Raw genomic sequence first — 72089 nt, 5'->3', positions numbered from 1 at the left:
ACAGACAGACAGACAGAGAGAAACACAGGAGAGGTATGAATCCAGTCATATGGTTGTGAAATGGGCCGTTCTGCATAATGAACTTTTATGTTTTGTGAAATCATGTATTTCCTGTCCAGGTATGATGGGTATTGAAAGAAAAACAAGTATGACATACTTGGTGATAACGAGGGAATATATTGGTTAAAATATGGCTGAATATTTAACACCTAAATGCAGTGTATGGGGGAAAAAATGTTTTGTGTAAGTTGATTATGGCCATTATGATTCATGTTCTGTTGACATGGTTCACTCATAGGGGGCGCTGTGGGAAAAAAGCAGCACATGTAGCAAAAGTTCCAGGAAGTGATCACTGTGGAAAAGTCCAGGAAGTGAGGTAGCCTACCAGGAACAACTACAGTATAAAAGCACAGGAAGTGAGGCGGCCGAAGGGTTCCATTTTAGGTAAAATAGTGGTTGGTGGTGTTTGAGAAAGAGACTCTTTTAAGACGATACTAAACCAGAATCAGATCTTTTTTAAACCACTGAGTGAGTAGTGTGGCCGAAGAACTTTGGGATCTGGAAGGAGAGAAGTTTGGTCGAAAGAACATTTCTGAGGGTTTATATTTGAATCAATTCAGAAACAACAGGACCAAAGGAACCTCCTGTGGCCTCCTGACTTAAAGGTTGGGTGAGGAATATATTGTTTCCATTTCTTTTAATGCAATGCATTGCCTTTTTATTTGCTGACTTTGTGGATTACTTGATTTTCGGAAAATAGAAGATCTACAATATTTGTTGGATAACGTTTGGATAACTTTTGGATAACTTTTGGGAAACTATACTCATTGTAACAGGCAGTACCAAAGTAAATACTCAAATTACTCCAGAAAGTACCAACAAAAAACTGCAGATCTACAAGCTCATAGCGCGTCACATTGAAGATCGGCTTTTTTTTATAGCCAAAGTATGACATAGGACTTGAGTGGCTTAATCTGCAAAGTAACAATAACTAAAGCTGTCAAATGCTGTAATTGTAATGGAGTAAAAAGTACAATATTTGCATCTGATATGTAGTGGAGTTGAAGTAACAAAAATGGAAAGTAAAGTAAAAGTAATGAGGTACACCTATGTGTCTGTAAACCCACTGTCACCAATGTGTCTGTAAACCCACTGTCACCAATGTGTCTGTAAACCCACTGTCACCAAGGCAAACAGTGATGATCCTCTTCAACACGAGAGCGACACACGGCATGTGCTGGAATGTGAGCTGTCTCATTGCGGCGATCATGGTTCGGGCTCTGTCCGATTGTTGTGACTTTTTGTGTGACCTCCCAGGCCTCTGCCACACCTCTGCTGCTACCTGCCTACAAACAGAGGCTAAAAAGGGAGCCGGTCATTGAGAAGGAAATCCGAATCTGGTCTGAGGACACAGACGCTATGCTACAATCCTGCTTCTACCAGACTGACTGGGGGATGTTTAAGAACGCCGCTGGGAATAACATCAACGAACTCTCAGACTCAGTCACTGGCTTTATCAGTAAGTGCATAGTTGACATAGTCCCAAAAAAGACAGTTCGGATCTATCCCAATCAGAAACCATGGATGGACAGCGGAGTACGTGCACATCTGCATGAACGGGATGCTGGTTTCAAATCTGGCGACGTGGAAACGCGCAACACGACGCGCGCGGCCCTAAACAGCGCCATCAGGAAGGCGAAAAAGGCCTACACAAAAAAGATGCAAGACAAACTCAGCAATGGCGACATCAGGAGCACATGGCAGGCGGTACACACCTTGACAGACTGCAAAACAAGAACCAGAAGCGAGGTGAACCCGCCTGCCTCCCTCCCCAACGAACTGAACACTTTCTACGGCCGGTTTGAGATCAGCCCCAACCGCGGCAGCCAAGCGGGGCCATCAGCAGCACCAGCAGAGGAGAACCCTCTAACCATCTCGGAGAGAGAAGTGCGTACAGCCTTCGCACGGGTCAACATCCACAAGGCAGCCGGACCTGATGGGATTCCAGGCCGGGTCCTTAAGGCATGTGCAGACCAGCTGGCGGGTGTCTTCGCTGACATCTTTAACCTCTCCCTCTCCCAGGCTGTGGTCCCTGCAGGGTTCAAAATGTCAACCATTGTGCCCATTCCCAAAAAGGCCAAAGTGACATGCCTGAACGACTGGAGACCTGTCGCTCTCACCCCGATCGTCAGCAAGTGCTTCGAGAAACTGGTGAGGGAATACATCAGCTCCACGCTACCTGCCTCGCTGGATCCGTGGCAGTATGCATACCGCAAAAACAGATCCACCGACGGCGCTATTGCCATGGCTCTCCACACCGTCCTCTCGCACATGGACAACAAGCTGCTGAAGGACAAATATGTACGTATGCTGTTCGTGGACTACAGCTCAGCATTCAACACCATTGTCCCAGCAATACTTGACAAAAAGCTCAGAGACCTAGGGCTACACCCAAGCATGTGCGACTGGATACAGGACTTCTTGTCCAACCGACATCAGGTGGTGAGAATGGGCAGCATCACATCCGACCCCCTGACCCTCAACACCGGAGCACCCCAGGGATGCGTGCTGAGCCCTCTCCTCTACTCCCTGTACACGTATGACTGCACAGCCACACATGTCTCCAACACCATCATAAAGTACGCGGACGACACGACAGTGATAGGCCGAATCGTCAACAACGACGAGTCTGACTATAGAGAGGAGATCAACTCACTGGCACGCTGGTGCAGGGAGAACAACCTCTCTCTTAACGTCGACAAGACCAAAGAACTGATCGTGGACTTCAGGAGACCGCGGAGAGACCATGCGCCCATCCTCATCGACGGTGCTGCAGTGGAAAGGGTCAGCGAGTTCAAGTTCCTCGGAGTACACATCGAGGAGGACCTCAAATGGGAGACGCACACCACACACGTGAGGAAAAAGGCTCAGCAGCGACTGTACTGGCTCCGCCGCCTGAAGAAGCTCGGAGTAGGACGTCGCATCCTCAGGCTGTATTACAACAGTTCGGTTGAAGGCATCCTAACAGGCTGTGTCACGGCCTGGTACGGGAACTGCACTGCCCGAGAAAAGATCAGCCTACAGCGAGTAGTGCGATCGGCAGAGCGGATAATGGGAATCGAGCTCCCAGCGCTCCAGGAACTGTACAAAAAGCGGTGCGTGGTCAAAGCCAAGCGCATCATCAAGGACAAGCACCACCCAAGTCACAGACTGTTCAAACCCCTACAACGACCGCGACCGGGCAAGGGGCTCTACCGCAGTATCAAGAGTTCCACCACCAGGTACTGGTGTAGTTTTAATCCGGCTGCTGTCAGGATGCTGAATGAGGCATAAGCCTTGCTCAGCAGCCTGACAGCAGGCGGTGCAAAACCTTTCTGGCTCTTCCTGAACACACCTGTGGATTATACCAGGGACAATGACTTGGACTTAGCTCCCCCTCGGACACACCTGTGGACTACACCAGGTACAAATGACTTTTTTGCTGCACTCCCTCATGGAGCTACTTGCGGATTATACTAGGGTCAGTCCACCCTAGGTGGACACGCACTGACCTTTTGCACCTTAATCCCATGTATAACGCACTGACTTTTTTGTCTTTTTTATTGTACTTTTTTTCTCTAAGCACCTTAACGTCCATATGTATATCATGCACAGTATAAGTATAACATGCACAGTATACATACATTGCTGCTATGCTCAGGCACCTTAGTTTTTTATTATCTCAGGTACTTTGTAAATATGTAGATAACTTGTCTGGCCTTCTGTTGCTCTCTTGTTTTGATCTCCTTCCCACTTGCCCCCCACCCCTCTTCTTCTCCCCTCCCCCCCTCTTCTTTCTATGGAAATTAACGTTGCGATGGGAACGATGTACAAAAACGAATTTCACCCACTAATTTACCTTGTAAACCTGTGATGTGACAATAAAACTGATTCTGATTCTGATTCTGATTCTGTTAATTATTACGCAATATTTTTTCTGTAATTATTGAATTGAAATTAACGCGATGAAGTCCCAATCTTAGTTATAATTGAAATATATCACTTGCACTAACTTGAACCACTTATCCACTATAATATATATTTTTATTTTTTTGCTGCTTTTTTTTTTTCATTTTAATATATTCTAAGTTTTGAAATCTGCGTGATCAGTCATTTACACGTCACATCACTGTTTGCGTCAATGAACCTTGTTGGAGTGGATGGTAGTAGTTTATAAACTAGTGGATGGTCTGACAGTAGTTTATAAACTAGTGGATGGTCTGATTGTAGTTTATAAACCAGTGGATGGTCTGATTGTAGTTTATAAACCAGTGCTCTGTGATCAGTCCTCTTTTTTTGCATCAATGCATGTGTGGAGTTGGCTTGTAGGAAATATAAAAGGCATTTATTTTTAAAATATTTTACAGGTGATGTCATGTTTTTCTTCTTTTTGAAGATGGAGGGAACATGATCCCACCGTCCTCCCCGAGCTCAGTGTCCATGTTGACAGGAGAGATGATCAGAGGAGCAGAGTTTCTACCACCATCGTTGAGACATGGACTGAAGAATGGAAATAGTTTCTCAGTGAAGGTGCAGCCAGTATAAGAGTAGAGATGAACTCTGGTCTCCACATCATAAAAGGAGAGCAGACCCTCCTCATAATCCACAAACACTCCCACTTTCTGGACCTCCTCTCTTACAGGGAGGAGGACAGGAGGGCCAGCATCACACCCACAATACTCATTTCCGTTCCTCAACACTATAGTCCAGTAACCATTGTTGAGACTCAGTAGGTCTACACCTTTCCTGTTGATGGACTCTCTGGCCACTCCTAAAATCCACTCAGTCTTCCCTGTAACCTGAACCTCATAGTAAAACCTTCCTGAGGAGAAGCTTTGTTTTCCTAAGACATTACCGTATAGAGAGAATCTCTCTTTGTTGTCAGGGAGATTCTTCTTCACGTTTCCTTCACTCACTTGTTTTCCATCCTCAGACATAATGAGGTAGTGATGTGCTGTATCAGGGTCCAGAGTTACATCCACCTCATATTGCTGGATCCTCCTCAGCTCAGCATCACACAGCTTCCTCTTCATCTCTTGACTGAGTGTCTTCTCCAGCTGAGCCACAGCTGTCCTCACTGTCCCCACATGTGAAGACTGATGGACATTGACATTTGTCCAGTCCTTGGTGGGTCTCCACCCAGAGTTTATGGATGGAAAGTTGTGGAGGAGGTCATGGTGGTCTTCAGTGTGTGAGAGCTGTTTCAGCTCAGAGCTTCTCTTCTCTAATTGAGTGAATTCCTGATGCAGCTCTTTAATGAAGCCTTCAGCCTGTTGCTCTGTTGTTTTCTGCTTCTCTTCAATCACATCAATGAGCTCAGCCTGGCTTCTCTCAATACAGCTGATCAGAGCAGTGAAGACCTGAACACTGTCTTCTATGACTGCATTTGCATCTTTCATGGATCAGTGAACACATCCATACAGATAGAACACAGGAAGTGATCTTCAGAGACGGGAATGTTGGCAGACGCCATTTCTACACGCTGGATAAAAGTAAAAGTGTGAAATACTGGAAATATAATGTATAAACTTGCTTAAAACTTGGTTAACTGTAGTTTTCTGGGGTGTTTCCTCAACCAGTGATGTCTGACTTTACAACAGCAGAATAATAAGCTCTAAGGGTCTTTCTATGATACAATATTCTGTCAGTCTCTTTGACTGAAGCCCCTCCCACTCTGTGTAATCAGCTTTTAAGTCCAGCTGAGTCAAATATCATGTCATCAAACATGACGTCATCATATATGATGTCAGTTATGTCCATATATGTCCTAGTAAATATCTTCAAGTAAATATCGGGTAAACCACTGGTTCTCAACGTTGGGTCTGGGGACTACAGGGGTCCAAATGGACCCTTATGGGTCTGTAACTCTGAGAGTGTACAAATGGAACCAAATTACAGGTCAATTTGGTTCCATTTCTACAGTTACATTAACACTGATTTCACTGGTAGATTTGGGTCCCAGAGCAAAACAAACTATCAGATGGGTGTTTGTACTGTCCTTGAAATGAAAAAAGGTTGAGAATCACAGCTCGTTAGCAAATGGTAACTTTTTGAAAAGAAACAAAAAAATAAATTAACCCAGAAATATCTCTTACACTACCTTAACTATTCAACCGCGTTCAACCTGGTGACCCAATTATCGGTATGTTCTCAATGTTAGATTACATTTTTTGTTTTATTTAATTAGTAACCTTTTTAAGTTTAGAGTAGCCAATTAGTTTGTTTACCACCCGAATATATTCTACCCATTTTTAGAGCCTTCGTCCTACTCCTCCTCCCGCCCAACACTCCCCGCTGACAGGCTCCGCCCCCAGCCCGTAGGAGTACTTGCCCGTAGGAGTACAAGCTCAAAACGACGCGTTTTGAGCTTGTAGATCTGCTATTTTTGCTATTTTTTAATTGGAATCCTAAAAAATTAAAAATGTAATTAATTTAAAATGCATTTAGTCATACTTAGGTTAACTTTATGAACTTAAATACAAATACATTGGACATAAAAAAGACAATAGAATTGTAATACTAGTCATTAAGCTACTGATATAGACTGAAGTAATTAAAGCGGGTCATGTTTGGAATTGTAAACAGCTGAAACCAATAGTATATCAGTATTCTGATATTAACTTGCGGGCCGCATTAAGTGAAGGTGGGGGCCGCATGTGGCCCCTGGGCCGCCTGTTGCCATGTATGAAGTATGGCATTCATTTATGTCAAAATAAAGTAGATATGGATACACAAGGTCTCTGCCCGACAGTAACAAAATTAAAAAACAAAAGCATTTATTTTAATACAGCAGTTCATTCACAAGGGAAATGTATAATTAGTATTTTGGAATATTTAGAGTACTTTTTTAAAAGCATGTACTATGGAATATTTAAGTATTTATTTCCTCCACCAGTACTTTAACTCAAGTACAAACTTGACAGAGCAACTTTCACTTACACTGGAGTAATATTTGACCAGGAGTATCTATACTTTTACTCAAGTTACTTGGGTTGAGTACTCTGTCCACCAGGGGGCAGTATCCCTGTTCCCATCCAGCCATTCAAACCTACATCATTCATGTCACGGGCAGCCCGTTCCCTATACATAGACACACTAAGTGGGAAGGGACAGTTTGTAGCATGATGTGATTTGTACCTGTAGCCTATTCATTCAAATGCAGTGGCGCGGGAAGGTGGGGGGGGGGCTATGGGGGCTGCAGCCCCCCTGGTGGTGGGAAGATTTTATTTTATTTATATATATATATATTTTTTGTAAATTAAAAAAATCATTTTTAAAGTCTATACACACACATATATATTAAAACAATGACGTATTTAACTTTGGGGAATAAAATATTTGCTTTTTTTTTTTTTTTCTAATCAAATCCCCCCGCCCAGCCCAGCCCAGCCCAGCCCAGCCCCCCTCCCCTTGGAATAAATGACTTCCAGCACGCCTGTTCAAATGTAGAAATAACACAGACTTCAGTGGTTCAAACTGTATGTTTATTTAAACACTGTTTATTAGAACTGATCTGAAATGTTTGTTTGTCACCTGGTCTTTCCTCTGCAGTACTGGCACCCTCTGAATCTGACTTGTAACTGCCGAAACAGAGCAGGCCTAGTCCATTTGGTTTAAGAAGGGGTGGAACGTGCCAAGTACTGTACAGGAGGAGGGGTGTTTGTTAATGTTATGTAGCAGTTTGCTTGTATGTGTTTGGTGCCTGAAATAGGTATTGAAGGGTATTCATTGACAATATGTTTAAGAAGCATTGATGTAATTATAGATTAACTCATGGGCCTGGTTTTGCCTGGTTTGACATAATGGATACAAATTACTTTCATGGTGCTTGGTTTATCCCACCTGCTTAAAAAGTGAAAAAGCAGGCATGCTACATGTAAAGGGCGTTCAGTTAGACTTGGAGCAACAAGTTGTAAGCACCTAGGGGAGAGCTGCCAGGGCCCTTGTTTAAGGGTGTCGCCTGTTTAAGTTTCTGAAGTTCCTAGGTAGTTTTCTTTAGTTTAGTTTGCTGTCAAGTATGTTCGTTTTCTATATTTTTGTAAAGTCTTATTTTTGATTTTTGTTATTTAGGGCCTTCCCTTATTTACTGCGCTTTAACTGTTGGTGGACGATTTGGTTGGGTACAAATAAAAAACCTAAAATGGCATCAGGAGGAGAACCGGCAACACACACAGACACACACACAGACACACACACAGACACGCACGCACACACATGCACAGCCACACACACACATACGCATGCACTTACGCACGCACGCACACGCACACGCACACGCACACACGCACATACACACACGCTCACGGGCGCACATACACACAGAACTTCACTTATCCTTTTCCAAGAAGTGAATGTGATATTGTTTACTGATGTTTTTGGTGTCTTATAATCCCGTAAGGGATGAGTCTTATGACAAGACACGCCAAAAATAAATAACATAATAATAAAAAAGATCATTCATTCATACACACACACACACACACACACACACACACACACACACACACACACACACACACACACACACACACACACACACACACACACACACACATACACACACACTTCTATATGTGTATGTGTTTCTGTCTGTCTGCATGCCTGTCTGTATGTCTGTGTTTCTGTCTGTCTGTGTTTCTGTCTGTCTGCCTGCCTTTCTGTCTGCCTGCCTGCCTGCCTGCCTGCCTGCCTGCCTGTCTGTTCGGTCTGTGATGGAACAACATGAACTTATAAATAAACACAGTCAGCCACGTGCCTCCTGGTCCCGCCTGGATGAGAAGAAATGTGAGGGAGAGCGCCGTTGAAAGAGCCTTCCACCCAGACCTCCACCCAGACCTCCACCCAGACCAATGGGATTTTAATGAGATGTCTGGTGGAATCTGTCTGTCTGTACCAACCAACAAACCTGTCTGTCTGCCGTCCCAACCAACCAACGGCCCTTTAAAACTCTGCTTACACCATCCATCCATCCTGGGCTTTACTGGAAAGCAACCGTCCTGGTCAGGTATGTTAAGTATAGTATACAGTACAGGGTGTTCAACGTTTTTTTCATAATGGAGGATGCAGCAGGAGGTTGCTTTATTGAAAACGAGCGCTTCCAAACTCTGACAAACTCTGACACAGAAAAAATAATCACCTGCACAGTATGTATTGACAGAAAGTATCTTATAACATGTTTCGGTGGATTTTTATGAAACAAAAACTTTGCAGCTAGAAAGAGGATAATTCAAGCTTTCAGTACAGCTGCCATGTTGGCTTAATAATCAGATCAGACTTTTCTGTTTGGATGTATGGGCTGTCAAGGCCAGGAAGTATTTTTTTGCCACCCAGTAGGCGTTCCCTCATAACGTCCGGGTACGATGATGTCACGCGCATAGCCTCTATTGAGTAACCAGGTTCCCAAGACAAACATGTGTGAAGGAAGCTTCTTCCATCTGGCAGAGTCCGGTTACCTCACATCTCCTCCATTGACTAAACCATTTCGGAGGCGAGCAGTCTCAAGCGAACTGGACTGGAGCCACGTGAGGGACCGCCGAGTGAGCTAAAGCCAACGAGTTGCCGTCCCCAACGTTGCGACGTTCCCTCTTGAGCCTATTCAGCGCCGTTTGAGTTATATAATACTGATAGGCACAGAATGGTAAATCTTGTTGTGGGGACTGCCTAGAAATGCGCAAAATTACATCCGTGCAATGCAGGGTTGCATTGCTCACGGGACGGCCTTGCACGCCGTGCAGGAACCTATTTGACCAGGAGCACGCCCAGGCGCACGCATAGATTTAAAACCACTTTAAATTCACACCTCAACAAAGTTTACAAAGGCTCCCGACTCACGGCAGGTAAATTAACATAGGAATGAGAATTGTCCATGAGAATTGTCCATGCATATCAATTGTCCATTGTGTGACCTGTTGTAGGTGTTAAGACACGTGCGCGTCACGTCATTAAAATACAGTGCAACCCCATACCAAATCAGCATTGCAACACTGGTGCAATGTGTACTAAGTTGTGTGAGATCAGGCTGGTTTACCTATAGAAACACATTGTCCTCTCGCTGTGTTTTGGTGTTTTCACATCCCGTCTACCAGAACAAAAGTGAAAACACCAAAATACAGCGAGAGGACCGTGTGTTTCTGCAGGTAAACACCACCACACTAATGCAGTGTGTTTCTGCAGGTAAACACCACCACACTACTGTAGTGTGTTTCTGCAGGTAAACACCACCACACTACTGTAGTGTGTTTCTGCAGGTAAACACCACCACACTACTGTAGTGTGTTTCTGCAGGTAAACACCACCACACTACTGTAGTGTGTTTCTATAGGTAAACACCACCACACTACTGTAGTGTGTTTCTGCAGGTAAACACCACCACACTATTGTAGTGTGTTTCTGCAGGTAAACACCACCACACTACTGTAGTGTGTTTCTATAGGTAAACACCACCACACTACTGTAGTGTGTTTCTGCAGGTAAACACCACCACACTACTGTAGTGTGTTTCTGCAGGTAAACACCACCACACTACTGTAGTGTGTTTCTATAGGTAAACACCACCACACTACTGTAGTGTGTTTCTGCAGGTAAACACCACCACACTATTGTAGTGTGTTTCTGCAGGTAAACACCACCACACTACTGTAGTGTGTTTCTATAGGTAAACACCACCACACTACTGTAGTGTGTTTCTGCAGGTAAACACCACCACACTACTGTAGTGTGTTTCTATAGGTAAACACCACCACACTACTGTAGTGTGTTTCTGCAGGTAAACACCACCACACTACTGTAGTGTGTTTCTATAGGTAAACACCACCACACTACTGTAGTGTGTTTCTGCAGGTAAACACCACCACACTACTGTAGTGTGTTTCTGCAGGTAAACACCACCACACTACTGTAGTGTGTTTCTATAGGTAAACACCACCACACTACTGTAGTGTGTTTCTGCAGGTAAACACCACCACACTACTGTAGTGTGTTTCTGCAGGTAAACACCACCACACTACTGTAGTGTGTTTCTATAGGTAAACACCACCACACTACTGTAGTGTGTTTCTGCAGGTAAACACCACCACACTATTGTAGTGTGTTTCTGCAGGTAAACACCACCACACTACTGTAGTGTGTTTCTATAGGTAAACACCACCACACTACTGTAGTGTGTTTCTGCAGGTAAACACCACCACACTACTGTAGTGTGTTTCTATAGGTAAACACCACCACACTACTTTAGTGTGTTTCTGCAGGTAAACACCACCACACTACTGTAGTGTGTTTCTGCAGGTAAACACCACCACACTACTGTAGTGTGTTTCTATAGGTAAACACCACCACACTACTGTAGTGTGTTTCTGCAGGTAAACACCACCACACTATTGTAGTGTGTTTTTGCAGGTAAACACCACCACACTACTGTAGTGTGTTTCTATAGGTAAACACCACCACACTACTGTAGTGTGTTTCTGCAGGTAAACACCACCACACTACTGTAGTGTGTTTCTGCAGGTAAACACCACCACACTACTGTAGTGTGTTTCTATAGGTAAACACCACCACACTACTGCAGTGTGTTTCTGCAGGTAAACACCACCACACTACTGTAGTGTGTTTCTGCAGGTAAACACCACCACACTACTGTAGTGTGTTTCTATAGGTAAACACCACCACACTACTGTAGTGTGTTTCTATAGGTAAACACCACCACACTACTGCAGTGTGTTTCTGCAGGTAAACACCACCACACTACTGCAGTGTGTTTCTGCAGGTAAACACCACCACACTACTGTAGTGTGTTTCTATAGGTAAACACCACCACACTACTGTAGTGTGTTTCTGCAGGTAAACACCACCACACTATTGTAGTGTGTTTCTGCAGGTAAACACCACCACACTACTGTAGTGTGTTTCTATAGGTAAACACCACCACACTACTGTAGTGTGTTTCTGCAGGTAAACACCACCACACTACTGTAGTGTGTTTCTATAGGTAAACACCACCACACTACTGCAGTGTGTTTCTGCAGGTAAACACCACCACACTACTGTAGTGTGTTTCTGCAGGTAAACACCACCACACTACTGTAGTGTGTTTCTATAGGTAAACACCACCACACTACTGTAGTGTGTTTCTATAGGTAAACACCACCACACTACTGCAGTGTGTTTCTGCAGGTAAACACCACCACACTACTGCAGTGTGTTTCTGCAGGTAAACACCACCACACTACTGTAGTGTGTTTCTATAGGTAAACACCACCACACTACTGTAGTGTGTTTCTGCAGGTAAACACCACCACACTATTGTAGTGTGTTTCTGCAGGTAAACACCACCACACTACTGTAGTGTGTTTCTATAGGTAAACACCACCACACTACTGTAGTGTGTTTCTGCAGGTAAACACCACCACACTACTGTAGTGTGTTTCTGCAGGTAAACACCACCACACTACTGTAGTGTGTTTCTATAGGTAAACACCACCACACTACTGCAGTGTGTTTCTGCAGGTAAACACCACCACACTACTGTAGTGTGTTTCTGCAGGTAAACACCACCACACTACTGTAGTGTGTTTCTATAGGTAAACACCACCACACTACTGTAGTGTGTTTCTGCAGGTAAACACCACCACACTATTGTAGTGTGTTTCTATAGGTAAACACCACCACACTACTGTAGTGTGTTTCTATAGGTAAACACCACCACACTACTGTAGTGTGTTTCTGCAGGTAAACACCACCACACTACTGTAGTGTGTTTCTATAGGTAAACACCACCACACTACTGTAGTGTGTTTATATAGGTAAACACCACCACACTACTGCAGTGTGTTTCTATAGGTAAACACCACCACACTACTGTAGTGTGTTTCTGCAGGTAAACACCACCACACTACTGCAGTGTGTTTCTATAGGTAAACACCACCACACTACTGTAGTGTGTTTCTATAGGTAGACACCACCACACTACTGTAGTGTGTTTCTATAGGTAAACACCACCACACTACTGTAGTGTGTTTCTATAGGTAAACACCACCACACTACTGTAGTGTGTTTCTATAGGTAAACACCACCACACTACTGTAGTGTGTTTCTATAGGTAAACACCACCACACTCCTGTAGTGTGTTTCTATAGGTAAACACCACCACACTACTGTAGTGTGTTTCTATAGGTAAACACCACCACACTACTGTAGTGTGTTTCTATAGGTAAACACCACCACACTACTGTAGTGTGTTTCTATAGGTAAACACCACCACACTACTGTAGTGTGTTTCTATAGGTAAACACCACCACACTACTGTAGTGTGTTTCTATAGGTAAACACCACCACACTACTGTAGTGTGTTTCTATAGGTAGACACCACCACACTACTGTAGTGTGTTTCTATAGGTAGACACCACCACACTACTGTAGTGTGTTTCTATAGGTAAACACCACCACACTAATGCAGTGTGTTTCTGCAGGTAAACACCACCACACTACTGTAGTGTGTTTCTGCAGGTAAACACCACCACAATACTGTAGTGTGTTTCTGCAGGTAAACACCACCACACTACTGTAGTGTTTCTATAGGTAAATACCACCACACTACTGTAGTTTGTTTCTATAGGTAAACACCACCACACTAATGCAGTGTGTTTCTGCAGGTAAACACCACCACACTACTGTAGTGTGTTTCTATAGGTAAACACCACCACACTACTGTAGTGTGTTTCTGCAGGTAAACACCACCACACTATTGTAGTGTGTTTCTATAGGTAAACACCACCACACTACTGTAGTGTGTTTCTATAGGTAAACACCACCACACTACTGTAGTGTGTTTCTGCAGGTAAACACCACCACACTACTGTAGTGTGTTTCTATAGGTAAACACCACCACACTAATGCAGTGTGTTTCTGCAGGTAAACACCACCACACTACTGTAGTGTGTTTCTATAGGTAAACACCACCACACTACTGTAGTGTGTTTCTATAGGTAAACACCACCACACTACTGTAGTGTGTTTCTGCAGGTAAACACCACCACACTACTGTAGTGTTTCTATAGGTAAATACCACCACACTACTGTAGTGTGTTTCTATAGGTAAACACCACCACACTAATGCAGTGTGTTTCTGCAGGTAAACACCACCACACTACTGTAGTGTGTTTCTATAGGAAAACACCACCACACTACTGTAGTGTGTTTCTGCAGGTAAACACCACCACACTACTGTAGTGTGTTTCTATAGGAAAACACCACCACACTACTGTAGTTTGTTTCTATAGGTAAACACCACCACACTAATGCAGTGTGTTTCTGCAGGTAAACACCACCACACTACTGTAGTGTGTTTCTATAGGAAAACACCACCACACTACTGCAGTGTGTTTCTGCAGGTAAACACCACCACACTACTGTAGTGTGTTTCTGCAGGTAAACACCACCACACTACTGTAGTGTGTTTCTATAGGTAAACACCACCACACTACTGCAGTGTGTTTCTGCAGGTAAACACCACCACACTACTGTAGTGTGTTTCTATAGGTAAACACCACCACACTACTGCAGTGTGTTTCTATAGGTAAACACCACCACACTACTGCAGTGTGTTTCTATAGGTAAATACCACCACACTACTGCAGTGTGTTTCTGCAGGTAAACACCACCACACTACTGCAGTGTGTTTATATAGGTAAACACCACCACACTACTGCAGTGTGTTTATATAGGTAAATACCACTTTAACTTTAGTTACTAGTTACATTACAAATATAAATGATCATATTATAAAACACACATTTACCACTTTAGCCCTGTTTTATACATAGGCTATTTGAAAATAGCCGATCTACAAGCTCAGAACATGTCGCATATATATATATATATATATATATATAAATACACGCATGCACACACGCCCACACACACACACACACACACACACACACACACACACCCCCCAACCAGAGGGCCGGTCATAGATTTATGAGATGTCCAGTGATCTGCCACATCAGTGCATTCTGTTCAGACTGAGGTGCTGCTGCTGAGGGTAAACTGAGCCCATCCTTCAGTCCTCAGCCGGCAGCGAGCTGAGAAACAACTTCTCTTCATGGCTGCTAGGGGTCTATAGATAGGGTTACCCTACCCTACCGGAGCCTCTGCTTAACCCTAACCTTACCGGAGCCTCTGCCTAACCCTAACCCTACCGGAGCCTAAACTCGTCTTGTATGGGGATTTTAAAAAAAGCGTGTCTACTGGGTTATGTCTTCTATGTCTTCTATTAGGGAGGGAATTCTGTGTGAGTCCCTATAATGTGCAGGTGAGCTCTTTGTGACTACCTGAGGAAATGCTGTGTGAATCCCTGAGAGTGACTGTAATGTGTGTGTGTGTGTGTGTGTGTGTGTGTGTGTGTGTGTGTGTGTGTGTGTGTGTGTGTGTGTGTGTGTGTGTGTGTGTGTGTGTGTGTGTGTGTGTGTGTGTGTGTGTGTGTGTGTGTGTGTTAAATTGTTTGTAATTTTTCTGTAAAGCACTGTATTCTTGCTCTGTAAAGCATGTTGAGCTGCATTTCATGTCATGAAAACCCACCCCGCTTCAGGAAACACTACCCTGACCCTTCCTCTTAGCCATGCCTACCTGTTGTCAATTAGTTGTACGAGCTATTGTTTTATTGGATCTTGTTTATTCGATACAATTATTTGTTTTAGCTCTTGCTCATTTGATTTTCCTAGTTGTCTCATCTGTTTAATAAAGTACGTAGCTGATATATTGCACTTTTATCTTAGCACTAGGTATACTCTTAGTTGCTTGTTTTAGAAGAGAATGCACTTAAAGACTTCTGGTTTGTATAGCACCTTACATTTACATTACGTCATTTAGCAGACACTTGTATCCAAAGCGACTTACAATCCTTCCCTACCTATGTTGAATGCACTTAATGTAAGTCGCTTTGGATACAAGTGTCTGCTAAATGACGTAATGTAAATGTAAGGTGCTATACAAATCAAGATTATTCCGACCAAGTGGAGCTTACTATGTAACCCTGCTCGGGTTGTGTGTGTGTCTGTCTGTCTGTCTGTCTGTCTGTCTGTCTGTCTGTGTGTCTGTGTTCATGCTCTCATTGGCTCATGCCCCCATGTGACTCACATGCGTGCACTGCCTGTAAGCAGCCACCCGAGTGCGCCAGAGTGCAGGAATTTAGACAATGCTCTGATTACAATGCACAACAGCCTGCAAAACACACACACACACACACACACACACACACACACACACACACACACACACACACACACACACACACACACACACACACACACACATAAACACATACAATGTCAATGTTCTCTCCCCATCACGGTGAAATAACACGGATTACAAGTCCGTAAATACACAATATTTTTGCGCTGCGTTCGCTTCCAGCGTTCGCGCGTCTTACTTGTATTATTATTATTATTACAATCTTCTTTAAGCAGTTCTTTTTCATGTTGTTTTTATTCTAGCGGAGCTTCCCCAGCTTGTTAAGATTTTCCACATGTCCGGTCTGTACCTGATGACCAGTACCTGCATGTGAGCGACGACGCCCCCAAAACAACAACGCCCCCAAAACAACAACGCCCCCAATTGGAATCTAACCCGTCATCATCGTCATCGTCATGGATCCGGCCAGGTTCGCCGGCGGCGGCGGGGGCAACGCTCTTCTCGGCGAAGACGAGACGTCGGCGGTGTGTCGCCTGGAGGCCACGCTGCACGCCGCCGTGCACGAGGTGCACGTGGACGTGAGCGCCTTCAAGCAGCGCACGGAGCGGCGGATCGCCGAGGCGTGCGGGGCCGCGTTCGAGCCCCTGGGTGCGGCGGTGGCCGGGCTGCAGGAGGAGAACCGGCGGCTCAGGGCGCAGGTGGAGGCTCTGGCGCTCCTGGTGGAGGGTCTGGTGGCGGCGGGGGGGAGTGGGACGGCGGTGGGGACGGGGACGCAGAGCCAGAAGAAGAGGACGGAGTCCTCCTCTGAGGAGGAGAAGAAGAAGGAGGAGGAGGACGTGAAGGAGGAGGAGGAGGACGTGAAGGAGGAAGGCACTGTGGAAAACGGACACGCGGCGGTAGCGGCGTCACCCGCGGAGCGTATCACCCAATGGAGTGGCGGCCCCCTGCCGGTTCTCACGGAGGTTTCGGCGAGCAGCCAGGGGACTCAGTCCACCTTCAGTACAGCATCTGTGGGGCTGTCAGAGTCAGAGTCCAGTCTAGCATCTGGTGGTGCCACTGTCTTTACCGGTCCTCCTACTGTCCATACTGATCTTACTGTCCTCACTGTCCCCGGTGTCCTTACTGGTCCCAGTGTCCTTACTGGTCCCAGTGTCCTCACTGGTCCCAGTGTCCTTACTGGTCCCAGTGTCCTCATTGGTCCCAGTGTCCTCACTGGTCCCAGTGTCCATAGTGGTACCGCCGTCCCCACGCCGGGCACCAGAGCCCCCCCACCCTGGAGGTCAAAGCGATACGCCCAGGTCAACGTGAGTAATTTCCCCGTTTAGTTTTTTCTTTCTCCCAGTCACTTAACACATTGCCTGTCAAAGACGTTTTAAAACGCCTTAAAAAAAAAATATATATATATATTATATATTATATATTTTTTATTAGGAGATAACAATTTCCAAATATTTGCTGCTCCATTCACTTCCATGTTAAAAAATAAACGGAGTTTTACCAGAGTGAAACATGCTATTTTCAAACATCAAACAACACATGTCAACGAGGTCACAATGACCTCGTTGACGGGTTAGGGTTTTGTGAAACCACACCTGAATCACCTCAGTGATTAGCAACCATCAGGGGATCAATCATATAAATATTCTGTGACTACTTGAAAAGTAAAAAAAATCGTTAAAATGCTGGCAGAGGCTGCAAACTTTGTAGAGAAACCCTGGGATAGTTCACCCCGAAAATTACTTTTTCTCTATGGATGAGTCACCCCGTGGAGACTCGAATTCATGGAGATTCTTCTTTGTTTTTGCAGGCAGTGGTTCCCGGTAGGAGACACAAAGGAGACTCTTTGTGTCTCCTACCGGAACCGCTGCCTATCAGTCATCAAATTATTGTCTTAGGAATGAGACAAAAAACTAAAAAATATCCATGAATTCAAGTCTCCATGGGGTGACTGATACATAGAATCACTTTTAACCACTTAAACCCCATATGGGTAACTGGAGTCCCTCAGGTCTCAATACTATTGTGTTTTCTATTATTGTGGGGATAAGCTTTCGCCGGAAATAGCCTATTTGTGTTCTCAGAATCAGCTTTATTGTCACATCACAGATTTAAGTAAAACATTTTTGTTTCATATATTTTGTACCATCATATTGTTATTTCCATAGAAAAAATGAAATGGAAGAAGAAGGGGATGGGGGGGGGGGGCTTGGAGGAAAGGAGATCAATCAAATCATCAGTTTGTGACCTGGGTGGTTCTTGTCCTTGATGATGCGCTGGGCTTTGACTACACAGCGCTTTTTGTACAGTTCCTGGAGCTCGGGGAGCTCGCCTCCCGTTATGCGCTCTGACGATCGCACTACTTTTTTTTTACTTTTTTTAGGATCTTTTCTCGGGCCGTAGAAAAAGATCCTAAAAAACACCACACACACACTCATGTGTGTGTGTGTGGTGTGTGTGGTAAACTCCTCCTCCATGTGTACTCTGAGGAAGTTGAACTCGGGGCGGCAGTGGCTCAGGGGTAGAGTGGTCGGTAGAGCGGCTGGATGGGAAGGTTCCCAGTTCGATCCCGGCCTCCCCCAGAGTTAGTGTCCTCGAGCAAGACACGGAACCCCTAATTGCTCCCGATGAGCAGGTTGGTGCCTTGCATAGTTTCCTCCGCCGTGTGTGTGTGTGTGTGTGTGTGTGTGTGTGTGTGTGTGTGTGTGTGTGTGTGTGTGTGTGTGTGTGTGTGTGTGTGTGTGTGTGTGAGAGAATGGGTGAATGTAATGCACAATCTATGTAATACCATTTATGAGTCATGTGAGATTGAGCGGCAAACGGGGCTTTGATACTCCATACTGTTCGCCTGCTATTGGCTTAAAACAAAACGTGTGGGCTAACAGGCCATGTTCAGGGCAGGAAACAAAACGTGTGGGCTATAAGGCCATGTTCAGGGGAAAATATGTGGGCTATAAGGCCGTGTTCAGAGGAAAACGTGTGGGCTATAAGGCTATGTTCAGGGGAAAACGTGTGGGCTATAAGGCCATGTTCAGAGGAGGAAACAAAACATGTGGGCTATAAGGCCGTGTTCAGAGGAGGAAACAAAACATGTGGGCTATAAGGCCATGTTCAGGGGAAAACGTGTGGGCTATAAGGCCGTGTTCAGAGGAAAACGTGTGGGCTATAAGGCCATGTTCAGGGGAAAACGTGTGGGCTATAAGGCCATGTTCAGGGGAAAACGTGTGGGCTATAAGGCCGTGTTCAGAGGAAAACGTGTGGGCTATAAGGCTATGTTCAGGGGAAAACGTGTGGGCTATAAGGCCATGTTCAGGGGAAAACGTGTGGGCTATAAGGCTATGTTCAGGGGAGGAAAGCCGGGCGGCGAGATGTGATATTTACACACTATATACACGCTTGTGCCACCGACCTGCCAACACCACCGTCACTCAGTCACTCAGTCACTCAGTCCAGTCCGTCCATCCATGGCTGGCTTTATTTCCACCCAGACTGTATTCATGTAGTGACTATTCTTAGCTGCAGTGATATCAGTGCCTTCAGTGACGGATGGACCGGGCGTCACTGCAGGGATGGAAAGAGTAAGCGTTTTGCATTCCTCGTGCGTCCCACGAGCGCTGCTTCAAAAACATCACAGCATGCGCTAAACACAGGAACATGCTAAGTAAACACTTAATCAGTGGTGGAGAAAGTACTCAAATGTTTGACTTAGGTAAAAGTATCAATACTGCAATGTAGCAGCATTGCATAGCATACAACACACACACGTCTTTGTGGAGGAAGTAATTAGGGGTAAAAAGCCCGTTCATCCACTCTGGGTAACAAAACATACACTAAAGAAAAGAAGAGAACCCAGAAAAAAAGACAGTTTCGTTTTTAGTGACCTGATCGCTTATTGGTGGCGTATAACACACACACACACACACACACACACACTCACACACACACACACACACACACACACACACACACACACACACACACACACACACACACACACACACACACACACACACAGCTACATCAACTTGCTACTGCATCAGAATTCCCCATCAATAGGTTGAGGTTCAGATCATTCATTCACACACAGGTATGGTACAGTAGTCTACAGTGAGTTAGATGATGTCTACACACACAGGAGCCAACAGTTGAGAGGGTGTGCAGAGGTTTATTTTAAATCCTCCCGGGTCTCTAAAACATCCATCAGAGGATCAGAGGGACTCCTCTGGTCTCAAACCTCCTAAACCGTCCGGCCAAAAATACACATGAACCCTTTTCAGGAGCGGTGGATCCCATGGATCTCATGCATGGGCTGAAAGAGAGAGAGAAAATACATGAACCCTTTTTTAGGAGCTGTTTCTATCGCATGCATGCAAGGGCTGTGGTGGAAAAAAGTACCAACATGTTTTACTTAAGTAAAAGTATCAGTACTGCAACGTAGAAGTACTCTGTTACAAGTAAAAGTCCGGAATTCTAAATCCACAAGTACAAACGTATTGGTATCAAAATGTACTTAAAGTAAAAGTACTAAAATCTTTGAAAATAGCAGATCTACAAGCTCACAACGCGTCGCGTTGTGAGCTTGTAGATCTGCTATTTTCAAATAGCCTACAGTAGGTATAAAATAGGGCTAAAGTGGTTAATGTACGTTTTATAATGTAATCATTTATATCTGCAAAGTAACTAGTAACTAAAGTTTTCAAATAATTGTAGTGGAGTAAAAGTACAATATTTGCCTCTGAAATGTAGTGGAGTAGAAGTAAAAGTATTGAATATTGGAAATACTCCACTAAAGTAAAATAAAAATACCTCAAAATTGTAGTACATTGTACTTAATTACTTTACACCACTGCATGCATGGGCTAAAAGAGAGCCGTTAGCGCATGGCGGCCGGTGGAGATCAGTGTTGCCATGTCTGCTTATTATAAACAGACTTGGCAACACTGATCTCTGCTATTTACAAAGTTGCTTCGTAAAGATATTGGTGGTTGTGTTTTTTTTCCTCATGATATTGATGGTACCATTTATTTTCTACTGGGTCTGTGTCTCATAGGAGGGCTGTGCACACGTCAGAAACCCACCTACCAGTGACGTCATCGTTAGGCAGGTTTTATTTTTCAAACAAGAGTAGGTAGGTGAGTTTCTGTCCACGGCCCTCCTCTGAGACACAGACCAAGTAGATATATATATTTGTTTACCATATTATAATGAGCATTAGTGAGGAACAATTATATGAAGATCGGTTGAAAATAAGTGAAGTCGTCCTTTAAGTGTTTAAGTTGCTTATTTGGGCGTGGTTCCTGATGTTAAAATGTATCTCAGGAAGTTGCTCTTCCTGGTTTTTGCTCTCAGTCTCGGGAAGCTGGTAACTACTTTCTCATCGAAGTTGTTCTTGAAGTGAATTATTATTAAGAATTTAAGAGAGGGCCCGGTGGTGCAGTTGGTAGCGCTGTCACCTCACAGCTAGAAGGTCCTGGGTTCGATTCCCGCCGGGGACGCTGTGGGCGCTGGGGGCTTGTCCTCTGCTCCGTGTCATCAGTGCCCATACCCTAGGTGGGGTTGGTGAAAGGGTCTTTCTGTGTGGAGCCTGATGGAGGGGAAAGGAACTGGTTGGAATAACGTGTTCCTTCCACGCGCTACGTCCTACCGGGGAAACTCCCCCCTGTCAGGTGATAAGAAGGCTTGTTAGCTCTCATGCATTGAAGGAGGCATGAGCTCGGCTCTGGGCTCTCCCTAGGCTGGCAGAGGGAGTGTAGCGCCCACGATTAATTGGCACTGGGTGAAAGAAATGGGGTAGCAAAATCGTTTATTTATTTTTTTAAATAATGCTTTGATTTCAATCGCTAGTTTTTAATTATCATGGTACTTATTTAGTAAAGTATGGTCCCATTAATGTTTAAATGAATAAAGAAGGGCATGCTTCTATAGGGCTTCTACTGGTTCTACCGAGTGAAGACCCGCCCTCGCTTTGGTTGCAGCCAATAGTAGTCATTTCCAGTTGTTTCTCTGGACTTGAAGTTCAAATATCCAAGGCCTGGAGGCCTGGAGGCCTGGTGGATACAGTGTGATCGACATAAGTTAGGACCATATATAGCAGCAGGTATGTATAATATGGAGATAACAGGTTTCCGTCCCGACAGCGATGATATTTTGATACCGATACATTCTTGGTCTTGGTAGGGAATTTCCCAGCATGCCCCTGGGCTGCAGTATGGGCACACCATGTGAAAGGCCTCGCCGCGCCGCTACGCTCAGATGATCTGCTGATGGAAAGTTCAATTCCATCTAAAAGTCCCTCCCTGCTGCGTGTCAATATGTATCCTCTTCCTCAGTGGTGTAAAGTAACTGAGTACATTTACTCAAGTACTGTACTTAAATCAATTTTTGACGTTTTTTTTCTTTTACTTCTACTCCAATACATCTCAGAGACAAATATTATACTTTTTACTCTTCTACAATTATTTGAAAACTTTAGTTACTAGTTACTTTGTAGATTTAGATTATTATCACAAAACATACTTCAGCCCTATATACATTTCGGCCATTTGAAAATAGACGATCTACAAGCTCACAATGCGTCGCATCGCGACACACTGTGAGCTTGTAGATCTGCTATTTTCAAAAGATTTTTTATACATTTGAAAACTTGTGAAATGGGACATCCTGCACAACGAGTACTTTCTACTTTTGGAACTTTAAGTACATTTTGATAACCAATACTCTTGTAATTTTACTCGGGTAAATTTGGAATTCCGGACTTTTACTTGTAACGGAGTATTCTTTTTACATTGCAGTATTGATACTTTTACTTAAGTAAAAAAATGTAGTACTTTTTTTCCACCACTCTTCCTCCTCCTCTTCCTCTTCCTCCTCCTCCTCCTCCTCCTCCTCCTCCTCCTCCTCCTCCTCCTCCTCCTCCTCCTCCTCCCAGAGGAGCAGAGATAGAGCAGCTGTTCTGTTTCCTCCTCTTTGAAACTCACACCCTGCCAGCCAGCATTCCTCTTTACTGATGTCACCGTCCCCGCTTTACCACCTCCCAGCAAACCCCCCCCCCCCCCCCCCCGCAGTGGTGGACAGTAAATAATACTTTTACTTTTCCACTACATCTCAGAGGCAAATATTGTACTTTTACTCCACTACAATTATTTGAAAACCTTAGTTACTAGTTACTTTGCAGATATACATAAAAATTATAAAACATACATTAACCACTTTAGGCTTATATTATACCTAGGCTATTTGAAAATAGCAGATCTACAAGCTCACAACGTGTCGGATCGTGACGCATTGTGAGCTTGTAGATCTGCTATTTTCAAACATTTGTGTGTGTGCGTGCGTGTGGCCGTGTGTGTGCGTGCGTGCGTGTGTGCGTGTGTGTGTGCGTGTGTGTGCGTGCGTGCGAGTGAGTGGTCACAAGTACTTAACCCTCAAGTTAAGATACTCCAGGTCAAATATTTTACTAAACCACAAGGGAAAGTCGCTCAAGTCAAATTATTCAAAAGAACAAATTATAAAGTAGATTTTCTTTTTTAATATCAATGCTCTGTTCTATTGACCTTTTTGAATAAAACAAAAAACGATATATAAATTATTTAACAAATAAATCTAAACATTTTCAATAAACAATTGTAAAAATAGCAGACCCTTAAGCTCACAAAGCACAATAATGTGAGGTGGTTAATTCATAATATAAGCTTTTTAAGGTTAGTTCCCGGGGGTCCTTTTCCTAGAGATGTAGTCGAGTCAAAAGTAGAATATTTTCTTTTAAATATAAAAAACAAAACAAATACTCAAGAAAAATGAGAAATCCATTTCGTTCCATTTGTACATGCACTCTCTGAGTTATTTGGTTCCTAATTTGGTCCATTTGGTTCCTATTTGGGGACCCCTTGGAACTCCCTCAAGGACCCCCAAATTGTATTTCGCCGTGGACCCCCCATCTGAAAATAATCTATATTTTGCCAGGAACCGAAAAAAAAACAAATGTTTTGGTCCCTGGAATTTAAAAAAAAAACTTTTTATACTTTTGCTAGGGTCCCCCTGGAACCCCCTCAAGGACCCCTGGGGGTCCCCGGACCCCACTCTGAGAACCAATGATCTCTAAAGCGATGCACATATTTGTCCTCTGTACTTTGAAGTGCTGAGTGAAGTGGATGAAGAGATAAAGTGCATGTTGCTACTGGACGGGCCATGAAAACAAGTGCTAATCCTTCTCACATACTGTAGCGTGACCACGGGTCATCAAGTCCTACATAATGTCTCTGTAGCGTGACCACGGGTCATCAAGTCCTACATAATGGCACCCCCCCCCCCCCCCCCCCCGTTGACAAAACTGTGGGCCGGTTCGGACAAAAATCCCAGGGCTGAATTTTGGTCCCAGCCCGTCCCTGTTTCTGGTTATAATTTCCCACCAATTTTTTGTCCATGGTAAAGATTATTTTTTGGACAAAAATGTCCACCACAAGCCAGCATGGCGATGACCCCATGTACTCAATTGTGTAAAAAGTACTCACATACTTCAGTAAAAGCATCATTACTGCAATGTAAAAATACTCTGTTACATAGTCAAAAGTTTTCAAATAATTGCAGTGGAGTAAGAGTACAATAATTGCCTCTGAGATGTAGTGGAGTAAGTAGTACTTGAGTAAATACAGTACTTGAGTAAATGTACTTAGTTACTTTACACCACTGTCAGGGTGGGAGGGTTTGGGGGCAGGACGTTTACATTTGGCAGCCGATGCAATTAGCATGGCGTGACGCATGGCGTGACGGTAGAATTATGTTTCAGTTATAATTATATGCTTCCACTCTGTCGTAAGACCAAGTATTATACTGTAGCTCAGACAGGAGTATGTCGTAATACTATAGTTTTACTGTAGCTCAGACAGGAGTATGTCGTAATACTATAGTTGTACTGTAGCTCAGACAGGAGTATGTCGTAATACTATAGTTTTACTGTAGCTCAGACAGGAGTATGTCGTAATACTATAGTTTTACTGTAGCTCAGTCAGGAGTATGTCGTAATATTATAGTTTTACTGTAGCTCAGACAGGAGTATGTCGTAATACTATAGTTTTACTGTAGCTCAGACAGGAGTATGTCGTAATACTATAGTTTTACTGTAGCTCAGACAGGAGTATGTCGTAATATTATAGTTTTACTGTAGCTCAGACAGGAGTATGTCGTAATACTATAGTTTTACTGTAGCTCAGACAGGAGTATGTCGTAATACTATAGTTTTACTGTAGCTCAGACAGGAGTATGTCGTAATGCTATAGTTTTACTGTAGCTCAGACAGGAGTATGTCGTAATATTATAGTTTTACTGTAGCTCAGACAGGAGTATGTCGTAATACTATAGTTTTACTGTAGCTCAGACAGGAGTATGTCGTAATTCTATAGTTTTACTGTAGCTCAGACAGGAGTATGTCGTAATACTATAGTTTTACTGTAGCTCAGACAGGAGTATGTCGTAATATTATAGTTTTACTGTAGCTCAGACAGGAGTATGTCGTAATACTATAGTTTTACTGTAGCTCAGACAGGAGTATGTCGTAATGCTATAGTTTTACTGTAGCTCAGACAGGAGTATGTCGTAATACTATAGTTTTAACAAGCAACTGTTAAAGAGTCAGTCAGTCAGTGCCCTCATTCATACCTGTCTAACTACCTCTCCAAAGTTGAGTGACACCCACACCCACAACCACCAGAGGGAGCCACCATGATCACGTTTGATCAAATTTAGATCAAACGTGGGAAATATTCTCCTTCTAATATACTCTGCCACCAACATGTGGAATGTCCTGACACACCGTCCATTAAGGATTAGAAGGATAACACAAAAAAACAGTCCTGGGGACTTGTTTCCATTGTGGTCCTATGTGGATAGATCCGCCAGGGATAATAAAAAAGGGTCGCCCAGAGGCAGCATGGCAGTTTGATTGAAACCTTTATTTATTCTGGAAAAGAGCATTGAGGTTCACCCTCAATGTCTGTCCAGATTACAGAACAAGATTAAGGTTAAAGAGTTACAGGTAAAGAGTAAAGGGCAAGAAAAAGGACTGCTGTGTACAACAAGTTCTTCTATGTATCAAATTCATCAACAATTACACAATACTATATGTCATCAACAAATACAAACACTATTATGTACAAGGGAGAAAAAAAGGAAAATTGCCAATACATGTAAATGATGATGATAGCCATACTTGAAGAGGGAAGGGAATAGATTGCTCATGTACACTTTGGCTGTATTTGGTCATATTTGTCTCCACCAGGCCGAAAGGCATGGCCGAGACTATGTTTTGCACCTTGTCCGTCCGTCCGTGTGTGTCCGTCTGTGTGTGTACAGCTAATCTCCGACACCGTTGGCCCGGTCGCTGCGAAACTGTGCACACACACTCCCTGGATGCCAAAGCCCTCTGCCCTGAATTTTTCCGATTGGCCTGTTATAGCGCCACCAGAAGGCCGATTTTTGCATCATTTTTTTTTCATATTACTCCTACAGATTTCGTCCAAACATCACGCAAATTGGTACACAGTATCTCAATAGTCATGTGATCAACACGGATCTGTCTGATTTTCCATCCTGATTGGCTTCCAAGGTTTGCAGGATTGGTTTGTTTTGAACAAAATGCCTCAAATCATGAACGCATCATTTTGCACGCACATTCCCACTACGCTGAGGAAGAAATGCCACTTGAAAATTTGCAAACCAGCCTGATGGTGGCGCTACAACAGGCCGCGTGTGTACCTATAACTGCTACGATCTGCGTGAAACTTTGCACGCACACTGCCTACAGGCCAAGTAAAAACCTTTGCATTTTTTGCATCTGACTTTTGGAGCGCCACCAGGAGGCTGACTTTTGTAAAACATTTGTCTTGCTATTACTTAGACGGATGTGTCATATTGATATTATATATATATGATATTTCATATTCAATCCTAATTGGCTAACATTGGCTTCCAAAGTTTGCAGGATAGGTCCGTTTTGAACAAAATGCCTCAAATCATGAACGCAGCGTCCAATTTGTGACATTTTGCACGCACATTCCCACTAGGCTGAGGAAGAAATGCCACCCTTATCATATTGGCCTGTTTTAGCGCCACCAGCAGGTCTAATTTTGCAAAACATTTTTTTTGAACAAAATGCCTCAAATCATGAATGCAGTGTCCGATTGCCGTGAAAGGCCTAAAAAGAAATGCCACCCTTTTCACATTGGCCTATTATAGCGCCACCAGGAGGCCACAATAACCTACCTGACCTGGCGGAGACCTGTGCTCCGAGGAGCACTTTTTCTAGTTATATCTATATTTATAAACCCATATTAATAGCAGGTTACAAGCATGCAAATCCAAGTGCAGAGAGCTGTGTAGGCTATGACCATAACCACTTAAGCCCTATTTAATTTACTGGGGTCCCCCAGGGCTATATGCTAGGGTAGCATACAGATGCCTGCCTGCGTGTCTGTCTGTCTGTCTGTCTGTCTGTCTGTCTGTCTGTCTGTCTGTTTATAGTGTCTGTCTGTCTGTCTGTCTATCTATAGCAGTGGTTCTCAAACTTTATTAATTTCAAGGACCCCCAAATTGATATATATTTGGCCGCGGACCCCCATCTGGAAGCATATTGTGCCAGGGACCCCGAGAAGCAAAGATTCGTGTTTTTCACTAATGTTCAAGATTTTTGAAAAAACATTGCAGATCTCATGAGCTTGTAGATCTGCTATTTTTGAACAGCCAAAGTATAAAAGGTTAGAGTGGTTAGTGATGCTATATTAACGCATTTAGCTGGGGACCCCCTAGGATATCCCCAAAGACCCCTGGGGGTCCTCGGACCCCACTTTGAGAACCGATGGTCTATAGTGTCTGCCTGTCTGTCTGTCTGTCTGTCTGTCTGTCTGTCTGTCTGTCTGTCTGTCTGTCTGGTCTAAATATATCTATGTATTAATCTAATCTAATCTGATGTAATCTATGATGGTGATGGATAGACATGGGGACGTGTGTGCAACATTAGAGCAGGGTGGGGCGCGGGGCGAGGGGGGGTGGATGTATATTTAGGCTCTACTGGGGGTCTATCTTGGGACGTAAGCGGAGGAGGAGCAGGACCCACAGCGTCCAGAATAGCCCCCCCCCCCCCCACCCCCCCATTTGCAGCGTCACCTGTCGGTCTGTTAAAGGGCAAACAGCTGTCCGTCACACGCAGTGGTTTAAAGGGACCCCGGAGCACTGGAAGTGCACCGTGATGTCATCATGTCAGCCTGGTGGTTCTCAACCTGTGGGGCCGGGGCCCACTGGTGGGAAAAGTACTCACATTCTTTACTTAAGTAAAAGTATCAATACTGCATGGAAATACTCTGTTACAAGTAAAAGTCCAGAATTCAAAATTTACTTGAGTAAAAGTGCAAAAGTATTGGCATGAAAATGTACTTAAAGTACCAAAAGTGAAATGTACTAAAATGTTTGAAAATAGCAGATCTACAAGCTCACAACGCGTCGCAATGCGACACGTTGTGAGCTTGTAGATCTGCTATTTTCAAATAGAAAATGCTATTTTCAAACAGACGAGCGGAGGCGCCGCGCCGGACGTTGCGAGGTCCACCTCAGCCGTTCCAGTTACGTCCCGATGGGGACAAAATAGTAAATCACCACCCCCCCCCCCCCTCCCCAATATCATCCTCCCGGTGGGGGCTCCTCACTGGTAGATGACAACACAGTGGAAGGAATCGACTGGCATAACGACTACATTGGGGAGAAAAAGTAACTTCGATATTTACACATGTATGGCATTACCCGCTGGTATATAATGTTCACGATGTTCATTTAGATATTAAAGGGGTAGTTCACAGACTCTTTGTGTCTCCTACTGGAACCGCTGCCGTCCAGTCCACTGGTCATCAAATTATTGTCTTAGGAATGAGATAAAAACTAAAACATCTCCATGAATTCAAGTCTCCATGGGGTGACTAATACATAGGGGAAAAAAAACATTTTGGGGGTGAACTACCCCTTTAAGGTTCAAGAAGAGTATCAGTGTGTTGTGCATTACATTACCCCATTAACCCTGTAAGACCCGGATATATTTCTACTCGCAAAAAAAATGTTTTAACCTTTCAGATGGTCTTGTAGGAGTACTTAGGAGAGGAAAATATAATGTTTTTTTTATTTTTTATGTTTTGGTAAGTTTTTATGCAAATGTTTCCATATGGAAACGTTGGGTCCATCAGGTAGCAAAATTTCCTATAGGCCATTTTTAAGGATAACATGGCAAATGTGTAATTACTTCACTAAAACAACTTAAGGATTCATTTATATGGTTTATTATTTGGCCTCAGATCAATTATGAATAATATTTGGCCTCAGAACAGTATACATTATGAATAATAACACCAATAAGCCATATTTTTAAATCAATTTTATTAAAAGAACAACAAAATAATGAATGTCTGCTGGGCGGTCAGTGGGTTCACTGGGTGGTTCACTGGGTGGTTGGTTTTCTTTGGACCCCATGCCACAGTCCTCTTCATCTGACTCTTCATCAGTCTCAATGATGTCTATGTCAACATCACTCTCTCCGTTCATCACGATATCCAGAACATCCCTTGCTGAGAAGCGAGGCCCTTTCTGTTGTTGTGGCATTCTGAAATGAAATAAAGACATACCATTAGTACATTTAGTAGTGCTTACACATCACTGATGAAACAACATTTCACAAGTCATACAATACTGTCTGGCAGTGTGTGATGATGATTGCCCCTAAGTGGGCATCATTCCATTGCCCCTAAGTACCCACCACACCTTGAATGAATAATGAATAATAATGAACAACCCCCACAACCCCCAACAAGTACCACAGTGGTCCCACTGTCCTTGTAGTATTGAAAGCAAACAAAACATACTGAGAAATAACAAGGGAATATATTGGTTAAACTATGGTTGAATATGTATTGTTTAGGGGGAGAGAGAAAGTTTGGGTGGACATTTTCTGAGGCTTACTGCTCAAAGCAAACAATTCAGTTTTTGTGAACAAAGGAACCAGCTTGTATGGTTCTGACTGTTAAAACAATGGTTACAAATATCATTGGAAATTAGAAATTAAAGTAAAAATGCACATATAGCCTACTCTCTCTCACTGTTTCTCTCTCATATATATATATATATATATATATATATATATATATATATATATATATATATATATATATATATATATATATATATATATATATATATATATATATATATATATATATATATGTATATATATATATAGTAATGCAAAGTGGGGGAAATACACACGTTGCCTGCCAATAATGACTTAAAGGGGTATTTCATTGTTTTTTAGATTCATCAAAAACACCCGTCCTTGGTTCTGGTGACTCACCCTGCCCTCCTAATACGTGAGGGGTAGTGTTTTTTGATTTCTTTTTTCATTTATTTTATTTGCATTTTTTATTGTATTTCATTTTTTTCATTTTCCAAAAAAAATATTAAAAATAAATGAAAAAAGTAATTGAAAAAACACGGCCCCCTCACGCATTAGGAGGGCCGAATGAGTCACCAGAACCAAGGACGGGTGTTTTTGATGAATCTAACATGGTTAAAATGAAGTTCGAAGTTACAATAGGTTTGTATAGGAAGGGGGCATGTCTGATAAAATGAATATCAAATATCTAAATAATGAATCAAGCAACTTAAAAACTGTCTGGGGGGTTCACAAAGGCCTGAGTACATGATAAAATGAAATACCCCTTTAAGTCATTTATAGAAAGAAAAAAAAAAACTTTTTTTTTTTTTTTTTTTTTTTGACCCAAAGACCAAGGAGATATGATTTTTCGAAGATCTAGACTTCTATCCACTTCCTTGTTAACTTAAAAATTCTGTATCTCGGCTCCTGAGTACTTTTTTGTTTTTTCAATGAAAAATCTCTGGCAGAAAACTGCTAAAAATCTGAAATAATTCTGGCAGTCAATGTGTTAAGACCTGAGACCTAATCCTAACAGCTTTTTGAAAAAAACCTTTTCATGTCAAGGACCCCCACAATGATATTTGTTTTGTTTCGTTTTGTTTTATTTGTTTCGAACATCATACAATAAAAAGTCACAACAAAACAATAAAGTAAAGAATACAAAATATTTTTAAAACTATTTCAACTATCTCAATGAACAATAAATCATAAGTGTTCGAAAAGGAGCAGGAAGAAGCTAATGCTTATAAAATATCCTACCCCCTATTACAGTTTCATATTACACAAAATCTTATTAGAAAAATATCTTAAAAAGAAAAAAACAAATAGAAAAAACTAAATGTATACATTTGTACTTCAATACAACTACTTCATGCACAAACCTATCCTTCACCATCAACAATTCACATTAAAAATGTCCCTCCTCATTACTATACTTCTTAAAAATGCTTTTCTTATATTGATGTTTAAAATGTGGCAATAGTACTGGAGTTCATTCCACAGTGTAACCCCGCAGACTGAAATGCACATTTTTTGTGTAGTGCGAGCAAAAGGCTGCTGTAAGTCTTCCTTCCTTCTTAGGTCATATCTTCCTACTTCTTTATCTTTAAAATTTTTTTGAAGAGTTTTTTTGGGAGTAAATAATTCCTTGCTTTAAAAACCATCAACACAGATTTAAAATTGATATGTATTTGGCCGCGGACCCCCATCTCAAAATATTTTGCAGGGACCCCCCCAGAAGCAAAGATTTGAGTTACAAATGTTCGCTTTAAAAATATATATATTCAAAGATTTGCACACATTTCCACGATTTTTCAAAAATAGCAGATCTACAAGCTCATAGCGCGGTGAACTTGTAGATCTGCTATTTTAGAATAGCCAAAGTGTAAAATAATGCTTTTTAGCTCAAATCAAAAAATGACACAGATGCGTCCCAGGTCTTAATGGGTTAAGATGCAGAACCACATATAGTCCACAGAAAGGTAACTTTGGTATAATCCACATATGAGGCCTGATGACAGTCTGTGATTTGTGTGCTGTGACAAATCCCTCAGAATCCCCCCGTCTAGATCTAAATGGAATCATCACGGCTGGAGAGCAAAGTGTTGCCACAGCAAACATACCAACACAGAACGCACCAGTGCTGTAAAGTAACTGAGTACATTTACTCAAGTACTGCAATGAAGTACAATTTTGAGATTTGTTTTACTTTACCGGAGTATTTCCAGTTTTCAGTACTTTTACTTCTACTCCACTACATCTCAGAGGCAAATATTGTACTTTTTACTCCACTACAATTATTTGAAAACTTGAGTTACTTTGTTTGTAGATTTTGATTATTATTACCAAACATGCATCAACCACTTCAGCCCTATATACATTTGGGCCGTTTGAAAATAGCCGATCTACAAGCTCACAATGTGTCGCATCGCGACACATTGTGAGCTTGTAGATCTGCTATGTGAAAACTTGTGAAATGGGACATTCTGCATAATGAGTACTTTTACTTTTGGTACTTTAAGTCGATTTTATGCCAATACTTTTGTAATTTGACTCGAGTACATTTTGAATTCCAGACTATTACTTGCAGTATTGATACTTTTACTTAAGTATAACATTTGAGTACTTTTTCCACCACTGGAAGGCACAATACAGTATGTGTTGTAAACTGCAACGACAACTTTATGCACTTGATCTCTAGTCTCCAATACTCCAATACGGCAATACGTCGTGAGCTTGTAGATCAGCTATTTCCAGCGGAGATATTCAAGTGTATATAGCGAAAACAGAAAAGGGGGGGGGGGGGGGGGGTCCTGGTATAGAGCTCTGGGACATGTGTTTTGGTCCTGAGAACTGGGCCCATTTCCCAGTTTTGCACTTCACCCTTGGTCATAGACACAATGTAAATGCATATGTTCACTTTCAAACATGATTAAAGGCCTTTGCAGACAGGGTGCGATTGTTCAATCCGTTTTTTACTGCATACGAAAAGACGCACGAAATCGAACTGGGTTCGGAAAAAAAAAAAAAAACGCATCGCCCAGCCACTTGCCGCACGGCAAATTCGGAGCCGGTGTTCATGAGGTCATAGAGAACCATGTGTTAATTCATGAGGTCATAGAGAACCATGTGTTAATTCATGAGGTCATAGAGAACCATGTGTTAATTCATGAGGTCATAGAGAACCATGTGTTCATTCATGAGGTCATAGAGAACCATGTGTTCATTCATGAGGTCATAGAGAACCATGTGTTCATTCATGAGGTCATAGAGAACCATGTGTTCATTCATGAGGTCATAGAGAACCATGTGTTCATTCATGAGGTCATAGAGAACCATGTGTTCATTCATGAGGTCATAGAGAACCATGTGTTCATTCATGAGGTCATAGAGAACCATGTGTTCATTCATGAGGTCATAGAGAACCATGTGTTCAATCATGAGGTCATAGAGAACCATGTGTTCATTCATGAGGTCATAGAGAACCATGTGTTCATTCATGAGGTCATAGAGAACCATGTGTTCATTAAAAAAATGATATTGTCCTTTTTTTCCGTGCGAAAAATCGCACCCTGTCTGCAAAGGCGTTAAGGGTGTGTCTGAGGCAATAGTGATATAGAGGCACTTCATTTCTAATTGGTAGTTTTGGTCCGTTTTCGGTATAACTTTTACTTGAGTTAATGTCAGAATCAAACTGTTACTGTTGTGTGTTTGACTGAACAGGGTGTCGAAGCAAAGGAGGCGAGAACAGACGACGCTACGGTGTCCAGAACCATACAAGAGAACGGGACTGGCAGAGAGCAAGGTACAAACATTCACTGCAACCATTACTTTACAACAAAGTTCGCCACAACTTCCATCATACATGTAGGCTTTGTTTCGTCTACTTTTAACACATTTGCACATTCATCCGTGATCGTCCGTTTTGTTGTTTATCGGCAGTTATACGCAGTGGCGTACCCACCATAGAGGCATGACAGGCGGCCGCTTGCCCAACTAAAATCTAGCCTCCCCTAGAAAATAAAGTAAAAGACCAAAAAATTCCAAAGAGATTAGTGGCCGTCGGACCTCCTCGTCCATTCACGCGGGCAGGCAGCCAATCACTACCGTGTCCATTCAGCAGAGCCACGTCGCCTATAGTGATGCTATGTATGCCTTTATCTTCATGGGGTGCCAGGAGTGCCAGGTGTGGGGGTCTGGGCCATCACCTGTACTCACCTGGCATAAAAGGGGCTCTGAGTCTGAGAGCAGCTTGAGCCATTAACACATCGACCGCCAGAGGTTAATCTCATAATGTACTCACCAGTGCCAAGGTGTTATTGTTGTTTTTTTGTTTTTTTCATGTCGCCATAGATCTTGTTAAAATCCTTAAGATTGAGCCGTACACGGTCTGTTTACTTCGGCGACATCTCACTGTATCTCCCAGTGAAAACCACGTGTCAAACGGGGCATCCATGTTGTAGTTAGAGCGGATTACGTTAAACAGTGATATGCGAGGAGAAAAAACTACAGGAAGAGAATTGAGTTTCAGTTTCGTCTGTAGAACGAGGGCGGACGTGATCGTCAAAACCGGATCCCAAATAATTCTATTTCCGGTCATCAAACCGGAAACGGAAGTGGATAAAAAAAAATCCGAAAGTGCACCCGGAAATTTTTAGCGCGAAAAGACCGTGGACCGTAGGGCTACGGTCTCGGCGCTTAACAGTTGGACTACGTTCTTGGCGGAGCCTCTCCTCTCCCCCGGTCCCGGCAGAGTAGTTCCGGAGAAGCTGACTGAGGGACCGTGTCTTTCCCTCAGAGGACTGACCGTGTCTTTCCCTCAGAGGACTGACCGTGTCTTTCCCTCAGAGGACTGACCCTGTCTTTCCCTCAGAGGACTGACCGTGTCTTTCCCTCAGAGGACTGACCGTGTCTTTCCCTCAGAGGACTGACCGTGTCTTTCCCTCAGAGGACTGGCCCTCTCTTTCCCTCAGAGGACTGACCGTGTCTTTCCCCTCAGAGGACTGACCCTGTCTTTCCCTCAGAGGACTGACCGTGTCTTTCCCTCAGAGGACTGACCGTGTCTTTCCCTCAGAGGACTGACCGTGTCTTTCCCTCAGAGGACTGACCGTGTCTTTCCCCTCAGAGGACTGACCGTGTCTTTCCCTCAGAGGACTGACCCTGTCTTTCCCTCAGAGGACTGACCGTGTCTTTCCCCTCAGAGGACTGACAGTGTCTTTCCCTCAGAGGACTGACCGTGTCTTTCCCTCAGAGGACTGACCGTGTCTTTCCCTCAGAGGACTGACCGTGTCTTTCCCTCAGAGGACTGACCGTGTCTTTCCCTCAGAGGACTGACCGTGTCTTTCCCCTCAGAGGACTGACCGTGTCTTTCCCCTCAGAGGACTGACCGTGTCTTTCCCCTCAGAGGACTGACCGTGTCTTTCCCTCAGAGGACTGACCGTGTCTTTCCCTCAGAGGACTGACCGTGTCTTTCCCTCAGAGGACTGACCGTGGGTACAGTAGCTACTGGGACGTAAGTCGGGGGCTTGATCAACCCCGGCTGGGTCACCTGGGTGAGGGTGTATGTTGTTGCGAGACCCCAAACACCTGATGACCCCAGGCTACAACACTGATGATACGTCCTAGGTGCATCCATGTGATGTTTTTATTATTTTTTATTATCAATTACACCCCATGACGCCAGGTTAGGGTTAGAGATTGTTTTGTTTTTGTCGCATTCCTAAGCCGACAATTTGATGACCGGCGGAAAAATGCTAATGTCTCCGTTAGGAGAGAGACCCCAGCGTTAGGAGACCCCAGTGTTAGGAGACCCCAGTCTGTTAGGAGACCCCAGTGTTAGGAGACCCCAGTGTTAGGAGACCCCAGTCTGTTAGGAGACCCCAGTCTGTTAGGAGACCCCAGTCTGTTAGGAGACCCCAGTGTTAGGAGACCCCAGTCTGTTAGGAGACCCCAGTGTTAGGAGACCCCAGTCTGTTAGGAGACCCCAGTGTTAGGAGACCCCAGTCTGTTAGGAGACCCCAGTCTGTTAGGAGACCCCAGCATTAGGAGACCCCAGTCTGTTAGGAGACCCCAGCATTAGGAGACCCCAGTCTGTTAGGAGACCCCAGCGTTAGGAGACCCCAGCATTAGGAGACCCCAGTCTGTTAGGAGACCCCAGCGTTAGGAGACCCCAGCGTTAGGAGACCCCAGTCTGTTAGGAGACCCCAGCGTTAGGAGACCCCAGTCTGTTAGGAGACCCCAGCGTTAGGAGACCCCAGCGTTAGGAGACCCCAGCCGCTCATCTGTGGAACTGAGTCAAATCTAATTAAACGGCTCAACTCATTCCAAGTGCTTGTCAGTTTGTCACCCCTCAAAATATCATTATTTTGGGGGGTCGCGGCCTGAAGATTTTGGGAACCCTTGCTATAGGGGACCCTAAATCAGTGGTTCACAAAGTTTTTCGTGCCAAGGACCCCCATGATATGTATGTGGCCGCGCGACCCTCACCTTAAAATATGCTGTGCCAGGGACCAAGATTTGAGTTCAATATGTTCGCCTTTTAAAAAATACGATTTAAAGATGTGCACACATTTCTACAATGTGATCTACAAGCTCATAGCACGGCACTTGGTGCCGTGCTATGAGCTTGTAGATCTGCTATTTTAGCCAAAATATAAAAAGGTCCAAGTGGTTAAAATTGTTGTGACGCTATATCAACACATTTGGGGACCCCCTTGGGGACTCCCTGGAACCCCCGAGGACCCCACTTTGAGAACCAACTATATAGGGTGTGTACATTTTCATTTCCCTGGGACCCTATAACTAACACCCAGGTGCGCGCGTGTGTGTGTGTGTGTGTGTGTGTGTGTGTGTGTGTGTGTGTGTGTGTGTGTGTGTGTGTGTGTGTGTGTGTGTGTGTGTGTGTGTGTGTGTGTGTGTGTGTGTGTGTGTGTGTGTGTGTGTGCAGGAGGTTCGTACGATGCACAGCAGGATGCATCTCCCCAGGTAGACGCTGATGTAACTGAGGAGCAGAGAACAGCTGAGGCTGTCGGCACCCTGCGTTCCCCTCTCAACGCCAGCGTCACCGAGGCCTTGAGCGCCAGCGTCACCGAGGCAGCGGTGTCAACACCCAAGACGCATGACGGTCGGTCGGTTCGCTCGCTCGTTGCTCTTTTGTTTCCCACATTGTGCGCCTGCTGCTGGTTGGTTGTGTGAATGCTGGAAGGCGAGCGTTGCGTGCCAATATATCGTTTTTTTTTTTTTTTTTTACACTTTCCATACACCAGGGGTTTTCAACAGGGCGTCCGGGACCCCTAGGGGGTCCTCAGAGTTACTACAGGGGGTCCGCCAAATATTTGTGTTATGATTATATATCTTTTTACCTTAACCACATCCCTCTTCTGAGAACTTTATTTTTTTTGTTTTTAAAAATGACAAAAAAAATATTTTGCTATATACTGTACTGTACATAGCAACAAAAAGGGGTTCCTGCCCAAAATGGGTTAACATCATGATTGAATGAATGAATGAATGGATTGAGTCAATCAATCAATCAAATAATCAATCAATCAATCAATCAATCAATCAAATAATCAATCAATCAATCAAATAACCAATTAATCAATTAGTCAATCATTTCAGCAGAGGCATCGGGGTGTCTAGTGATCTCCGTCCCAGAGGCCGGGCCCCACCTCCCCCTCACAGCGGTCACCAAACCACCCGCTCCCCAGGACGCTGCTGCTGCAGGGCCCAAGACACCCGCTCAACCAACAGAGGAGGGACTCAAATATACATTTTCACACGGTGAGCCATAATGTCACTGTCCTATGGTTCTACGGTTCTATGGTTCTACGGTTTTATGGTTCTACGGTTTTATGGTTCTATGGTTCTACAGTACTACGGTTCTATGTTCTACGGTTCTACTGTTCTACGGTTATATGGTTCTACGGTTATATGGTTCTACATTCTATGGTTCTACGTTATATGGTTCTATGTTCTATGGTTCTACGTTATATGGTTCTATGGGCCCTATCTTGCGTGTCGCCTTACACCTTATCCTTGAAACTTATTAGACGTGTTTTACTATTTTGAAAGACATTTTAAAATAGTTCAACTAGCCGATCTACATCGACACGTTGTGAGCTTGTAGATCGGCTATTTGAACTATTTTAAAGTGTTTTATGGATAAGGGGTAAGGCAAGATAGGGCCCTATATCCCTTTAGACGTGCTGAGATAGGATCACTTTTCTATGGTTCTATGGTTCTATAACCCTTTAGCCCAGTGGTTCTCGAACTCTTTCATGTCAAGGACCCCCAAAAATGTGTTATGTATTTGGCCGCGGACCCCCATCTCAAAATCTTTAGTTCCAGGGACCCCCAGAAGCAAAGACTTTCTCTGAGACCTTAAAAAACTATTAAAATAGCCGAAAGTTCTTTTGAAACTTGTTTGACATAACTCATAGATAATATATTTTCACCAATTATTTAGATTTGTTTTGATTTATGGATAACAAAAAAAAGTTATCTTGAACACGTTTGACTTTTTTTTTGGGTGGCAATTTTAGAAACTTGTTTGAAATGATGATAGGAAATTAGATATTACTCATGACCCATTTCTTGGGAAAAGCTGTTATATGCCCTATATCATGCCCTATATATATTTTGTGTTAATTTATTAATAATAAATAATGTATTAAGCAAATTCATGTTTTTCTTACATTGAAGACGGAGGAGACCTCAGTTCCCTCTGAGATCAGTGTCCATGTTGACAGGAGAGATGATCAGAGGAGCTGAGTTTCTACCACCATCATTAAGACATGGACTGAAGTATGGAAAGAGTTTCTCAGTGAAGGTGCAGCCAGTGAAAGAGTAGAGATGAACTCTGGTCTCCACATCATAAAAGGAGACCAGACCCTCCTCATAATCCACAAACACTCCCACTTTCTGGACCTCCTCTCCTACAGGGAGGAGGTCAGCAGGGTCAGCATAAGCCCAGTACTCATTTCTATTCCACAACCCTATAGTCCAGTAACCATTGTTGGGTCTCAGTAGGTCTAAACCTTTCCTGTTGATGGACTCTCTGGCCACTCCTAAATACCACTGAGTATTCCCTGTAACCTGAACCTCATAGTAAAACCTTCCTGAGGAGAAGCTTTGTTTTCCTAAGACATTGACATATAGAGAGAATCTCTCTGTGTTGTCAGGGAGATTCTTCCTTACGATTCCACAACTCACTTGTTTTCCATCCTCAGATAGGATGATCCTGGGATGTGCTGTATCAGGGTCTAGAGTTACATCCACCTCATATTTCTGGATCCACCTCATCTCAGTATCACACAGTTTCTTCTTCATCTCTTGACTGAGTGTCTTCTCCAGCTGAGCCAGAGCTGTCCTCACAGTCCCCACATGTGAAGACTGATGGACATTGACCTTTGTCCAGTCCTTGGTGGGTCTCCACCCAGAGTTTATGGATGGTAAGTTGTGGAGGAGGTCATGGTGGTCTTCAGTGTGTGAGAGCTGTTTCAGCTCAGAGCTTCTCATCTCTAATTGGGTGATTTCCTGTTGCAGCTCATTAATGAAGCCTTCAGCCTGTTTCTCTGTTGTTTTCTGCTTCTCTTCAATCACATCAATGAGCTCAGCCTGACTTCTCTCAATACAGCTGATCAGAGCAGTGAAGACCTGAACGCTGCTTGCTATCACTGTGTCTGAATCTTTCCTGCTGATCTCTACTGAGTGTTTGACCTCCTGAATCTTCATTCTTCTTTCCTGGATCATATGCTGAACTTCAGCCTCTGTCTTTGCTTCATATTCTTCTTTCAACTTGTGACTCCTGAATTGATAAACAATCTCAGAAATAAAAGTATTGACGGATACTTTTGGTCTCTTATGGAAGGTTTCTTGACACAGTGGACACTTACACACATCATTAGTGTCCCAGTAACGTGTGATACAGGCTTTGCAGTAGTTGTGTCCACATGGAGTGGCGACTGGATCAGTGAACACATCCATACAGATAGAACACAGGAAGTGATCTTCAGACAGGAGACTGCTGGCAGACGCCATTTCTACACGCTGAATACAAGTAAAAGTGTGAAACACTGCAAATATAATGTATACACTTGCTTAACACTTGGTTAACTGTAGTTTTCTGGGGTGTTTCCTCAACCAGTGATGTCTGACTTTACAACAGCAGAATAATAAGCTCTAAGGGTCTTTCTATGAATACTAACCTCTTTCAGTCTCTTTCACTAAAGCCCCTCCCACTCTGTGTAATCAGCTTTTAAGTCCAGCTGAGTCAAATCTCATGTCATCAAACATGACGTCAGGTGTGCTCATATATGGAGTTCCACAGGGCTCCGGCCTGAGCCTCGAGAGGTATCCAGTAATCTCTCAAGACAGATCCAGAGCTCCGCAGCTGAATCTGTCGGGAGCTCCTGTTACAACGTCTATAGTTAGGAATGTTAGGAATTTTAAACAAAGACACGTGGACAGGAAGTGGAGGGCTGAGGGCGGGACCTAGCGGCCAACATCCTGTTATCCACATTCTATTGGGCGGTCCCCCCAGAGTCAAATTCAAAGGAAAAAACACTGCAGAGGGCGTTGTTTTTTTCACCTTTTTTTTTTTCAACCAGAGACGTGAATCCAGAACTCTGAGGGTGCGTTTTTGTCCCTTTCATGCCTATATATGGAGATTCTCAAACTCTCTCAATCTGATTGGTCGAAACTCACTGAACTTGGGGACTAACCGTAGGCTAGGCAAGATGTCGCTACTGTCACCTGTCACCTGGCCTTTAGGGACTGGACCAGTGGTGGAAAAAGTACTCACATGTGCGTTACAAGTAAAAGTCCAGAATAAAAAATTTGGATTGCTTGAGAAAAAAATCTGTCGAAGGCAATATTTTGAGTTGTGGGTCGGCGGCCCAAATACATGTAAATGTGGGATGTTCTGGACATGAAAAAGTTTGAGCACCACGCAACGCATTGTGAGCTTGTAGATCGGCTATTTTCAAATGGACGAAATGGACGTATATAGGGCTGAAGGGTAATAGTGATGAGCGGGCCGACCCGTAACCTGCGGGTCCCGCGGGTCAACCTGCGGCGCGGGTGGTCGAGTCAGGATTTCAGAGGCAATTATGTGGGCTGCGGGTGAGCGGGTCAGCCGCTCTCACACGGCAAAAAAATTTGAACAACATGCTTGTTTATTTAGCCCATGACAATGTTGTGCTACTGTAGACATTTAAAGCGACTTTGGGTACTTAAAAGAGCGCTATATCAATCTGAGCTATTATGATGATGATTATCTTTTTTTCCCACCGCGGGTCGCGGGGCGGGTTGAGCCATAGATTTATATTTGGGTTCGCGGGGTGGGTTGAGGCGGGTTGGGTTCCGTGGCGGGGCGGGTCATGAAAAAACCCGACCTGCACATCACTACTACAAAATAAAAAAGGAAAAACAGCGCTCTCTGCTGTTTTTTACAATTTGACTTAGCTCTAGGAGGAAGTCGACGTAGCACACGTACGCAAGGAAAACTGGGTTTTGGTCTGCCTTCAGCCTTTCACTTCCGGTGGTGCGACTATGTTTTCATTCCCACTAACAATATTTCTCCACCGAACACTAACACCACTTCTCCCAGAGAACATGGATGGTTTTGGTTATAAGCCCGCTTGTTTCTATGATGAAAGAGCAAGTTAAAATGTGAATATCTTTCCGTGGTTTTGTCTGCTCCGAGGACGCTATTGTTCAATTAGTTTCGGTTTGTTTCGAGTGGGGAAGGATCGACGGACACGTAAATCCCGCCCACTACATTTGATTGGGTAAAGCGCGGCCTGCTTCCTGATCTGAAGGCACGCCCACTTGTAGGCCAGTGCGTATGCGATATGACGAACCCCCCCGACAGATTCAAACGCAGAGCAGAATCTGTTCTTGAGAGATTAGTGTCTCTCAGACAGACAGAGAGTTGTTCCGTACAGAATGCCGTGCTGAGAGCTATGAAGTTGTCTGCTCATAAACAGAAGAGCTCTAAGGTCTATGTAGTTATCTGCTCATAAACAGAAGAGCTCTAAGGTCTATGAAGTTGTCTGCTCATAAACAGAAGAGCTCGGTGATAAACACAGCCGCCAAGGTCTTAAGACCATTCAGAGACACCGGGCATGCATCACTATAAATCACTTCCCATCATGACAGTGAGGTAAAGTAACTAAGTACATGTACTCAAGTACTGTACTTATAAGTACGATTGTGAGGTATATTTTTTTACTTTACTTCAGTATTTCCAATTTCCAATACTTTTACTTCCACTCCACTAATATCTCAGAGGAAACTATTGTACTTTTTACTCGACGACACTTATTTGAAAACTTTAGTTACTAGTTACTTTTATAGATTTAGATTATTATTACAAAACCTATATTAACCACTTCAGCCCTATTTACATTTCGGCCATTTGAAAATAGCAGATCTACAAGCTCACAATGCGTCGCATCGCAACACATTATGAGCTTGTAGATCTGCTATTTTGAAAAGATTTCTTATACATTTCATACATTTGAAAACGTGTGAAATGGGACATTTTGCACAATGAGTACTTTCTACTTTTGGTACTCTTAAGTGCATTTTGATATCAATACTTTTGTACTTTTACTCAAGTACATTTAGAATTCCGTACTTTTACTTGTAACAGAGTATTTCTACATTGCAGTATTTATACTTTTACTTAAGTAAGATATGCAAGTACCTTTTCCACCACTGCTTAAGCGGTTAAATATAATATTGTTATTTTGTGTTTGCGCCGGTTCCATTCACATCGTCAGCAGAAGCGTGCGAGTCCCAGCTGTCCCAGGAACATCAGGCCACGCCCCGCGCCCCCCTATTATTATTATTATTATTATTATTATTATTATAAAAGGTATGGGCTGAAGCCATAGCTTATTTACAAAACAAAGAAAGAAAGTCAGAATGCAGAGAGAGAAAAAACAAGAAACAAAGTACAAGGACACGTCACGTTAGCCTGGTAAACCCTCCCTCCGGAAATCTCATTTCTATTTGATTCCTGGAGTGAGTCTGGCATGAACCGCCTCTCTGCAATATTGGCTGTGTATGCCAAACGGCCGCGCCTATCAGCGTCGTCGCTCATTGTTCTGTGATTGACAGCTTACGTTGGCCAATCAGGTGGCGAGTTCGAGTGAGCCCAAAACACGAACGGCAGCCATCTTTTTCTTGTGCGCTATTTTCGCCGCAATTTTTTTACTTCAAAAAGCTCTCTAACTTCTATTTTGAGGCACGGAATTTACTTATAAGATATCGTTTGGATAGAATTTAGTTGTTTAACTTCATATATGTGGTCAATTAATCATGACAAAGCCTATTTAAAAATAAAAATGTAGAGAACCGGTAGGGGCGGGCAGTGACACCCATGTAACCGAATAAGGCAACCCATTTTGGGCATGGATCGTCTCAAAAGTCCCCTTGCGTCACATTAAGACTGGTGAACTGCTGATTGGCTGAAGGGGAAAAATTATCATTGGCTGAAGGGGTTGTCAGTCAACGGTATTACTCCCGCCCAACTCCAGCACAGCCAATATTGCAGAAAGGCGGATCAGGCCAGACTCACTCCTGAAATCAAATGGAAATGAGATTTCCGGAAGGAGGGTTTACCAGGCTAACGTCACGTTACATGTATGTGTTTGCTGTACTGTACAGGTATGTATATGCTACAATACACAAGTTAATCATACAGAAGGGACATTCCTTTTATTTTTATCTATCTTGTTTTTAAGCAATTCTTTTTTTTTAAATACATTTCTATCCCGCGATTTTGTAACCCTTATTGTAACCCAATTTTCTAAGTGATCCTGGGCGCTACACTCCCCTCACCAGCCTAGGGAGGCCAGGGCCGAGCTCATGCCTCCTTCAATGCATGAGAGCCAACTGACCTTCTTGTCACCTGACAGGGGGGAGTTTCCCCGGCAGGACGTAGCGCGTGGAAGGAACACGTTATTCCAACCAGTTCCTTTGCCCTCCATCAGGCGCCCCGGCTGTCATGGGGGAGGCGCTATAGTGACCAGGATTACTACATGTTTTTGTGTGGGTATTAACTACCCTGAGAGACACGGGGAGAACATGCAAACTCCACACAGAGTAGGCCGTTTTGCCAACCCCACCTAGAATCAGAATCAGAATCAGGTTTATTGTCACATCACAGGTTTACAAGGTAAAAAAGTGGGTGAAATTCGTTTTTGTACATCGTTCCCATCGCAACGTTAATTTCCATAGAAAGAAGAGGGGGGGGGGAGAAGAAGAGGGGTGGGGGGCAAGTGGGAAGGAGATCAAACAAGAGAACAACAGAAGGCCAGACAAGTTATCTACATAGTATTGGTGCTGATGATAGGGTATGGGGCGCTGATGACACGGAGGAGAAGACACGCCCCCAGCGCCCACGACTAAGCAATTCTTTACATTCTGTTCCACAAAATGATCACTATTGGGCAGAAAGAACCGTACGTCGTTTCTAAATGTCATCTATTCATCCCCCCCCCATAAATTAATGTGACCTATTCTATTATGTTGCTGTATGATAGTGTCGTACAAAAGTAGCTGATGTGCAAAGAATTTTTAGTTAAAAAACAAAAGGTAAAAAAAGGCCTCTTCCCGCCGGTGCCTTACCCATTATCCCTAAACCTCTTTGCCATTTTTCACTATTTAAGAAGAAAAAAAATTGTTCAACCAGCTGATCGACATCGACACGTTGTGAGCTTGTAGATCGGCTATTTGAACTATTTGATTTTTTTTTTTTAAATAGTTAAAAAATTGTAATGAAGTTTAGGGTTAATGGGTAAGGCACTCTGCAAAAATAGGGCCCAGGGTCTTTTTTTCCATTACTTTGGTACCGTACGTTTATGTTGATGCCAAATTGCCAATACTTTTGTGCTTTTACTTTTGAATACAGGGCTTTTTACTTTAAGAGAGTATTATCTTATACATAATTTTACAAAATAAAAAATGTAGTATTTCTTCCACCATGGCTCCTGTATCATCGTGTTGCGTTTCTCTCCTTTCAGATCAGAGTGAAGCTAAGCCCTATCTGCCTCTCACTGCCATGACCAGACCCTGCACCATGACAGCACCCCCTGGTGGCGGCACCCCCATCATGCCCGCTCTGTCTCCCTCCCTGGCTCCCAAGGCCCCCGGTGGTCATCCGACGTCACAGCAAGCCCCTCCTGTCAAACCTGGGGAATACCCCTTTAAATCAGGTCAGCTCAAACCTGGGGGAATACCCCTTTAAATCAGGTCACAGCCAGGGTTGCCAGGTTGCTTATTATAATTTCCCCGCAAGATTTGATTTGAAAATAACCGATCTACAAGCACGTGAGCTGCTTCTAGATCTGCTATTTTCAAATAGCTGATGTACATGTTAAAGTACTGCATGTGGCCCATAGTCGCTTCTTTTGGGCTGGTTTTCCTAGACCTGGTTGCTTGTTTCTCTCACAGAATCTGGCAACACTGGTCACAGCTCAACCTCTCTGCACTCTCTGTTAGATAAGAGCTGTGACCGTTACCTAGAACTACTCAATGTAATCCATTATATGAAAAATATATAATGACATAAACAATGGAATTGTAGGAGTTGAGGCATTACATTTGAAAATAGTCAATCTACAAGCTCACAATTTGGCCAATGTATGACCAGTTTGTATTGTATAGTTTGTGGACTTTTGACACCGTAATGGACTTATTTGTATGTATTTATTAAAAAGTCATTAAATGGTCACTTTATAAATGTGCAGATACCCTGAATACACTTATACTGTATGTTGGTTTGTTTACTGTTGAGTGAGAAAACAATGTTGCACATTAAGCTAATCATCTGGGGACCCCCGAAAATAATGTGGGGACCCCCCCTGGGGGTCCCGACCCATAGGTTATGAACAACTGAGCTATAGTGTCAATGACCATCTATGTTTTTGTCGTCACTGTAGCATCGTCACCCAGTCCTCGACTGAAGAGAAGCATCAGCTTCCCACAGTCAGGTAAAAAACTAACTAATGCACAGAAGTGGAAAGTAACTAAGTCCATGTACTTAAGTACAGTACTACATCTCATTCTCATTCTCTTTGGGACCAAACATTCCCTCAGACAGATGAATGTAAATGATTTCAAGGTCAAAGTCGATGACACAATTATCTCTAGCAAAGAAGAGATTACCTTACCATTTGGGATGTATTCTTGACAAATACCTGACAGGTGAAAGCATGGCTACAACGGTGATCAAAAGAGTAAACCAGAGAACCAGATTTATGGGCAGAGTGTCCTCTTTTGTCAACCCTCAGGCCCTCAGGACCCTCTCACGGGCCCTGATTCAGCCCATTTTTGACTATGCTTGCACCTCTTGGTACTCCAACACCTCAGTGTCACTGAAGACTAAGCTTCAAACCTCCCAAAACAAACTGATTCGGCTACTCCTCGGTCTGGGGCCCATGACCCACCTTTCACCCAGCCATTTTGCCAGCCTAGGCTAGCTCAGGGTAGAAGACAGGGTTAAACAACAAAAAATGGGATTGGTCCTCAAAATTGAAAATGCAAATTTGCCCGATATGCCCCCTATTCCCGCATATCTGAGTAAATACCTCCAAAAAGTTAGCGACACCCACAGTCACAAAACTAGAGGGAGCGTTAACAACGATCTGGTACTACCCACCCATAAAACAAACATGGGCAAATTCTCCTTCTACAGCACTGCCACCCAGGTTTGGAATAGTCTAACCCCATCCCTCAAAAAGTGTAGTTCGCTGGGCTCTTTTAAAACAGCCCTGAAAATTCACCTTTCAGGAGGCAAAGAAAGGAGGTAGTACTATTTTCCCGTTAGACAGACGACCCCCCCCCCCTGTTCTTGTACAGTACATAGTATTTTCTTTTCCCCCCCTTTAAAAAAAAAATGTACATAATGTTATCTTTTACCAGTTTGTTTTTGTAATGATATGTGAACTGTGGTGCCACTGTATATGTCTATGAATTGAATATCAAGAAGGTCAGTTGGCTCTCATGCATTGAAGGAGGCATGAGCTCGGCCCTGACCTCCCTAGGCTGGTGAGGGGAGTGTAGCGCCCAGGATCACTACTACCTACTTTAAGGACATGTTGATGCCAATACCTTTGTACTTTTACTCAAGTAGATTTTGAATTCCGGACTTTTACTTGTAACAGAGTACGTCTATATTGCAGTATTGATACTTCTACTTAAGTAAACATTACTACTTTTCCCACCACTGGATATATGCAATCTTACCAGAGGTGGCCAGTGTCATGAAGAGATGATTTAGGCAAAAATATACATTTCCTCACAAAATGACACATTGGTTCTGCAATGCAGTTAGTATAATTTTTTCCCCAAATTGTTTGCTCCCACTTATATCTACTACTATATATACTATAGTATATACTATACTTATATCCCATTCATTGAACTTAGATTTCCCCCGGATGTGTCCGTATAGTTGGAGATCTGTGATCGTCTGACTGTGTGAAACTAGATACATGGGCAACTGGCGGCCCGGGGGCCACATGCGGCCACATTTAAGTTCATAAAGTTGAAGGTAGGGTAAGTGATTTGCAATTATTCAAATAATTGGAAAATGGGTCTATGTTCTGATAGTGCTCGTTACTATAGATTGTCCTGTCCATATAAAGAGTCTCCATGTCTCTACAGCTCTTTATTAAACAGAAAATGTATTTTCGTTTCAGTTTCAGTTTCATTTCCAATTTTATCCAATCAGGACAGAGAACTCAATCAGGATACAGATTAAACAAGTGAAATTGGAAGTGATGACACTAAGAAATGAGCAGGCAAAATTAGAACTGGAACACTATACAAATTAAGCTTAAAAATGGGTACTTTCTCCTGATTGGCTGAGATTTTGACACCTTCCAGAAAATGTATTTTCTGTTTATTAAAGAGCTGGAGAGACGAGGAGACTCCTGTTACTGAACACACACTCTTTAGCAATGATTACTATCAGAATATAGTATTTTAACCTTTTAACAAAATACTTTTTGTTTTAACCCAAAAATATCACTTACCCTACCTTTAACATAAGTATATCTAAATGCATTTGAAATTAAATACAAATGTTACTTTTCAGGATTCCAATTCAAAAATAGCACAAAAAAAGCAGGATTCCAATTAAAAACTAGCAAAAATAGCAGATCTACAAGCTGCGATGCGTTTTGAGCTTGTAGGTGGGCTATTTTTGCTACTTTTGTGTGACATAGTATGGCGAAGTACGGCCTTAATATACACATTCCATGCCAGAGTTTAATCTCATAATGTACTCACCAGTGCCAGCGTTTTATTGTTGTTTTTTTGTTTTTATCATGTCGCCACAGACCTCGCTAAATAAGTTAAAAGTGCGCGTTCATTTGGTTCTAAACACACAGCGGATCCGTGAGAAACTGCCAGCGAAAACAGTTTCCAAATGCGAGCCGCCATCTTGAAGCTACAGCCGATACACGCTAAACAGTGATCAGCGAGGAGAAAAACAACAAACCGAGAAAATCGAGTTTTAAACAGGATCCCAGACAGGAAGCGGATACGATCGAAAAAACCGGAACCCGAATAATTCCGTTTCCGACCGAAAACCGGAAACGGAAATGGATCAAAAAAATTCGGAAAGTGCACCTTGGGCGATTACAATGGGAATCGGCGGTTCGCGTAGATCTACGCGACTGGCACGCTGCGGCTTTAAATAGGTTCGCGTAGATCTACGCGATTGGCATTCAATGTGTTAATATACGAAAAAAGTTAAAATACCCGACAGTACATGCAATGTGGCCCTCTGGAGTGAGTGTGGACATATAGTGGCCCTCTCCGTCATCAAAGTTGCATCACCCCTGAACTAGACGGTTTCCTCTCCTCTCTGAGGTTGAGATTCACTCTTTCTCTTTCTCTGTATTTTCCCTTCATCCGCAGACATGAATCTACTCCCCTCTAAGACACTCCCCGTGCAGACTTTCTCCCCCAGCTCTGACAAGTAAGATCACATCATGAATCCTGCGTGATGACATACATGGACTAATGGGGCAGAGCTGTATGTTTTTTCTGCCATTAAATGTTTCCATGAATTGAGTACAAAGGTCCCCAATGGAAACAAGCCATATAGGCTTTCTTGGGTCCTCTTAGCAGACCTTGTACTGAACTGTACTTTCCTGTGCTTTTTTGTTGTTGTTGAAAACTGCTAATAAAGTATTCATTCAATCAATCAATCAATCAATCAATCAATCAATCAATCAATCAATCAAATCAATCAAAACTTTGTACACTTTGATTATTATTACAACACCTACAGTAATCACTTCAGCCCCTATATATAATTTGGCCATTTGAAAATAGCAGATCTACAAGCTCACAATGCGTCGCGATGCACACATTGCGAGCTTGTAGATCTGCTGCTTTTTTTTTTTTAAAGCGAAATGGCACATTCTGCATAATGAGTACTTACTACTTTTGGTACTTTAAGTACATTTTGTACTTTTACTCAAGTACATTTTGAAATCCGGACTTTTTCTTGAAAAACAGAGTACTTCTACATTGCAGTATTGATACTTTTACTTAAGTAAAACATTTGAATACTTTTTCCACCACTGGCATTAACTGTATTGTGCCAACCGTCAACAGAAAGGTGATGAAGGCCGACGGCCTGGATGTGGGGAAGTCCCAGACTCTGCCCCGCGCCAACGGAACCCAGGCCAGACGGGCTCTGTTTGAGAGAGCCAACACAGAGGCTGGACTGTAAGTAACTTAAGAATGTCAATGTTATTTCATGATACAGTATTGATCAGTAAAGGGACATGGGGTATGTCCCTCCTGAGATATAAGTTCAAGGTAACGCTGAATTAGTCTGGCCAACAACATATCAACCTTTACTTGACTTTTTAAATCACATTTTATATTTTATTGTTGTGTTGTGGGCTTGTAGATCAGATATTTTTTTGCTGATTATCTTTTAGTGCCAGAGGTTTTTTTAAACGGGTTACATCCAGTGCCAGCGCTTCTTACCGTTTACGCTGATCTGTTTAGTGCTGTATAGAAGCCACGACGAGGTCGAGGATGTAAACAAAAGGGGTGTCTGGGCGATGGGCGAGGGTCCCGTCTAACGCCTGGAACAATAACATTTCTAACGCGATCCGCCATTGCAGAGTGATTGTGCGTCGAAAACGGCTCGTTTTCACCACGGTAAAAAAGATATGGAGATATGGAGCTTTTTCCTCAAGATCCTCTCATTGGAGCGGACGGGAGGTAGGTTTTTTGGACTGGATTCACATCCGTCCGTTCCATTTTACAACGTTTTAGTTGCCAAAACCGTATATATATGTTTTTTGAAAAAATAAATAAATATATATATATATATATATATATATATATATATATATATATATATATATATATATATATATATATATATATATCATTGTTCGAAGATTTAGACTCCAATCCACTTCCTGGTTAACTTATGACTTCAAAAACCTGTATCTCGGCTCCTGTGTACTTTTTTTTTTACAATGTTAATTTAACTATTTTCAACTGGCTGCAACTATGGGATTACCGAATGTTTTTAATTTTTTCCCCCCGATTGTACGAGACCTCTATGTGTGTAATGAGGGGATCACCGTGAGGACGGTGATCACTGAAAATATTTTGTGACTACTTGAAAAAGGTTAAAAAATGGTTAAAAATCCTGGCATTCAACGTATAATATTTTAATAAACCTCTGGCACCCCAAGTGTTAATAGAGCATAAACATCAGTTTGACCATTTTAACCCTATGTGTGCATCGGCCATTATAAAATAGCTGGTCTATAAGCTCACAATCCATCACCATGCAACTTGAATAATAATTGGCAACTTGAGCCAATTATTTTATTTGTTGAAGAAAATATATATACAACACAAAGCTTTTATGAGGGTCCCTGGCAAAACATTTTCAGATGGGGGACCGTGGCCAAATACATGTTAATTTGGGGGTCCTTTTTCTTTGTCTGTGACCAGTGGTTCTCACTGTACCACTGTACCACTGTACCACCTGTGATTCTGAACGTGTGAGTCCTCGATACATGGAAAGTATATTTCCAGGTTTACTGCAGCAGATTGTGTTTGTTTTCAACCACAGGCCCAAATCCCAGCCGGGCTCGAAGCCCAAACTGAAGAGATCGCAGAGTTCCGGGGCGTCGAGCGCCAGCGGGATCAAACAGATGCTGTTGGAATGGTGCCGCTCCAAGACCATTGGCTATCAGGTATGTAACATCATGTTGGAATGGTGCCGCTTCAGAACCATTGGTTATCAGGTAGGTAACCTGAGGTCATGTTCCCAATTCAAACCGGGAAAGCATCTTTGTCATTTTAGATCAGGGATGATGCAACTTTGATGATGCAGAGGGCCATTATATTTCCACACTCACTCCAGAGGAACACATTTCATGTACCTTCGGGCAGAAACCTCTTATCTCCGTATTTTAACTTTTTTCGTAAATTAATGCCGTACTTCGCCATTCTATGTCACACAAAAGCAGCAAAAATAGCCGATCTACAAGCTGCGACCTGATTTGAGCTTGTAGATCTGCTATTTTTGCCCTTTTTGTTTTGGAATCCTGAATTTGTTTTTGCTATTTTTGAATTGGAATCCTGAAAAGTTACATTTTTATTTAATTTCAAATGCATTTAGTTAGTTATACTTATATTAACTTTTACTAGTCGTTAAGCTACTAATATAGACTGAAGTAATTAAAGCGGGTCATGTTTAGAATCATAACAGCTAAAATCAATAATATATCACTATTCTGATATTAACCTGCGGGCCACATTAAGTGAAGGTGGGGGCCGCATGTGGCCCCCGGGCCGCATGTTGCCCATGTATTTTTTTAGATTTTAGCATGTACAGAATGTTGTTTAGATAGATGCTAGGTTCATTGTTTACCTGGTATCCTATAGTTTCAAATGTACAGAATGTTATGTAGATAGCATGTTGTTCAGACAGATGGTAGCTTTGGTGTTCATCTGGTATCCTAGTTACTTTGAAACACTGTGTTGTTGTTTTTGCACTATGTCTCATGTGACTATTTACGCTGTCCTGTCCTACGCTGGCCAGGGATCATGTTTACTTTGCTTACTCTGGTCTTCCACGTGTAAATCTCTCTGGATAAGAGCATCTTATCTTAAGTGCGTAGATGATGGTACATTGTAGGTTATAACGGGTCACTGACCGATGGGGCGGCATTTATTGTCTCCGACAGGCCGAAGACGTGGCTCAGAGTCAGACTATGCTTTGCCCCCTGTCCGTCAGTCCATCCGTGTGTCTGTGAACAGCCAAACTCTGGCACTGTTGGCCCGATCAACGTGAAACTGTGCACACACACTCCCTGGATGCCAGAGCAGAACCCCTGCACCAAATATTTCAGATCGGCCCGTTATGGCGCCACCAGGAGGCTGATTTTTGCAACAAAAAAATACATATATATATATTACTCATATAGACTCACCAAATTCAGAACATTGCTGGCCCACAACCTACACTATCTGACCTAGCGGAGACCTGTGCTAGTTGCATTTGTGTCAGTGCAATGCAACAATGCAAGTCACTCACCCACGTGTCTAGTGCTTCAAATGTAAGTGTATATTGCGTCAAATATTCCTGCATATTCTGTCAGTCGGGTCAATCACTGCATATTTTTCCTTTCTCTTCCACCACCAGAACATCGACATTCAGAACTACTCTGCCAGCTGGGCCGACGGCATGGCGTTCTCTGCTCTGGTCCATTCCTTCTTCCCTCTGGAGTTTGAATACAACGATCTGAACCCTGCCAACCGCAAACACAACCTGGAGCTGGCCTTCTCCACGGCAGAGTAAGTTAATCCACACAACCTAGAACTGTCTCTCTCTACTGTAGAGTAAGTTAATAACACAACCTAGAACTGTCTCTCTCTACTGTAGAGTAAGTTAATAACACAACCTAGAACTGTCTCTCTCTACTGTAGAGTAAGTTAATCCACACAACCTAGAACAGTCTCTCTCTACTGTAGAGTAAGTTAATAACACAACCTAGAACAGTCTCTCTACTGTAGAGTAAGTTAATAACACAACCTAGAACTGTCTCTCCACTGTAGAGTAAGTTAATAACACAACCTAGAACAGTCTCTCTCTACTGTAGAGTAAGTTAATCCACACAACCTAGAACAGTCTCTCTCTACTGTAGAGTAAGTTAATAACACAACCTAGAACTGTCTCTCTCTACTGTAGAGTAAGTTAATCCACACAACCTAGAACAGTCTCTCTCTACTGTAGAGTAAGTTAATAACACAACCTAGAACAGTCTCTCTACTGTAGAGTAAGTTAATAACACAACCTAGAACTGTCTCTCCACTGTAGAGTAAGTTAATAACACAACCTAGAACAGTCTCTCTCTACTGTAGAGTAAGTTAATAACACAACCTAGAACTGTCTCTCTACTGTAGAGTAAGTTAATAACACAACCTAGAACTGTCTCTCTCTACTGTAGAGTAAGTTAATAACACAACCTAGAACTGTCTCTCTCTACTGTAGAGTAAGTTAATAACACAACCTAGAACTGTCTCTCTCTACTGTAGAGTAAGTTAATCCACACAACCTAGAACAGTCTCTCTCTACTGTAGAGTAAGTTAATAACACAACCTAGAACAGTCTCTCTACTGTAGAGTAAGTTAATAACACAACCTAGAACTGTCTCTCCACTGTAGAGTAAGTTAATAACACAACCTAGAACAGTCTCTCTCTACTGTAGAGTAAGTTAATAACACAACCTAGAACTGTCTCTCTACTGTAGAGTAAGTTAATAACACAACCTAGAACTGTCTCTCTACTGTAGAGTAAGTTAATAACACAACCTAGAACTGTCTCTCTACTGTAGAGTAAGTTAATAACACAACCTAGAACAGTCTCTCTCTACTGTAGAGTAAGTTAATAACACAACCTAGAACTGTCTCTCTACTGTAGAGTAAGTTAATAACACAACCTAGAACTGTCTCTCTCTACTGTAGAGTAAGTTAATAACACAACCTAGAACAGTCTCTCTCTACTGTAGAGTAAGTTAATAACACAACCTAGAACTGTCTCTCCACTGTAGAGTAAGTTAATAACACAACCTAGAACTGTCTCTCTCTACTGTAGAGTAAGTTAATAACACAACCTAGAACTGTCTCTCCACTGTAGAGTAAGTTAATAACACAACCTAGAACTGTCTCTCTCTACTGTAGAGTAAGTTAATAACACAACCTAGAACTGTCTCTCTCTACTGTAGAGTAAGTTAATAACACAACCTAGAACTGTCTCTCTCTACTGTAGAGTAAGTTAATAACACAACCTAGAACTGTCTCTCTCTACTGTAGAGTAAGTTAATAACACAACCTAGAACAGTCTCTCTCTACTGTAGAGTAAGTTAATAACACAACCTAGAACTGTCTCTCTCTACTGCAGAGTAAGTTAATAACACAACCTAGAACTGTCTCTCCACTGTAGAGTAAGTTAATAACACAACCTAGAACAGTCTCTCTCTACTGTAGAGTAAGTTAATAACACAACCTAAAACTGTCTCTCTCTACTGCAGAGTAAGTTAATAACACAACCTAGAACTGTCTCTCTCTACTTTAGAGTAAGTTAATAACACAACCTAGAACAGTCTCTCTCTACTGTAGAGTAAGTTAATAACACAACCTAGAACTGTCTCTCTACTGTAGAGTAAGTTAATCCACACAACCTAGAACAGTCTCTCTCTACTTTAGAGTAAGTTAATAACACAACCTAGAACAGTCTCTCTCTACTGTAGAGTAAGTTAATCCACACAACCTAGAACTGTCTCTCTCTACTGTAGAGTAAGTTAATAACACAACCTAGAACTGTCTCTCTACTGTAGAGTAAGTTAATAACACAACCTAGAACTGTCTCTCTACTGTAGAGTAAGTTAATAACACAACCTAGAACAGTCTCTCTCTACTGTAGAGTAAGTTAATAACACAACCTAGAACTGTCTCTCTACTGTAGAGTAAGTTAATCCACACAACCTAGAACTGTCTCTCTCTACTGTAGAGTAAGTTAATAACACAACCTAGAACTGTCTCTCTACTGTAGAGTAAGTTAATAACACAACCTAGAACTGTCTCTCTACTGTAGAGTAAGTTAATAACACAACCTAGAACAGTCTCTCTCTACTGTAGAGTAAGTTTATAACACAACCTAGAACAGTCTCTCTCTACTGTAGAGTAAGTTAATAACACAACCTAGAACTGTCTCTCTCTACTGTAGAGTAAGTTAATAACACAACCTAGAACAGTCTCTCTCTACTGTAGAGTAAGTTAATAACACAACCTAGAACTGTCTCTCTACTGTAGAGTAAGTTAATCCACACAACCTAGAACTGTCTCTCTCTACTGTAGAGTAAGTTAATAACACAACCTAGAACTGTCTCTCTACTGTAGAGTAAGTTAATAACACAACCTAGAACTGTCTCTCTACTGTAGAGTAAGTTAATAACACAACCTAGAACAGTCTCTCTCTACTGTAGAGTAAGTTAATAACACAACCTAGAACTGTCTCTCTACTGTAGAGTAAGTTAATCCACACAACCTAGAACTGTCTCTCTCTACTGTAGAGTAAGTTAATAACACAACCTAGAACTGTCTCTCTCTACTGTAGAGTAAGTTAATAACACAACCTAGAACTGTCTCTCTACTGTAGAGTAAGTTAATAACACAACCTAGAACTGTCTCTCTACTGTAGAGTAAGTTAATAACACAACCTAGAACAGTCTCTCTCTACTGTAGAGTAAGTTAATAACACAACCTAGAACTGTCTCTCTACTGTAGAGTAAGTTAATCCACACAACCTAGAACTGTCTCTCTCTACTGTAGAGTAAGTTAATAACACAACCTAGAACTGTCTCTCTCTACTGTAGAGTAAGTTAATCCACACAACCTAGAACTGTCTCTCCACTGTAGAGTAAGTTAATAACACAACCTAGAACAGTCTCTCTCTACTGTAGAGTAAGTTAATAACACAACCTAGAACTGTCTCTCTCTACTGTAGAGTAAGTTAATAACACAACCTAGAACAGTCTCTCTCTACTGTAGAGTAAGTTAATAACACAACCTAGAACTGTCTCTCTCTACTTTAGAGTAAGTTAATAACACAACCTAGAACTGTCTCTCTCTACTGTAGAGTAAGTTAATAACACAACCTAGAACTGTCTCTCTACTGTAGAGTAAGTTAATAACACAACCTAGAACAGTCTCGCTCTACTGTAGAGTAAGTTAATAACACAACCTAGAACAGTCTCGCTCTACTGTAGAGCAGTGGTGTAGCCAGAACGCTAGTATAGGCTGGGCCTAGGCGCGAGCGGGTGGGCACGCATGCATGCGTTGCCAGCATGCGTTTTTTTTTTTGGCGGATTTTGTTACTTTTCTTCCGGTTTTAGGTACTTTATTTTGGGGTTAGGGTTAGGTTATTGGGGCTGCCGTAGAGTAAGTTAATAACACATCCTAGAACTTCCTTTCTCTAATGTACGTTACATGGGGCGGCCATAGCTGAGTGGTTAGTGAGCCCGCCTGCCCCAGGTAGCCTACCATTCCAGGTAGCCTACCATTCCAGGTAGCCTACCATTCCAGGCCAGCGCTGCACAATGGCTGCTCACGGCTCCTTGTGTTTATAGGATGGGTAAATTACATCACTGGTCCTTGTGTTTATAGGATGGGTAAATGACATCACTGCTCCTTGTGTTTATAGGATGGGTAAATGACATCACTGCACCTTGTGTTTATAGGATGGGTAAAATGCAGAGGACACATTTCACGAATGTGCAAATATATACAGTGACAAAAAAAATCTTGTTTCCTGTTTAGCTTGTTGTGCTCACGGTGGTCTTGTTGTGCTCACGGCGGTCTTGTTGTGCTCACAGTGGTCTTGTCTTGTCGTCCCCCATGTCCTCCAGGGTTCAGGCAGACTGCATACGACTCATCGAGGTGGAGGACATGCTGGTGATGGGCAACAAGCCAGACCCCATGTGTGTGTTCACCTACGTCCAGGCTCTGTACAACCATCTGAAGACCTTTGAATGATGTGTCCAGACTCTCTACCTGAAGACCTTTGAATGATGTGTCCAGACTCTCTACAACCATTACATCTCAGAGGCACATATTATATATACAAGCTCACAACGCGTCGCATCGCAATGCGTTGTGAGCTTGTGAAACATGGACAGAAAGACAGACAGAGAGAGACTCAACTCAAAACTCAACTCAAATTGTATTTATAAAGCACATTACAATGACCAAGGCCAACCAAAGTGCTATAACACATCAACACAACAATGTTACAAGACATGCAGTGCAAAATCTGCATGTATGCATGTAGAGAGACAGAGAGAGACACAGAGGGAGAGACGGAGACAGAGAGAGACACAGAGGGAGAGACGGAGACAGAAAGAGACACAGAGGGAGAGACGGAGACAGAAAGAGACACAGAGGGAGAGACGGAGACAGAAAGAGACACAGAGGGAGAGACGGAGACAGAGAGAGTGACAGAAATATTGACAGAGAGAGAGAGAGAGAGAGAGAGAGGGGGGGGGGGGGGGAGAGAGACGGACAGACAGACAAACGGACGGAGAGAGAGACAGAAAGATTGACAGAGAGACAAACAAACAAACACAGAGAGAGAGAGAGAGAGAGAGAGTGAGTTTGTGATTTGCTATTTTCGCTATTCGATGCACAATGTAGTACATACTGTAAAGCTTACAGGGATAGTTGTTTTGTCCTATCGATTAGTCACCCCATGGAGACTTGAATTCATGGAGAGATATATACATTTTTTGTCACATTCCTAAGTCAATCATTTGATTGGCTTAGGAATGCAAACAAAAACAAAAAATAAATATCCATGAATTCAAGTCTCCATGGGGTGACTAATCCATAGGAAAGAAAATCATCCCTTTAAGGGGTTAATCATGTCTGAACCTGGACAGAGGACGGTTCAGTTATTGTATATAATATATATCGGGCCTTGACTTCACAGTCGATGCAAACATGTGTTTCTAGAGTGAAAGAGAACCTTGTAGTTACAGTAAATGTGTGATTTATTTTTTAAAGCTTCTGTATATCATGGATAATAATGGCTTAGAAATGCTAATAATCACAATAATAACTGCTGACCTTATCTCACTTGAAATGAATAATAAGGCTGAGAAAAACTGCTTTAGAATTCACCAGATGTTTTGGTATTTATAGGCAAAGATGCAGTGGTGGAAAGTAACTTAAGTACATTTACTCAAGTACTGTACTTGAGTACAATTTTGAGGTATTTGTACTTTACTTGAGTATTTCCAATATCCAATACTTTTACTTCTACTCGACTACATCTCGGATTCCAAATGGAGCACTTTTACTCCACTACATTTATTTAAAAACTTACTAGTTACTTTGTAGATTTGGATTATTATTACAAAACACGCATTAACCACTTCAGTCCTGTATACATTTCGGCCATTTGAAAATAGCAGATCTACAAGCTCTCAATGTGTCGCGATGCGACGCATTGAGAGCTTGTAGATCTGCTCATTTCAAAAGATTTTTTTACATTTGAAAACTTGTGAAATGGGACATTCTGCATAATGAGTACTTTCTACTTTTGGTACTTTGAGTACATTTTGATACCAATACTTTTGTACTTTTACTCAAGTCAATTTTGTATCCCGGACTTTTACTTGTAACAGAGTATTTCTACATTGCAGTATTGACACTTTTACTTAAGTAAAACATTGGAGTACTTTTTCCACCACTGCACATTTCATTTATTAAAATTATGAAACGTATTCTCAACACGCTCTTATAACTGCCTTATCTGTGATGTGAAGTGCTGTGTGTTTACATACAGTATGTGTGTGTGTGTGTGTGTGTGTGTGTGTGTGTGTGTGTGTGTGTGTGTGTGTGTGTGTGTGTGATTTACAGAGGGAGAAATGCTTATGGATTATTATTTTTAATTGTATACAGTATTTTCTTTTTTGCACTGTGGCAGTTAATCATACAGAGTGGACACTTAAGTTGAAAATAAAAATATGTGTTTTACTGTGTATGACAATATGCATATGATCCGTTCACTGCACCCACACACACCCACCACACACACACACACACACACACACACACACACACACACACACACACACACACACACACACACACACACACACACACACACACACACACACACACACACACACATTGAAGTAAGGGTAAGGAGTCACACTTGTTTATGCCAGTCGGTGTTGGTATGGGCATTCCACATTCTTCCAGTGGTGGAAAGTAACTAAGTACATTTACTTAAGTACTGTACTTAAGTACAATTTTGAGGTATTTGTACTTTACTGGAGTATTTCCAATTTCCAATACTTTTACTTCTACTCCACTACATCTCAGAGCAACATGTTGTACTTTTACTCCACTACAATTATTTGAAAACTTTAGTTACTAGTTACCTTTCAGATATAAATCTTGATATTATGAAACATACATTAACCACTTTAGCCCTATTTTATACCTAGGCTATTTGAAAATAGCCGATCTGCAAGCTCACAGCACGTCGCATCGCAACGCGTTGTTAGCTTGTAGATCTGCTATTTTCAAACATTTCAGTACTTTTACTTTTGGTACTTTAAGTACATTTTGATGCCAATACTTTTAATAAAGTCAATTTAGAATTCTGGACTTTTACTTGTAACAGAGTATTTATATATTGCAGTATAGATACATACTTTTACTTAAGTAAGGAATTTGAGTACTTTTTCCACCACTGCAGTAGAACAAATTTGACCCCATTTTTGTGCCGAAACTGGGTTCAGTGACATTAGTGCCGAGCTCCTTCTAGTGTTGTGCCTGTATGTGAACTATTTTATGCTATTAAAGTCTGACAGGTACATGATAACATCATGTTACCGCAAGGGATCCAGACAGAAATGTATCGTTTTAATCCTTAATCCCCTAAAATCCCCTAATCCCTAGTCTAATGGAAGCATGATGCAAAATATCGTCCCCCCTAAAAAAAAAACTAACACTAAATCCTTGTGCTATTTTCCCCTCTCAAAAAAAAACATGTGTCCCTCCCCCTGAACTAACCAATGAATGTGAAGGTACAGGGATAATAAAAAGAACACATATTGTACCAGGGAAACTAAATAAATTGAGTCACATTCGTTCCTGTTAGAACATTCTGTGTCGACTGAGTTCCAGGATGAAGGGTCGTGGAGCGCTGCTGGTCTTTATACTGCTGTGTGTGTGTGAGCCTGGCGTTCGGGGAGACAGCGAACTGGGAGACAACGACGAGAGACAGACCAACGATGAACCAGGTATACCAGTGGTGTAAGGTTACTAAATACATTTACTCAAGTACTGTACTTAAGTACAAGGTTGAGTTACTTTTTTTACTTTATTATTTCCAGTTTGCAATACTTTTTACTTCTACTCCACTACATCTCAGAGGCAAATTTTTTACTTTTTACTCCACGACAATTATTTGAAAACTTGACTGACTAGTTACTTTGTAGATATAAATTACTATATATTATAAAACATACATTAACCACTTCAGCCCTATTTTATACATAGGCTATTTGAAAATAGCAGATCTACAAGATCACAACGCGTTGCATCGTGACACGTTGTGCGCTTGTAGATCTGCTGTTTTCAAACATTACTACTCTTATTATTATATATTTTTTTAAATATATATATAATTTTCGAAAGATTTGTATACATTTTTGAAAACTTGACATGGGACAATCTGCATGTTGAGTACTTTTACTTTTGGTAACTTAAGTATATTTTGATGCCAGTACTTGTGTACCTTAACTCAAGTCAATTCTGAATACCAGGCTGATCAGAGTATTTCTACATTGAGGTATTGATACTTTTACTCAAGTAAAAACAAAATGTGTGTATACTTCCTCCACATAAGGTGGAACCCCATCTCTGCCTGACGTGTGGAGCGAGGTGAAGGGGCTGAGAGACATGGTGTATCAGCTGACCCTCACCGTGGCGGAGCAGAGGGCCAGTCTGACGGGCGTGGAGAGAGAGGCCAACAAGCAGATGGACCTGGTGACCGATCTGAGGGTCGAGCTGAACGTCGCCAAGAACGAGGTGGAAGGAATGGGGAAGGAAAACGCAGGTTAGGACGGCTAAGATGCAGTGGTGGAGGAAGTACTCAGATGTTTTACTTAAGTAAAAGTATTAATACCGCGATGTAGAAATACTCCTACTTTACAAGTAAAAGGCCTGTGTTCCAAATACTACTTGAGAAAAAGTACAAAAGTATTGCTATCAAAATATACTTGAAGTACCAAAAGTAAAAGTACTAGAATGTTTGAAAATAGCCGATCTACAAGCTTACTACGTTTCGCATAGTGAGCTTGTAGATCTGCTATTTTCAAATAGCCTATGTATAAAATAGGGCTGAAGTGGTTAATGTATGTTTTAGAATATCATAATTTATATCTGCAAAGTAACTAACGTTTTCAAATAATTGTAGTGGAGTAAAAGTACAATATTTGTCTCTGAGATGTAGTGGAGTAAAAGTATTGGAAATTGGAAATACTCAAGTAAAGTACACATACCTCAACATTTTACTTAAGTACAGTACTTAAGTAAATGTGTTGGAAAAAAAGGAGCTTCAAGAAGTTGTAAATGTACAGGCTGAAATGTGTTTAAAATATTTCACAGTTTAACATGATATCTCTCTAATTTCTTTTTCTCAGAAATTGCCGTCAAATTGAGCACCAGCGAGAAAACAGTCCAAGTCCTTCAGACCAGACTGAGCACCAGCGAGAGCAGCGTGGAGGTCTTGAAGAAAGGGAGTGGAGGTAATTTGAGCAGGAGGGATGTTCTGTGAATGCAGGTACGAGAGGGACGTGTTGAAAGAGGACTTACTTTAGCGTTAAGTACAAGGGCCATGCGGAGCTGCAAAGCCCCTGTTTATTACTTCAGCTGGCTTTGACAATGGATACTGTTTTTATAGTGTCATTTACTGTATATTTGATCCATATCCATCGCCATGAGAAATGTTAAAAACTGCTTGAATATGTATGATTTTCTTAAAGGGCCACTTCACCCATTTTCAACCATATCCTCATATATTTGGTCGTCATAAATGCTCCTTATCAGATGGCTCTAACTCTGTCTCAGAGGAGGGCTCCGGACAGTTCAGAAACCGGTCTACCAATTACAACCTTGCTAAGCTGAAACCAAGCTGACAGTCAGTAAGACCGAAGTGGAGGAAAATGGAGGATAGATAGATAGATAGATAGATAGATAGGACGGACAGAAGGATGGATAGATATATGCTGCCGCTGCTCACTGCTCCTAGTTGTTATAGGTAAATGCCCATGATGAGTGCTCATAAATCAGGCAGGACTAGTGAGGCGAGTCCGTCTCTGGAATGGGCGTGAACACTTTGTGTCGTTGAAGCTGATAGTTAGATGTAAACTATATACTGCTACACTGCAACACAACAGATGTCATAATACAGACTAATTGATGCTTTTAAAATGTCATAAACGTTGTGATCGTGCTTCTTGTGACTGACAGACAGACCGAAGGTGGCCTTCTCTGCTGGTTTGAGTGACGATGGACAAGTTGGACCGTTTAAATCCAGAAGCACTCTGGTGTATAAAAGGGTGATCACCAACATCGGCAACGCATACAATCCCTCTACAGGTAGGATGGGGACTCTGGGGATTAGGATTGATTTTCTCTTAGTCATAGTCTTTTGAATGAAATGCCATTTAGTTTTAGTCATATTTTAGTCATCTGAAATGCTTTAGTCGACTAAATAATAATAATAATAATAGCTTGAATTGATATAGTTTCTTTCATAAACCCAAGGACGCTTTACATCAAAACAATGAACAACTAACAGACAAATGAACAAACAAACAACAAACAACAAACAACTATATGCCATAAGCCTGAGAGAACAGGTGTCTTTTCAAGGCAGCTTTAAAAGAGTCCAGTGTTGGAGATATTGGGATGGAGTTCCACAGGGTGGGGGGGGGCTGCCACACTGAAGGCTCTGTCCCCGAAGGTTCGCATTTCACAACATTTTTGGCAGCTAAATCTACAGTTGATTTAGTCGACTAAAATGTGTTTTGGCGGTGCCTTGATGGCGTCGTAGTGTATGATTTTACACTTGGTTGCATGCTGAAAAAAGACGATCTACAAGCTCACGACTTGTTGTGAACTTGTAGATCGGCTATTTTCAGAGCAACCGAGCGCAACCAAACATAGAATGACTTGTCTTTTACTTTTCTACTGGATCTCTTCTCCACTAGTCTTAGTTTTTGTCATCACAGCTTAGTTTTTATTTGGTTTTCGTCAGTGAAAAAAGTCTAGACGAGCAGTGGGTTCCGGCAGGAGACACAACGAGTCTCCTTTGTGTCTCCTACCGGAACCATGGGGTGAGTAATCGATAGAAAATACTTTATGTTTTGGGTGAACTACCCCTTTAAGTGGTTAACAACCTGTATTATAGTATATGTATATGAGCTGTTGGAACTCATAAGATGTGGGTCATTGATTGATTCCCCCCCAAAATAAGGACAAACGTGTGTCCCTTGATCAGTTCATTAGGGTCTTTTTCTTTACAGATAAGGTACAATAGGCTCTGTGCACAGCAGCCATATAGGAAAGAGATAAACGTCTTACTTCCTTCACAGGGTGTTACCAATGATACTAATGAAGGCTCTGTTCCATTCTGGTCAAACAGAGTCAGGGTGTTGACTCACTGGAAACACTCTGCTACACCAGTGGGTCTCAAAGTGTGGTCCAGGGACCCCTCATGGTGCCTTGAGGGGGTTTCAAATGGACCCCTTGCGGGCATTTGGTTCCATTTGTACACTCTTAGAGTTATGGGGGTCCTTGAACCACTGTGCAAACTGAACCGTTTGAGAGCCACTGTGCTACACTAAATGGAACAGAGCCTTCATTAGTATCATTGGTAACACCTGTGAAGGAAGTACAGCAGGGGCCCAATTTATTTCCAAAATGGCTGCTGTGCATAGAGCCTGATTTGGAACCCTGGTTGGGATTTAAAGGCTCTTTTCCACAATGAAGGGTAAAACCCAGAACCTTCAAGAACCTGAAACTTTCCGTGATGAACAGAACCACCCCTGAAGGGAGAGGTACATAAAGAAAAAAACATAAAGAAGCATTATAGCATATCATCTACAAGCTTGTAGATCTGCTATTCTACCTATTTTAGAAACATTTTACAGTATGAGCTCTGAGTAGCACCTCCTGAGCAGGGCCCACATTATGAGGTCATGAGAACCTGATCTGAAACCCAGCCGTAGAGAAATGGAAAGTAGTCAGTAAGTAAGTCAATGTTATTTATAAAGGCAAGCACCTTTTCAAAACAATGTTACAAGGTGCTGTACAATGGACAACAATATAAGGCACATAAGAGCAATGACACAACAAGAAGGAAAGCAAAACATTGACAGTGGGTCAGGTAAAAGATTTAAAAGACAAAATGCTTACGAAACAAATCCAGAAACCTGTGAAATATGTTTCATGGCCAGGCATGGTTCACTTAGTTATCGCAGTCGAATAGAGCCTTAGGCTGTGTCATATTAACTTATATATCTATCAGACATTAAAACAAATAGTAAATTAACGTATTCACTGCCAGCATAAATACATAAATAAATCTTCTACTACCAGCGATTTTTCGACTTTCTTACCTTTTCAAATAGTCACAGAATATTTATCTCCAGTATGATCGATCCCCTGATCGTTGCTAATCACTGAGGGTTTCACTGTGCTTACGCAAAAAATTAATTTAAAAAAAGAGCCGTTCGCTTGTTATAGGCAGTTGAAAGTAGCACGTCTCGTCAAAAATACATAGTAAAACACAGGAGGCAAGATACAGGCCATTTCCCAAATATGTTAACCAGGGAGTGAATGGAGCAGTACATCTTGGGATCACGTGATCTCCTGGTTCTGTGTTTATCTGGGGATGAAATGGTCACTCAAGTGTTAGCGAAGAGCGCCATCTAGTGGAAACATCAAAAAACACAAAACGTCGTAAACGTCGCCCTTGGCAGTCTGGGCCTTTGGAAAAGAAAAGTCGTCAAAATGTTCCTTGGCAGTGAATGAGTTAAAATAACATACAGCAATATGTTTCACAATGAAATCAATTGGCAAGATGGAATTAGAGAACTGGTATTTATAACATTGTTGATGTCCTCACAAGTATAATATCGTCACCTTGCTAAACTAATGGCCTATGTCATTTTTTAAAGTTTTTTTTCAGGAAAAATAAAAAAAAACTGATCCAAAACAAAACTATATGATATTTCGTAATCATTTCACCCAAAATGTTTATAACAAATTATGACTATTAAAATAAAAATAACACTGTCTGTCAGTTATGTAACATAAGAGATTTAAATAGGTTTAAATAGGATTAAAGCTGACTTAGGCCAAAAAACATTGTAAAAAAAATTTGCCTAAACCAGTAAATAATTTGGCCTAAGTCACATGGAAAAATGGCCTATTTTGGCTTAAGTCACACTAGGGAGTTAGGCCATTATACTAAAAGGGGAGGGAACAGCATGATCCTTTTCAATTAGGAGATGGGCGATTTTACCAGAGGTGGCCAGTGTCATGAGGAACTGACTTAGCAAAAATATAATTTTCCTCAAGAAATTACTTAGGCCATTAGTTTAGCAAGGTGACGATATGGCAAAACAAACGTGTGTGCGTGTGTGCGTATATTCTCCCAGGTATCTTCACAGCTCCAGTGAAAGTTTGCACTTTATGAATTTGCACAGCTATATTTTGCACAGTATAGAAAAACAAGCCCAGGCATGATTTAATCGTTGAAGGCACTTTTACAGAACATTTTGTTGTCATGTCCTGTCCAGCTGAACTGGAGGCTACTCGCCATGATGAGTTTTTTTTTTTTTACCAGAGGTGGCCAGTGTCATGAGGAACTGACTTAGCAAAAATATAATTTTCCTCAAGAAATTACTTAGGCCATTAGTTTAGCAAGGTGACGATATGGCAAAACAAACGTGTGTGCGTGTGTGCGTATATTCTCCCAGGTATCTTCACAGCTCCAGTGAAAGGAGTCTACCACTTCACATTCACCGCGGCACAGAAGGCGACGGCGAGCGAACCGGAGGCTGTGAGCATCAACATGTACAAAAACGACCAGCTGCTCATCAACAACTACGCGTACAATCGTCACGATGGGATTAAGAGCTGGTACGTGTACATATCCAACGGAATGATCCTAGAGCTGGAGGCAGGGGACACGGTAGACATGCGTTTGCCCCCTAGTGGCAGGTGGGACAAGTACAAGCTGGCCGATGACACAAACAACCACAACGTGTTCAGCGGCTATCTGCTTTATGCTATGTAACATGGTGTTTACAGTGGAGGGAGAGAAAAAAAGTGAATAAAATGAATCAACTAAATTAACTATAACAAGTCTCTCTCTCTCTCTCTCTCTCTCTCTCTCTCTCTCTCTCTCTCTCTCTCTGTGTGTGTATGTATATGTATATACGTACATATATATATATATATATATATGCACGCATGCATGCACACACACACACACACACACACACACACACACACACACACACACACACACACACACACACACACACACACACACACACACACACACACACACACACACACACACACACACACACAGTATACTGTATAGGCTACTGGTATTTATGTTATGTTTAAATGTTTATATAATCATGTATCATCTTGTGGACTGGTTGGTTGTTAGACGTCAGAGAGCTCTAGTAGAGCAACTAAACAAGCTTCCACCAATGAGCAGTGAGTCTGTCGCTAAGAATAATAATGCTTACTATTCATACTGTCAATAACAGAGAGAGGTCATCTGTTACCTAATAAATTCAACCCTCATTTATTGAATCATGTTTGGACAGCATGTTTGCACTTTATGAATTTGCACAGCTATATTTTGCACAGTATAGAAAAACAAGCCCAGGCATGATTTAATCGTTGAAGGCACTTTTACAGAACATTTTGTTGTCATGTCCTGTCCAGCTGAACTGGAGGCTACTCGCCATGATGAGTTCCACCTGTGGAGATGGGGCAAAGACATGTAGGGTGTTATCATGATGGAGATGGGGCAAAGACATGTAGGGTGTTATCATGATGGGAAGTGTAATATATCTTAGTGCAATAAAGTGTTGCTGTCAGGCAGAAACCAGCTAACTCCATTTTGACGCTTTTGCATTTTTTCCCCCCATAAATCAGTGCTATTGAACACCCTTGTGTGTTGGTAAAAACAATATCGAACCAATGAAAAGTATTAAAAAGCGCTTCTGACAAAACCAGCTAACTCCATTGGATCCTCAAACTTTCTGCTAAATCCATCGATATAGAAACCTAGACACCTCATTGGCCGCTGCAGTTCATTGGAGCGACCTGTTTCGTATGGTGGCCGCCATATTTCCGGGGGGAACGGGCACTGGCCAATCACAGCGTGTAGACTACTGGCCAATCACAGCGCGTCTTTTCCAGGACTTGTCAGAATCTAGGTTGTCCCGCCCCCACCTGCCTCTGATTGGCCTACTGAACGCCCCCTTCTGTGACGCACGCGGAAATTTCCAGCTGCACTTCAGAGCCAGAGGAGGCGTCTACCTTTATATGTCTATGGCTAAAACCATAGACATATAAAGGTAGACGCCTCATTCGGCTCTGAAGCGTCTGTATCTCGGGCGCGCTTCCTGCTTCTGCAGGGCTGCCGTGTGCGTCACACACGCGGAAGTTCGGTAGGCCAATCAGAGGCAGGTGGGGGCGGGTCATTTTGTAACCCAGCTTTTAACCCTTTAAGAGGCAGCAGCTGTGCGCAGCATCTAGTTAGTTGGAACTTGGCAAACTCCACACTCTATTTGTGAAATTCAAATAAGACATGGTCGCTTCGTGTGGAAAATGATTAGCCCGTATACAAGCGTCACGTGAACCATGGCTAGAAAATGATATGCTTCTGGTATTATTTTATCTTTATTGCCATTATGATATTCTGCTCTGTGACTTTGGAATGATATTCTTTTGGCTGTCTTGGAGTATTTGTGTTATATGTTATACTTTCAGTGCCATTAAAATATGGAACACAGACTTTTCATTTATAGTTGCTGTTTTTGGAAGAGAATATTCTCAAATGAACAATTATTTCAGTCTTTCAAAGTTGATAGCTCTGTTCTGACCTGAATAGCTAACATGAAGGATGTTAGATAAAGGCAATTCTGCAATGTGGCCAGCATATTTCATGTAGTCTGTCAGTGAATGGAGACAAAAATATTTTGTGACTATTACTGTTACTTGAAAGTATTTTGGTATGAAAATATGCAATTTAGATGTAACCAAATATAGGCCTACGCCTACTGGATCCATAACTCCATGTCTCGCATTTGTGACAAACTTTACCGCTTGAAAATAGGTTGAAAATTCAGGGAGTTGTGATGATTTTAATTGTGGAGAGACCGTCTGCTTCAATGGACGTAAATGCATTAGAACAGTGGTTTTCAACCTTTTTCATATCAAGGTGACAAGGTCCATTATTTATTCAGCATTTGAGTCACGGACCACCGTTTGATAAGCTTTAGCCTCTCACACCCAAAACTTAGAATGTTATCATTCGATTAGATGTTGTCAAAATAACAATTATGTACGTTCTCTAATTGTGTACTTGTTTAGTAAGTAATGTAGATGTTTAACAATTTGACTCTTCTTGACAGTGTGAAATGTTATACTCAAGATTTAAAGATCTATATAAGGGTCCATTTGGTTATCAACTCTCCATCATTTAGCTGGGTACCACCTGGAACCCCCTCAAGGACCACTGGTGGTTCCCGGACCACTGGTTGAGAACCATTGCATGACAAGTCCCGGAAAAGACGCACTGTGATTGGCCAGTAGTCAACGCGCTGTGAGCGCTGTGATTGGCCAGTAGTCACTTTGAGTGGCAGGTGCAGCCGTGCAGGGCGGAAGAGCCGTGTGTATTGCGATACAAGTCGCCCCAATGAACTGCAGAGGCCAATGAGGTATCTAGGTTTCTAATATCTATGGCTAAAACAGCTAACTCCACCAAAGGGTGGAGTTAGCCGGTGCTTTTCTTCATAGTGTTGGGCTCCCAGCTGGCCCAAATCAGGTTGATTGAGCAGCCAGGAAAAATATCCTGTTTCACAGGGTATCATATAAAAATATAAAAATATTTTTTAAATAGCTGATCTACAAGCTCACAATGCATTGCACTGCGAAGTGTTGTGAGCTCGTAGATCTGCTATTTTCAAATAGCCTAAGTTTAAATAGGGCTAAAGTGGTTAATGTGTGTTTTGTAATAATAATTAAAATCTACAAAGTAACTAACTAATTATTTCAAATAATTGTGGTGGAGTAGAAGTAAAAGTATTGGAAATTGGAAATGTTTGTAAAGTAAAAAATACTTTACCAAAAATTGTACTCAAGTACAGTATTTGAGTACATGTACTTAGTTACTTTTCACCACTGTATTTTAGTGATTGAGTGATTAAAATCCCTCTGTGACTTGTAATGGACAGACTGAAAACTGCTGTTCAAAGGCGCCATCTACTGTCTATCAGCAGACACTACATGATGTTGACCTGCTTGAGGATATAAAGGATTTACATCCACCAAATGGACCCTTATGGGTCTGTAACTCTGAGTGTACAAATGGAACCAAATGGACCCTTATGGGTCTGTAACTCTGAGTGTACAAATGGAACCAAATGGACCCTTATGGGTCTGTAACTCTGAGTGTACAAATGGAACCAAATGGACCCTTATGGGTCTGTAACTCTGAGTGTACAAATGGAACCAAATGGACCCTTATGGGTCTGTAACTCTGAGTGTACAAATGCAAAATACACTTGTAAACTCTCAGAGTTAAATTAACATTGCTTTTACAATATAAATTGGGGTCCCAGAGATAGAAATGCCATTAAATGGGGGTCCATAGCCTAATAATGCCAAACTGGGGGCCCTTGAAATTAAAATGGTTGAGAATCACTGCTAGAGCCGTAGAGATCTTCTCTTATGGGGGTCCCTGGCATGTATTTTTAAAAGGGGGTCCGCGCGCTGATAAGAGTGCATTTGGGGGTCCTTTTGGGGGTGCTCTAAATGACCGGGTGACGCTGTGATGACACGTCAATGTTGTCAGTTAAAAGTGTTGATTTATAGGGGCACGGTGGCGCAGTCGGTAGCGCTGTCGCCTCACAGCTAGAAGGTCCTGGGTTCGATTCCCGCCGGGGACGCTGTGGGCACTGGGGGCGTGTCTTCTCCTCCGCGTCATCAGCGCCCATACCCTAGGTGGGGTTGGCGAAAGGGCCCACTCTGTGTGGAGTTTGCATGTTCTCCCCGTGTCTCCTAGCGGGTGGGGATGAGCCGTACCGTAGTGCATTCTGTGAGGCCAGCGATTGGCTGAGGTTTCTCCAGTCAATGTGGGAGGGATCAGATTAGCATTAGGGTGTGTCCCTGTTTGGACCATTTGCATGTCATTTACACATGACATGGTCAAAAGGTGCTGGGTTCGATCCCGGGCTTGTGCAAGCTTTGCTTTAAACATTACACCAAGCAGTACATGTTGTAATTACAAACATCTTAATAGTTTGTTGTACTGTAGACCGACATGGTCTACAGTACATGGTCTGTAGACCATGTACTGTACGACATGGTCCGATCTACAATCTACACTGTATGACATAATGCTCATACCCCATTCATTAACACAGAGATGTTATTAGACACAAAGCTATCCATGTCAACACGTCTTAATGTTCTAGGAGTCTCAACAGTTATAAGTGACTGCCGTTTAATCTAGCTGAAGAGGCAATTCATTGACCACAGTTTTGCACAACCTTAACATCCCAGATCGATAGAAATATTAATCCACTGTGCTGACTAATACACCATGACATAGGAGTACAAAAACGTTGCATAGTGAATAAGAACGTAATCACATTGTGGTTGCACTGTAATGCAACCACGTGCTATAAAGATGTAATCACAGGGCTATCTGCTTGATGTACTATGATTAAAAGTGCATTCAGGTATTATGAATCTATGAATTGAGTGCTAACTTTGTATGTAAACATACAACAGGACAAAGGTGAAACAGTAAGCACAGCGCTGCAGGGACTCGAACCCTGTTCCCAGCAGAAACCAGGAGTACCTACTACTGTACCAGTGCTTTTTTGCCATGTTCACACCATGCCCTTACTTGCATGAAAATGTATGAAAAGATATGAATAACCTGGCTTTACCAACACAGCTTTCCTTTAGTGTTTACTGATTGACCTGTAATCACACTATACAATAGCACAGTGATTCTCAGATTTGATATAGTATAAAAATCAGCTAGCCACTATAAACCCTATATACATCATCTATTTGAAAATAGCCGATCTACAAGCTCACAACCCCTCACAGGTGGTTAAATGTCTGAAAATACCCATAAACATGAATGCAATATATCAATAGAAAAAAATCATGTGTAAACAAAAAAACATGAATTAAGGAAACACTGATGATAGTGAAAAAGTTAAATCTGAAAGACCCGTTTTGTTTAATGACTATAGAGATACTGGCCCTCATTTATCAACGCGGCGCAGACCAAATAATGGGCGTACGGCGAGATCACCGCAACTTTCGGCATTTATCAATATAACCTGACGATGGCTTCATCCTACCGTACGCTGAGATCTCACGTCTGGTCGATAGCAGTTGTTGCCGTTGGCTGCGCCCGTTTATTCCATTCTAGACCTGCGGAGAAGCATTGTCTGACTGTCTGACAGGCATCTGGACA

General features: G+C 42.3%; 2 protein-coding genes across 2 annotated transcripts; both read left to right on the top strand.

Annotated features, from left to right (window-relative positions):
• The first annotated feature begins 15066 nt into the window (after window positions 1-15066).
• Window positions 15067-57342, top strand: LOC308090964 (uncharacterized protein). The gene is made up of 12 exons (XM_080436236.1): window positions 15067-15349; window positions 16530-17531; window positions 33908-33989; window positions 37131-37307; window positions 37808-37966; window positions 45220-45411; window positions 46138-46188; window positions 49124-49184; window positions 49829-49942; window positions 51321-51444; window positions 52899-53050; window positions 57163-57342. Exons 2-12 carry the CDS (start codon window positions 16683-16685, stop codon window positions 57287-57289), a joined length of 2088 nt encoding a protein of 695 aa, XP_080292362.1. The 5' UTR covers window positions 15067-15349; window positions 16530-16682; the 3' UTR covers window positions 57290-57342.
• A 3110-nt stretch (window positions 57343-60452) lies between these two features.
• LOC308090963 (uncharacterized protein) lies at window positions 60453-66638 on the top strand (the record flags this gene model as incomplete). The annotated part of the gene is made up of 5 exons (XM_080436235.1): window positions 60453-60567; window positions 61176-61385; window positions 61972-62076; window positions 62801-62929; window positions 66319-66638. The coding sequence occupies 5 exons, from the start codon at window positions 60453-60455 to the stop codon at window positions 66636-66638; spliced, it is 879 nt and encodes a 292-aa protein (XP_080292361.1).
• Window positions 66639-72089: the final 5451 nt, after the last annotated feature.

This window comes from Gymnoscopelus braueri, assembly GCF_963280865.1.
Source record: "Gymnoscopelus braueri genome assembly, chromosome: 8".
In the NCBI taxonomy this organism is placed as follows: Eukaryota; Metazoa; Chordata; class Actinopteri; order Myctophiformes; family Myctophidae; genus Gymnoscopelus; species Gymnoscopelus braueri.
The sequence above is the reverse complement of the archived record's forward strand: the minus strand, read 5'-3'. Positions and strand labels throughout refer to the sequence as shown.

Excerpts from the sequence above, each read along its gene's own strand:
- LOC308090964 (XM_080436236.1), top strand. The coding sequence starts at position 16,683 with ATGGATCCGGCCAGGTTCGCCGGCGGCGGCGGGGGCAACGCTCTTCTC. Across the intron at positions 45,412-46,137 it reads GGAATACCCCTTTAAATCAG|CATCGTCACCCAGTCCTCGA; the intron begins GTCAGCTCAAAC and ends TCGTCACTGTAG. Across the intron at positions 49,943-51,320 it reads GCCAACACAGAGGCTGGACT|GCCCAAATCCCAGCCGGGCT; the intron begins GTAAGTAACTTA and ends TTTCAACCACAG.